At 50.6% G+C, this 70,931-nt stretch overlaps 2 protein-coding genes across 13 annotated transcripts in view; both read right to left on the bottom strand.

Annotated features, from left to right (window-relative positions):
• Positions 1-310, bottom strand: part of RNF208 (ring finger protein 208) — a 2,571-nt gene extending 2,261 nt beyond the window's left edge. Inside the window, exon 1 of the mRNA XM_038374767.2 lies at positions 1-310. This exon is cut by the window's left edge and continues 2,261 nt beyond it. The gene's annotated coding sequence lies outside the window, so the exon portion shown is untranslated.
• A 41,979-nt stretch (positions 311-42,289) lies between these two features.
• Positions 42,290-66,948, bottom strand: LOC119844222 (zinc finger protein 135-like). Of its 12 annotated transcripts, none has more exons than XM_038374795.2 (4): positions 66,810-66,948; positions 48,847-48,962; positions 48,180-48,269; positions 42,290-44,899 (listed from the first exon to the last, which is right to left on the bottom strand). In XM_038374795.2, the coding sequence occupies exons 3-4, from the start codon at positions 48,250-48,252 to the stop codon at positions 43,458-43,460; spliced, it is 1,515 nt and encodes a 504-aa protein (XP_038230723.1). In that variant the 5' UTR covers positions 48,253-48,269; positions 48,847-48,962; positions 66,810-66,948; the 3' UTR covers positions 42,290-43,457. The 12 variants fall into 12 exon arrangements, with proteins under 12 accessions (XP_038230723.1, XP_043354589.1, XP_038230722.1 ...); XM_043498654.1 differs by lacking the exon at positions 66,810-66,948 and adding an exon at positions 53,123-53,252; XM_038374794.2 differs by lacking the exon at positions 66,810-66,948 and adding an exon at positions 52,449-52,576.
• Positions 66,949-70,931: the final 3,983 nt, after the last annotated feature.

Below are 70,931 nucleotides of genomic sequence, written 5' to 3'. Positions count from 1 at the left end.
AGCCTGTATTCCTCTTTCTGGGTAAAATCCTGGCAGGGCTGAAGAATGTGTGTGTGAATTCCTTTGCTCTGACTTTGTCTCTCCCACTCCCAGTCACTGAGGTTCGCGGAGCCTGCAGCTCCCCCAGGGTGAGTAGCTGGGCACCAGACCCAGAGCCAGGAAGCGTCCTGCTGGGGTGAGGAGCGGACCGGGCTCACCTTTGCAGTGGCATGCTCCGTTGGTGGGGATGCAGGGGGTGTAGCACTGATCAGACCTGCCGCGCTGCCCCAGCCTCAGCTCCACGTTCCCTGCAGCCACTCACAGGAAAAGGCTGGAAACACAAAGCAAAAGGAAGTTGGAGACTCTGCTCAAGGGAGATCTGAAATCTGCAAGTGTTCAATGGGGATCACTGGGTGGCTGGAGCCAGCGCCTCACTCTCTGCTCCTTGGGCAGACCCAAGGAGCACACCCTAGAGCCCTGGCTGGCTGCCCAGCACAGCTGCAAGACATGGGAGTCACCACGCATTCCCCACAGGCCTCTGTTCTCCAGTACCTACCTGTCAGTTTCCCAGGGCTGGGCTTGAGGAGGGGGGATTCTGGGGGAGAGGCCAGACCAAAGCCTGGGACAGACTCTGATGTCTCCCCTAGAAATCCCAGATGCATAAGTAGCCTGTTACTCCCCCTCCCACTCCTAGGTCTGAGGGGCCCTTTCTCAGGTGGTCAGGGCTCCCTACTCTGCCTCTAGATTTGTGCATTTGACCCCTGCCATCGATTGTGTCACTCTCCCCACATTATCTCACACACATTCGCTCCGCCCTGGCTTCTCTCTCTCTTCCGTGTCCCCCATCCCAGTCCTCTTGGGACGGGGCCTGAGAAGGCACCAGTGTTTCAGGGGTGAAGGGGTGACTGTCACTGTAGGTATTGCCTTCCTAGTGGCAAGGAGACAGCCCTGTCCCTCTGGAGAGGACGATGGAGGCTCCTTCATTGCAGGCCTGGCAAATTCCTACCTTGTGTTAGCGAGGAGCTGCCTCAGCACGCTCCAGCCAAACTCTGCAAGAACTGATCATGGGGCCATGCACCCATGGAACCACCTAAAGGAGGCTGCTTGGCCACAGGACCATTCAACAGGGCTGTCCGGCTATGGGGCAGCCCCAGAAGGGACCATCTGGCTAAGGGGCTGTCCAAAGAGCCAGCTGAGGGAACTGGTCAAGGGATTTTACCCCATCCAAATCTCTCATTCATCCCAAATGTCTTGCTCTAATGCAGTGGGGATCAGCAGAAAGCGGGTGGAAGAGCTGGTGAGTTAGCTGGGCCACTGGGCCTACCCTGCACCTTCATCACAGCTACCAGGGCTTGGAAGGCAGCAAATCCTCATCACCAGGCTGCCCGCTGAGCCTGGCTGCAGCGTGCTACATTCCACCTACCCAGCCACAGGGACAACATAGCACACACCCTGCTATAAAACACAGGAGTGACACATCCACCACACATACTGACACACAGCACTCCCACTGCTACACAACACAGGAGTGACACACCTGGCACACAACACACACCCTGCTACACAACACAGGAATAATATACCAGGCCACAACACAAACCCTGCTACACAACACAGGAATGACACACCCAGCACACAACACACACCCTGCTACACAACACAGGAGTGACACACCCAGCACACACACTGACACACAGCTACACAACACAGCAATGACACACCTGTCATACACAGCACACACCCTGCTACACAACACAGCAATGACACACCCGGCACACACACTGACACTTGGCACTCCCACTGCTACTCAACACATATATGACACTCCCACACACATTGCTACACAACACAGGAGTGACACACCCGGCACACACACTGACAGGCAGGCTTAGAGGCACACACCACAACACAGTGAATATACGCTCACCAACACCTCACAAGCTAACACACAGCATTCACACTCCCAGCCACACTCCATACTGACAGGCTGGGAGCAGCCCACACAGGCACACCGTGTTCACAGTGACCCATGGCACGATTGTATGCAGCGACAGCAGCACAGATATTCAGCATACCACACCAGCAGCACACAGTTACACAGAACTCACACTTACACATCACACACACTCACAAGCGCCACACAGTCCTGCAGGCTGATGCCCACCACTGACCACACACTGAAGGCAGTAAATACCCTTACCCTGGGATGGGCTGTGGGCTGCAAAGCTCTGTTATTTAAGGAGGCTCCTGCCTTGTGGAGCCGGTCTCTCTTCTGGGCCAGGCAAACTGCCAGCGGTCTGGAGGCCTCAGTCACTAGAGGTTATCTGAAAGGCAAGAGAAGAGATGACTCTGTTATCCACACCCTCTCCAAACTGTGCCTGGTCTTCCTCAGTTCCAGTCCAGCTTCCTGATGGCCCCTGCAACAGCCTGCTCAATGCAGCCTCTTCTGCTGTCAATATCCAGCCCAGCAAAGAGGTGATTATCCCCTAAGGGCAGGGACACAAAGGCCGCACTCAAAGAGGACGGGCTCTCCCCAAGCTGTGCTTGTTCGGATGCTGTGCAACTCGCCAGCCCCTCCAAGGTACATGCAGGCCAGTGGCTCAGGAGGGAGCCCAGCTCCCTGCCAGGCCTGCTGCAGAGGTTCCCCCCTGGGACTGCTCCTGACTGCCACCTCGATCCCAGGGATGCGACTCTTCCAGGCTGCAATGATGAAGGACAACCGCCTCTTCCCAGGGCTTTCGCCTCCTCGACTCCTCGCACCAGTACGACAGCAAACCTGCTCTCTGGGCAGGATGGGATTTTGCTTTGACAGGTAAGAAGCTGATGCAACACTGTCTGCGACGGCAAGTGCACACGGCATCTGCAAGCTACTGAACTGGCAGAACCTTACAAGAGGGTGGCAGCATCTGCGAGTAGCTTTCTGGGATCATCTCTGCAAAGTCAAGATCCTGGCAGCACAGCAGATACAGGGCTGGCTGGAAGCCGAAGGCCTTGCCAATCCTTTCTGTTGCCGGCGGACCACTGTCCCCTGGGGATGCTCAGTGCTGGGGTGGCTCTTTGCTGCTATGGCTGCTGCTGTGGAAGGCTCTCCCCAGGAGCTGTGAGGGAGCTGTCCCCAGGATGCTCAATGCTGGGAGCTGGTTCCTTGCTGCTCTCTCTCCCCCTCTCTCTGTGTGTCTGCAGTGGGTACTGCAGTGATGCAGCCAGCTCACATTTCTCGCTATCAGCAGCACGGAGCCCAGAGGGCCGCAGAGCCCTAGTGCCCAATATCGGCTCCCTCCCCCACGTCATTCATGAGTCTTTTCCCCTCCCTCAGCAGCATTTAGATCAGCTCCTCTGCTCGTGCAGCAGCCTGTTCCAGGAAGGCTGCTAGCTATGCAAGCTCCCTGGGGGAGGGGGTGAAGGGGATTTCCCCCTCAATGGCAGGATGGCTGCAGCTCTCAGCGAGCTCTCCGCTTGCTCGGGTGTGAGAGCACAGACTGTGGTCTGGGCTTCCTTCCTCCCCCTCACACTTTTTCCGCTGTTTGAGCTGCCTGCTGCTGCAGCAGTGAATCTCTGCCACCCTCGCAGCCCAAGGTCAGCCTCGGAGCACCCCACAAATGCACATGCTGCCTGGCTATCGCCTCCCCCGCCGCTCTGGGGGGCCAGCAGAGGCCATTTCAGAGCATAGACCTGCTTTGACCCCCGGTGGAGTCTCCTAGTAGGCACAGCCGGACAGACACAAGTGCAGGGCTGGGGCCCAGAACTTTAGAGGGGCCTGCAGTGACTCAGCAACTATAGGGCAAACCCGCACATGCTGGTGTAAAGAGTTAGGAGTATTGCCGTGATAGCCTGAGGCCATGTGCCAACAGGCTGGTGTCTGCGCTGGCTAGGCCCAGCCGCCCCGGGGCCGTGTCCCAGTAGCCTGGTGTCTGCGCTGGCTAGGCCCAGCCGCCCCGGGGCCATGTCCCAGTAGCCTGGTGTCTGCGCTGGCTAGGCCCAGCCGCCCCGGGGCCATGTCCCAATAGCAGGGCTCTCGGGGACGGGTAGGTCAGCTGCTCTAGGCAGTTAATTCAATACACAGGGCTCTGGAGATGGGTAGGCAGTACCAGCTCTCTATTGGGTAGGGAGAAAAACACACCTTTAAAAAATTGTTTAGCCTGCTTGGCAGGCTCTGGCCAGGGTAAAAGGGACTGTGGGGCCTCAGCAAGCTGAGAATGAATGACTCTCTTTTCCAGGACCCAATCATCTCACATGGGACAGTTTGCAAATGCTCACAGCTCTGTCATGTGTCACATGCAGGGCTCAGTTTCAAACATACCAGCAATTCCCTTTCTTCTTCCTTTTTTAGAAAAAAATCAAATTAAAAAAACCAACAACCCCAAAGTAACCAAACAGTCACACCTTACTCAGTAGTCACAGACCAAATAGCCACAATGGAACCCAGAATTCAAATCCTAACTCAACAGCTGCATCCACACCCAAAAGCTACAACCTTACCCAACAGCCATAACTGAACTCAATAGCCAAATCTTAACCCCACAACTACACCTGAACCCCATAGCTACACAAGAGCTATATCCTAACTCCAAAGTCACATCTGATCCCAAGAGTCACACCCTCAATCAACAGCAATACTCACACCCAGTAGTTACACCCAAACATAACAGCTAACATAACAGCCATAACCAAACCCAAACCATACTATGTTAAAGCATGCTAGGTAGTGGCTCTCAACCTTTCCAGACTACTGTACCCCTTTCAGGAATGTGATTTGTCTTGTGTACCCCCAGGTTTCACCTCACTTAAAAACTTCTTGCTTACAAAATCAGACGTAAAAATGCACACATGTAACAGCACACTGTTACAGAAAAATTGCTGACTTTCTCATTTTTACCATATAATTATGAAATAAATCAATTGGTATACAAATATTGTACTTACATTTCAGTGTATATAGAGCAGTATAAAACAAGTCATTGTCTGTATGAAATTTTAGTTTTTACTGACTTCGCTAATGCTTTTTATGTAGCCTGTTGTAAAACTAGGCAAATATCTAGATGTTGATGTACCCCCTGGAAGATCTCTGTGTAGCCCCAGAAATATGCATACCCCTGGTTGAAAACTACTATGCTAGGGAACTTTTAGTTCACACCAGTAGGGTCTACACCAGGGGTGGGCAAACTTTTTGGCCTGAGGGCCATATCTGGGTATGGAAATTGTATGGCGGCCCATGAATGCTCACGAAATTGGGAGTTGAGGTGCGGGAGGGGGTGAGGGCTCTGGCTGGGGGTGTGGGCTCTGGGGTGGGGCTGGGGAAGAGAGGTTGGGGTGCAGGAGGGTGCTCTGGGCTGGGACTGAGGGTTTGGAGGGCGGAAGGGGGATCAGGGTTGGGGCATGGGAGGGAATCAGGGGTGCAGGCTCCGGGTAGCACTTACCTCAAGCAGCACCCAGAAGCAGTGGCATGTCCCCACTCTGGCTCCTATATGGAGGCGCAACCAGGCAGCTCTGTATGCTGCCCTGTCTGAAGGCGCCACACCGCAGCTCCCATTGGCCATTGTTCCTGGCCAAAGGGAGCTGCGGGGGCAGCGCTTGAGGCAGGGGCAGTGTGCGGAGCCCCCTGGCTGCTCCTACACATAGGAGTCGGAGAGGGGACATGCTGCTGCTTCTAGGAACCGCATGGAGTGGGGCAAGCCCCTGACTCTGTTCCCTGGCTGGAGTGCCAGAGTGGGGCAAGCCCTGGACCCTCTCCCCGGTGGGAGCTCAAGGGCTGAATTAAAACATCTAGAGGGCCGGATGCGGCCCCCAGGCTGTAGTTTGCTCACCCCGGTCTACACAGACCAATTGATGTGCAACACATTAGTACCCTTTAGAAATCACACCTCTATAAAGCACATTGCCACACCATGTAGGCAATCCCGGAGTATATGTCCTACAAAACCAATTTTCTTCAGCCCAATCTAGCATTTATTCCTCTACCATTTAAGGTTGGGTTTTCTCCTTTGGCAAACTACAGAACATTATACGGTCTCTCATTGAAGTCTAACTTATTTTTGCCCCAGATCTGCAGATCGTCAGTTATTGCTTCCAAGTAAAGCTGTCAATTAACTGCAGTTAACTCACGTGATTAACTCAAAAAAATTAATCATGATTTAGAAAAATAATTGCAATTAATTGCAGTTTTAATTGCACTGTTAAACAATAGAATACCAATTGAAATTTATTAAATATTTTGGATGTTTTTCTACATTTTCATATATGTTGTATTCTGTGTTGTAATTAAAATCAAAGTGTATACTTTTTATTACAAATATTTGCACTGTAAAAATGATAAACAAAAGAAATAGTTTTCAGAGTAGCAGCCGTGTTAGTCTGTATTCACAAAAAGAAAAGGAGTACTTGTGGCACCTTAGAGACAAACAAATTTATTTGAGCATAAGTTTTTGTGAGCTACAGCTTACTTCATTGGATGCATCGGAGGCATCCAATGAAGTGAGCTGTAGCTCACGACAGCTTATGCTAAAAAAAAGAAATAGTATTTTTCAATTCACCTCATACAAATACTGTAGTGCAATTGCTTTGTCGTGAAAGTGCAACTTACAAATGTAGGGTTTTTGTTACATAACTGCACTCAAAAACAAAAAAATATAAACTTCAGAGCCTACAAGTCCACTCAGACCAACTTCTTGTTTAGCCAATCCCTAAACAAACAAGTTTGTTACATTTACAGGAGATAATGCTGCCTGCTTCTTATTTACAATGTCACCAGAAAGTGAGAACAGGTGTTCACATGGCATTTTTGTAGCCGGCATTGCAAGGTATTTACATGCCAGATATACTAAACATTTGTATGCCCCTTCATGTTTCGGCCACCATTCCAGAGGACATACTTCAATGCTGATGATGCTCTTTAGAAAAAACTGTAATTAAATTTGTGTCTGAACTCCTTGGGGGAGAATTGTATGTCCCCTGCTCTGCTTTACCCGCATTCTGCCATATATTTCATGTTACACCAGTCTCGGATGATGACCCAGCACATGTTGTTCATTTTAAGAACACTTTCACTGCAGATTTCACAAAATGCAAAGAAGGTACCAATATAAGATTTCTAAAGATAGCTATAGCACTCAACCCAAGATTTAAGAATCTGAAGTGCCTTCCAAAATCTGAGAGGGACGAGGTGTGGAGCATGCTTTCAGAAGTCTTAAAAGAACAACACTCTGACACAGAAACTACAGAACCTGAACCACCAAAAAAGAAAATCAGCCTTCTGCTGGTGGCATCTGACTCAGATAATGAAAATGAACCAGCATCGGTCCGCACTGCTGTGGATTGTTATTGAGCAGAATCCGTCATCAGCATGAACACATGTCCTCTGGAATGGTGGTTGAAGCATGAAGGGACACATGAATCTTTAGAGCACCTGGCATGTAAATATCTTGTGATGCCGGCTACAACAGTGCCATGAGAATGCCTGTTCTCACTTTCAGATGACACTGTAAACAAGAAGCGGGCAGCATTATCTCCTGCAAATGTAAACAACTTGTTTAGTTGAGTGATTGGCTGAATAAGAAGTAGGACTGAGTGGACTTTCTAGGCTCCAAAGTTTTACATTGTTTTGTTTTTGAATGCAGTTTTTTTGTACATTATTGTACATTTGTAAGTTCAACTTTCTTGTTAAGAGATTGCACTACAGTACTTGTATTAGGTAAATTGAAAAATACTGTTTCTTTTGTTTTTACAGTGCAAATACTTGTTATCAAAAATAAATAAAAAGTGAGCACTGTACACTTTGTATTCTGTGTTGTATATTTAAAAATGTAGAAAACATCCAAAAATATCTAAATAAATGGAATTCTATTATTGTTTAACAGTGTGATTCATTTTTTTTAATCGCTTGACAGCCCTACTTCCAACCATAAAAGATCTGGGATATGGTGCATTGGTGTTGAAGCAATCCCCAAAAGAAGTCACTTAAACATATATCTACCAAAAAGGGAGCTGAAGGTCCAGAGTTTTCCATTGTCTCTATTGAATTGGACCTGCCACAAATGAAGATAGTCTTGCCTTTTGAAGTCTAATCATGACCTTCTCAACTGTTCTCATGAGGCAGCTCTCTCATTTGATGGCTGGATGTAAAATCTTTTGAACCTATAACAGTCTTTCACTTGTTTGGTTTCATGGCTGCCTATATTGTTAATTCAGGCAGCTGGTGTCTAAATTCACACAATAACATCTAATTTTACCATCCAGACAAGTGTATGTATTTTTGGTTGTATATTGGGAACTATATCAATATGATATTGTGACACCAGCTCTTGCTACGTCTGTAGGCATCAGCTGAGCAATGACAAACTGAGAGCTGGAAACCAGACCAGCTCACCTGTATGTTAATATTGTTCAAGACAGGTGTTAGACTTGTTAAGGATGTGTTTAGACTCAATAAAATGATTGTCAGCTGCTGCATACATGAATCTTATATTTAATGTCTGTATTCCGTACTGGAAGGTAAAATATGTTTGTTATATAATGGTAAAAATGCCTGCGCTGAACTTGTAAACTCAGAAGGGAGGAGTGGCTCCCCTGACCTGTCCAAGAGTGGCCATTGTGGGACAAAAGTATTATTGATTGCCCCATCAACCGATGGAGAAGTACATGCAGAAGTCTTTGTCCCAGCGGTTGGAATGCCGGAAGTGGGAAATAAAGATAGTAGACATGAAGACTTTTCATCTCTTTGTTGTTTGGACTCTTACAAGGGCTGGAGCTAAGAAACAGCAGAGATCCCAAGGGTCAACCTGGGTTAGTCCTGAAAAGACATTAAATGCTGACAGATTACTACATCTCTCTCACCTTTTGGGACCATAGACTGAACTCATTTGTGTATATATGTTGCCTGCTTTAACCTGTAAATAACTCTCATTTCTTTTTCCTAGTTAATAAATCCTTAGTTTACTATAGGACTGGCTACCAGTATTGTCTTCTGTCTGAGATCTAAGGTACAAATTGGCCTGGGGTAAATGACTGGCTGCTAGGGACTGGAAGCAACCTGAATATTTTGTGATTATTGGGGTAAGTGACCATTTATCACTAAGTCAGTGATCACAAACCGGTCGATTGCGATCAACTGGTTGATCCTGGAAACTCCAAGTTGATCACGATCTCCAGCTGCTAAAAGTCTGGTGGTGCAGTGGGGCTGCCACTAAGGCAGGCTCCCTGCCTGCCCCAGCCCCACGTCGCTCCCGGAAGCAGCCAGCATGCCCTCGGGACAGGGTGGGGCAGGGGTCTCCCTCCGCGTACTGCTCCTGCCTGCAAGCACTGCCCCTGCAGCTCCCATTGGCCAGGGAACTATGGCCAATGGGAGCTGTGGGGGCGGTGCCTGCAGAGAGGGCCAGCACGTGGAACCATGTGCCCCACCCCAGGAGCTGCAGGGGTGCGTTGGCCCCTTCCGGGAGTGGTGTGGGGCTAGGGCAGGCAGAGAGCCTGCCTTAGCCCCACTGCGCCACCGCCTGGAAGCCTCCTGAGGTAAGTGCCGCCGGGCAGGAGCCTGCACCCCAACCCCCAGCCCTGAGCCTCCTCCTGGAGCCAGCACCCCATACCCCCTCCTGCACCCTGAACCCCCTCCTGCACCCTAAGCCCCTGCCCCTCCCTGACCCCCCTCCCAGAGTCAGCACACTGTACCCCCTCCTGCAACCCAACACTCTGCCCCAGCTCAGAGCCCCCTCCTGCACCCAAACTCCTTCCCAGAGCCCACACCCCTGACCACAACCCCCTGCCCTCAGTCCCAGCCCAGAGCCCACCCCCACTCCTGAACCCCAACCCCTACCCCAGCTGGGTGAAAGTGAGTGAGGGTGGGGGAGAGTGAGCAACGGGGGGGGATGGAGTGAGTGGGGTGGGGCTTCGGGGAAGGGGTGGGGCTTTGGGGAAGGGGCAGGGCCTCTGAGAAGGGGTGAGGTAGAATTATAGAATAATAAAACTTGAAGGGACCTCAAGAGGTCATCTAGTCCAGTCTTCTGCACTCAAGGCAGAACTAAGGATTATCTAGACCATCCCTGACAGGTGTTTGTCCAACCTGCTCTTAAAAATCCCCAATGATGGAGATTCCACAACCTCCCTAGGCAATTTATTCCAGTGCTTAACCACTCTGACAGTTAGGAAGTTTTTCTTAATGTCCAACCTAAACCGCCCTTGCTGCAATTTAAACCCATTGCTTCTTGACCTATCCTCAGAGGTTAAGAAGAACAATGCTCCTCCTTGTAACCACCTTTTATGTACTTGAAAACTGTTATCATGTCCCTTCTCAGTCTTCTCTTCTCCAGGCTAAACAAACTCAGTTTTTTCAATCTTCCATCACAGGTCATGTTTTCTAGATCTTTAATCATTTTTGTTGCTCTTCTCTGGACTTTCTCCAATTTGTCCACATCTTTCCTGAAATGTGGCGCCCAGAACAGGACACAATACTCCAGTTGAGGCTTAATCAGCGTGGAGTAGAGCAGAAGAATTACTTCTCGTGTCTTGCTTACAATACTCCTGCTAATACATCCCAGAATGATGTTTGATTTTTTTCCGACAGCATTACACTGTTGACTCATATCTCGCCTGTGACCCCCAGATCCCTTTCTGCAATACTTCTTCCTAGGCAGTAATTTCCCATTTTGTATGTGTGCAACTGATTGTTCCTTCCTAAGTGGAGTACTTTGCATTTGTCCTTATTGAATTTCATCCTATTTACTTCAGACCATTTCTCCAGTTTGTCCAGATCATTTTGAATTTTAATCCTATCCTCCAAAGCACTTGCAACCCCTCCCAGCTTGGTATCATTCTCAAACTTTATAAGTGTACTCTCTATGCCATTATCTAGATCATCGATGAAGATATTGAACAGACCCAGACCCAGAACCGATCCCTGCGGGACCCCATTTGTTATGCGCTTCCAGCATGACTGTGAACCACTGTTCTTTCTAAGCTGTGCGCGTGTGCGCACACAGATCCTAAACCCTGCACACACAGCGAAACACCAGGCGCACAAAAATTTGCACAGAAGGACAACAATTTGCACAGGAGAAATTTTTTGCACATATGGCCTGGCAAAAATTTGCACAGAAGATATTTTTTGTGCACATGGCCTGGCAAAAATTAGAGGGAACATTGCTGTGAACCATTGATAACTACTCTCTGGGAATGATTTTCCAACCAGTTATGCACCCACCTTATAGCAGCTCCATCTAGGTTGTATTTCCCTAGTTTGTTTTTGAGACGATCATGCAAGACATGTTCAAAAGCCTCACTAAAGTCAAGATATACCACATCTACCACTTTCCCCCTATCCACAAGCCTTGTTACCCTGTCAAAGAAAACTATCAGGTTGGTTTGACATGATGTGTTCTTGACAAATCCATGCTGACTGTTACTTATCACCTCACAATATTCATTATATTGCAAATTGATTACTTAATTATTTGCTCCGTTATCTTTCCGGGTACAGAAGTTAAGCTGACTGGTCTGTAATTCCCCGGGTTGTCCTTATTTCCCTTTTTATAGATGGGCACTATATTTGCCCTTTTCCAGTCTTCTGGAATGTCTCCCGTCTTCCATGACTTTCCAAATATAATTGCTAATGGCTCAGATATCTCTTCAGTCAGCTCCTCGAGTATTCTAGGATGCATTTCATCAGGCTTGGTGATTTGAAGACATCTAACTTGTCTAAGTAATTTTTTGCTTTTAGACTCTGATCCTACCTCATTTTCACTGGCATTCACTATATTAGACATCCAATTGCCACCAACCTTCTTGGTGAAAACCAAAACAAAGAAGTCATTAAGCACCTCTGCCATTTCCACATTTTCTGTTATTGTCTTTCCTCCCTCACTGAATAACAGGCCTACTCGGTCTTTGGTCTTCCTCTTGCTTCTAATGTATTTGTAGAATGTTTTCTTGTTTCCTTTTATGTCCCTAGCTAGTTTGATCTCGTTTTGTGCCTTGGCCTTTCTAATTTTGTCCCTGTATACTTGTGTTATTTGTTTATATTCATCCTTTGTACTTTGACTGAGTTCCACTTTTTATAGGACTCTTTTTTGAGTTTCAGATCATTGAAGATCTCCTGATTAAGCCAAGGTGGTCTCTTGCCATACTTCCTATCTTTCCTGCGCAGTGGAATAGTTTGCTCTTGTGCCCTTAATAATGTCTCTTTGAATCCTGGTACATCCTGGGTTGCACTTAAATTCAAAAAGTAATCTTGTGCATAAAAAGGTTAGAGACAACTGCACTAAGTCCAGCTCGCCTGGGTAGCAAGATAGACTGGAGAGCCCAAGGGGACTGTCTGTAACTCTGTAATAAGACAGTTACAGTGATCCAGGAGTTCACATTTATTACTAGGTTGGTGAAATCTAATTATAGAACACACCACCATTTGGGGGTTTCTACCCAGCTTTTGACAGTCTGCCCTGAGGTAGGCACTCATGGTCGTGAACCACTCCAGACAGCATGACAGAAGTATTGTATTGTTGATGCATTTCAGTCCATTAACAAACTGCATTGAATTCTTTAAGAGTATCATTTGCATCCTTTTCCACAGATAAACTATGCACCCATTTGATCATCTGCATTTGCAGACAGCTCTTCAGGTCAAGCACACTTGGTGCTTTCTGTTCAACTATTCAAGCTCTCCTGAGTGCTACCTATCCTTGTACAGGCATGTGCTCATTTTATTCCAGGCATACAAAACAGTTTTTATTTTAAGATCAGGTGCTCATGGATTTCACTGTGATTGCTGTGATTCCTTGCACTCCACTCCAGCATCAAGTTGGAAAATCATGTTTCTAATGTCAAAGATCAATCCTTTGCAGACCCTTGCTTTGTAAATTTATTAAGAGACAAAGGACTCCATGCCAAGTTCTCTGCTGGCATAACTCCATTGAGATCAATAGAATTTGGCTCTAAATTCCTGTATCATCATCAACATCAATCATCATTACCAGAGCTTTGTCCTTTAGCTGCATTTTCAGGAATTTATTCTGCTTTTGCACTTCTTTGCAGTTTTTGCTGAGAGTGAGGCACTTACAAAATATCTGCTTTAATTCCATCACTCTGGGCTGGACCCCTCTTGGAATGTCTAGGCTGGAGTTTTAGCCAACACCATCGTACATATTAATCTGGACACTCCCCAGATGTTTGTCCATCAGATACAAATGTTTGTCATTTCTCCCAGGGTGAGCTCTCAGTGTCGTGTTGTGATTGCCTCCATATTTATTATGAACAGGGCTAGTCTTTACTGTTTGTTTGTCCCAAGTGTTCTGTCTTTGTGCCTTTATCATTGGATGCATTTCTGTTTTTCCATTGTTTGTTAACGCTTTCATTTGGGAAGTAAAATTTTCACTAGTCCTGTAAATATCCATTGTTCTTTCCTAAATCCAGTCTCTTTCTTGTAAGAATCTTGTATTGTTCTGGTTATCAGTTATATCACAAATAATCAGGCCATCTGTTAACTGTTCAGATTTGCATAGCATAGCTTTAATATGTAGCTCCGTAACGTAATAGGCAATAGTCTCACCTGACAGCTCATTTTCTGTAAAGAAAATTCACCTTTGCCTAGTGATGTTCTTGCTTGGATCCCAGAATGCTTGCATCCAGAGAGAGGAGATGGTTCCACAGGCCCTAGAGAAAGGGCTGTGGCCAAGGGAGGTGAAAGTCTGTGTTGGTTGAAGGAGTTTCTTTCATTTGGATGTTCCTTTACCCTGAACGGTATGCAGATTTAGCCAAGGATCAAATTAACAACCTGACTAGGTGACTTGTCAACTAGCTCTCACTTTTATAATCTTATAGGGCTGATCCCAAACATTATGCAGCTGGGGGCAAGACCACAAACAATGAAGATACCTGCCTTCCTCTACATAGCTACTCCAGCATGCTACCAAATATCTCCTCTTTTGCACAGGCCACAAGGATGATTCTTTGCACCTTCAACAGACAGAACCTTATGAGCATCCCACCAGATTCTGAGCCAGTTTTCACCCCTGGATGACCACTGAGCCCTATATTATATTTTTCAATTGATTTTTGTTGTGGTGATTCTCTTATTGTATCACTAAGTCCTGGTGATGCCTGGGTACACTACAAAAAAAAGATTTAGGCCCATATCTTGAAGCTTGCACATGCTATATCCCAGGTTTGGGGTCTAAATTGAAAAAATAAATAATTGTTTGTTGGCCCAAATTTGAAAACCTCTTCCCAGAAAGATAGGAAATGGGGTCACCAGGGAGTAAGTGAGAGGCTACCCTTATTCTGTAAGAGGGCTTGGCTCCCACATTTATGGTGATGGGTATTGTCATAAATATAAGGGAAGGGTAAACGCCTTTAAAATCCCTCCTGGCCAGAGGAAAAACCCTTTCACCTGTAAAGGGTTAAGAAGCTAGGATAACCTTGCTGGCACCTGACCAAAATGACCAATGAGGAGACAAGATACTTTCAAAAGCTGGGCTGAGGGAGAAACAAAACCTCTCTCTCTCTGTCTGTGTGATGCTTTTGCTGGGAACAGAACAGGAATGGAGTCTTAGAACTTAGTAAGTAATCTAGCTACATATGCATTAGATTCTGTTTTCAGGGGACGCCATCATAGGGCCTAATCACATCAGCCACACTAACAGAGGCTCGTTCACCTGCGCATTTACCAATGTGACATATGCCATCATGTGCCAGCAATGCCCCTCTGCCAAGTACATTGGTCAAACTGAACAGTCTCTATGTAAAAGAATAAATGGACACAAATCAGACATCAAGAATTATAACATTCAAAAACCAGTCGGAGAACACTTCAATCTCTCTGGTCACTCGATTACAGACCTGAGAGTGGCTATTCTTCAACAAAAAAACTTCAGAAACAGACTCCAGTGAGAGACTGCTGAATTGGAATTAATTTGCAAACTGGATACAATTAACTTAGGTTTGAATTGAGACTGGGAATGGATGGGTCATTACACAAAGTAAAACTATTTCCCCATGTTATTTCTCCCCCCACCCCACCTTCCACTGTTCCTCAGACGTTCTTGTTAACTGCTGGAAATGGCCCACCTTGATTATCACCATAAAAGGTTTTCCTCCTTCCCCACCCCCCGCTTCCTGCTGGTAATAGCTCATCTTAAGTGATCACTCTCCTTACAGTGTGTGTGATAAAACCCATTGTTTCATGTTCTCTGTGTGTGTATATAAATCTCCCCACCGTATTTTCCACCGAATGCATCCAATGAAGTGAGCTGTAGCTCACAAAAGCTTATGCTCAAATAAATTTGTTAGTCTCTAAGGTGCCACAAGTACTCCTTTTCTTTTTGTTTTCTTTAAATGGCTGAGAAAATAAGCTGTGCTGAATGGAATGTAGATTCCTGTTTTTGTGTCTTTTTGTAACTTAAGGTTTTGCCTAGAGGGATTCTCTATGTTTTGAATCTGATTACCCTGTAAGGTATTTACCATCCTGATTTTACAGAGATGATTCTTTTACTTTTTCTTCTATTAAAATTCTTCTTTTAAGAATCTGATTGTTTTTTCATTGTTCTTAAGATCCAAGGGTTTGGGTCTGTGTTCATCTATGAAAATTGGTGAGGATTCTTATCAAACCTTCCCCAGGAAAGGGGGTGTAGGGTTTGGGAGGATTTTGGGGGGAAAGATGTTTCCAAATGGGCTCTTTCCCAGTTATAAATCTGTTAGACGTTTGGTGGTGGCAGCGATAAAGTACAAGGGCAAAAGGTAAAATAGTCTGTACCTTGGGGAAGTTTTAACCTAAGCAAGTAAAAGTAAGTTTAGGAGGTTTTCATGCAGGTCCCCACATCTATACCCTAGAGTTCAGAGTGGGGAAGAAACCTTGACAAGTATGGAATAAGAACTAGAATAGAACAGAACTTGTGGAACTCAGATGACATACCACGGAGCATGAGCAATCAGTGGGAGGGCACACACTAGGCCTCATGGAGGGAAAAAGAGAGGTGAGTGGATCCTTGGGGCAAACTTGTTTGAACTTCACCCAGGCCACAATAGGCTCCTTTCAAATCATTCTGGCTGGAAAACTGAGCCCGGTTGCTCAAGATTCAGGTACAGATTATTTTACAATGAATTATTATCACAGCTTCTGAGATGTGCACAACAATGCAACTGAACCCAGCTGCTGTGTAATCCAGTGGCATGGCAATAGTGGAGAGGGACTTCTGCCATGCTGCCTGGTAATGCAAGGCTGGCTCTTGTCCGGTCTGCCTGCTACATGCTGACTCCCAAATACCAAGACTACATCCCATCCGTCGTGCTCCTACTCTGAGGCCCCCATAAATTGGCTATCTGAAATCAAATAGCCTGCAGAATAAAGGCAGCATGTGCTTTCCATGGGACTAAGACAGTGGCTGGCAGGCTCTCTGCACAGAGCACCTGCTGATGATCATCACGCTCAGAGTGCCTCTTTGTTTTCCTCCTCCATGTCTTGGGCCTCCCTGCAGTGACTCTCATGCACCTCTCTCCTGCTCCTGCTTACTCAGGAGTAACTGGCACCATTAATACTTGTCTTGCTGCTGAGGAAACATGTCATGGCTCATTCACTTCAGATACACTGACAGCATCTGCATCAGCCTGTGGATGGACAACAGCCTGCACCATCTCTCCCACCAGGGCCCCAGGCCCTGGCTTCTTGCTTTGCCTAGTCAGAGCGTGCAGACCAGAATGATATTCTGACACAGCAGGTTGCTGTGGCTGCATGGGTGGCGGGTGACCCCCGCCCCCACTTCGAGGAGGCTAGCCCCTTCCGCCCAAGGCCCCACCCTCGCCAGAGGCCCGAGCCTTCCCCCCGCCCCATGGTTGGAGCTCTGAGGCCCCCAGCCCCCTCGTGGCGGAAGGAGCCCTGGCTTGAGCACCAGCCTGAGCACCTCTGACCTTCCCAGCCCATGGCTCAAGCCCCAAGCTCCAGGCTGCCAACTGCAGCTGAGCCCCTGGTTTCAGGGAAGAGGGGGAGTGAGGGCGGGGCCTCAGGGCCGAGCGTGGGTGGGGCCACCGCCTGGGTTGGGGATACCCCCTTTGATACCCGCCACCCATGTGTGGCTGCCGCTAGCAGCAGGAGCAGGCTGGGAGCTATACTGGAGGTGCTCATGTTAGCACTGTCTCTCACGCCTGCACTAGGCCTCTATGTGTCCCTACATGGCTGCCATTCCAGTTCACAGTGTGCTGATGACCAGGAAAGGCATTTACAAACCAAGCAATGTTAATTAGCTTGGCAGAAGCACAGACATATTGAAATGTTCCCCAGTCTCTTTGCAGGCCACTAAGTTGGAACAGAATAGGGTAGTGCACAAACGCCAATGGCACAGTTACTAATCACTTTGTGGCCATCACTGGTGACGGAGAATTGGAGGGTCCAATCCAATGCCTATGGAAGTCAGTGGTGTCTCTCCCACTGTGACAGCTTTGGAGGAGGCCCTAAATCTACTTTTATTATAAATGAAATATTTGTATATGGTATAGGACACAGAACATCATCCCAGCACTATGAGCCTTAGGACTGTAAGCCTGTGATGGGGCACTCATCTCTTGAGTGCCTTCTAGCGGCTGGAAGTAGTACTGCAATCATTATCCCACTCCTGTATGCCACCAGTAGGTTGCCGACCTCACTAGGCAAGTCTTCAGTGGCTTAGCCCACCAGCCAAATCACACAGTCAAATGGATGAACCCTTCCCGGGTAGCAAGAAGTCCAACCCACTGTTGGCCCTCACCAGGGTCTTCAGCCCTGTCTCTGGACCCTTTAATCCTCAGGCTTCTCAACAAGCTTTGTGCCCTCCTTGGGGGTTGGGCCACTTTCCCCACCCACTACTCCAGGTCCCAACCCAGGGACACTATACACAGCAGCCCCATACTGCTGCCTCTAGTTAGCTGCTGCTATTTCCTGGGTCTTTTCCCACTTAACTCCTTTCCTTCTACCCCTTACTGTAGGGTTACAGTTCTCAGGTCTTCTCACTCCCAGGACCAGTAAATCAGCCCGTCAAGTTCCTCTAGCCAAAGTCGAGCCCCACATTCCTCTGCCCCCAGCCAGGAACTGTCCTGCTCAGCCCATGCAGCTCCTTTTATGTGAGCTTGCTGCATTCTGATTGGCTGCTTCTGTGCAGTTTTTCTAGGTAGGTCTGAAGGACCTACCTCCGCTGCTCCTTCCTGGGGCGGGGTGTAGTAGGATTGCAGGACCTCCAGCAGGAGCCTCGAAGGGCCAGGTACGCCCTGTCACATGGCCCAATTCAGCTTCCACTGAAGTCTGTATGTCTGTGTCTTTGCATTGACATCAATGGGACATGGATCAGCCCTTAACACAGGTAGGCAATGTGAACAAGGGCATGTGATTCCAGTCTGTGGCTAGAACTGTGGAGAGCTCTTGGACAGAACCACATCACAGATTCAATTAAATGAGACAGAGAAAGATTCACCACATTCTTTGCAGCTGGGACCAGAATACATGTCCCGCATGCAGGAACATTTTAGGAATGTGATGAGAGAAATTAACTTTAAATTTGTCTCTGCATATAACATAATAGCTTGATTCTTCTTGCAGTGATGTCTCAGGCAAGGGAAAGATTGAAAATGTCTTTACAATTCTCTAATCCTTCCAGACTAGCTGCTCCTAACTGCACATTATTCCCACCCACTCCCTGAGGGAATCAAAGGCCCAGCCAGCTGCTCATGCCCTCAGACTCTATGACAATCACATGTACCGGTCAGGAAACGGAAATAATGCCATGTGTCTAAGATGACCAATCACATAGTGGCAATAACAAATAGTGGATACCCACGGTGACAAGTTCTTGAAGAACCCAGAGGATGAAGTGAGTTTGTGTTCAGCTTGTGTAAAGTGTGTGCCAAGCAATTTTGAATAACAAACATGATTATCGAGAGCAAAGTGTGTTCAGAAAGGATCCCCAAAGAGAAAAATGGCTGCCGTACATTGTGTTATCCCTTTTGACCCAGGCAGTTAGCCAATATTTGGGGCCTCACGGGTTGTTTCCGTTAGGAGAAGTTGATGACAGACAAAGGAATTTCTTTGATGAAATCCTGTTTATTTACAAAAATGTCCACAAAGTGCTGTTACCCTGCACACAGCAGGGACTCAAACAACTGGGGGCAGTTTCTTTGCTCATAGCTCCAAGCCCCTTTCCAGCTAGCACTCTGGTCAAAAAAGCTCTCCGTCTTGGCTTTCTCTCAGCGCCACGTTATCAGTGCTCCTCTTGCTGTCTGCTTCTGCTCCCAGATACTCACCTCCATGAAAACAATATCCAGCACCTGTGTTTCCATTCAGCCCGCAAAGAAACTGCTCTGCCCACTCAGCTTCTGACCAGCCTTGCATGTGTCCTGTGTTTTGAGCAGTGGCTCCTATTCCTTCAGCTACCTTAGTCCAAAAAGGAGTTTACTTGCTTCTTATATTTCTCCTGAATATACACTTGCTTCTTATATTTCTCCTGGCATGTCACCAGCTTCAATGAGGTTTTGCCCAACCTCCAGTTGAATAAATTGGCTGTAGTTCATAATGCAGTGATCTCTAGCAAGGGGAGTAAACATATTTCAAGGCTGGAAGCTATTAAAAAGTCTGCCAAGAAGCCAGCAGAATGTATGGGTGCAAGCCAGCTGTTTCTCATCTGGCAGCTCTTATAAAACAGCATAGAGACCCACAAGTTTATAATGGTCAAGATCCAGCCACTTATGTCCTCACAGTACAATCTCACAAAGTGTGTAATGGTTCTGAACTGGTTACTTCTAGGATTACAGTCTCTTCTGAGAAATAAACAGTGCTCAGAGTAGTTTAGAAGTACAGTGGTTGTTTCTAGGCTCATGGCATATTCTGCAAAGACGCTGTCAGATCCAGAAGGGTTGGGAACCTGCTTTTTCTGGAATTCTGACAATTATAAACTCCGCTGGGCAGGTGGCAGACTTTATAATGACCACAAAGCCGTTACGTTTAGGAATATGGTATTACAAACTCCACTGAGCGGCCAAAGAGTTGATACATTCGTGACGACGACAGTGATGATGATTGCGACACTGGCAGACCAGGTCAGATCAGTGCCACAGGCCAATTCACTTGTGTGTTAGTATAGATCAAAGTGAGTAATGTATAAGTGTGTATTCAGATGGTTAAACTTCATGAAAACTAGTGGGATTGTACTTGTATTGTTTTCACTTATCTGTTCCTGTTATAATGTAATAGCACACATCTACGTTGTGTATACCCAGATAACTAAATAACCGCTCAAAAATCTTGTGACATGCTAATGAAGGACTTTAACAGAAAATGCTAATTTCAAAGCAAGTTGCCATTATGTATCATGGTTGGAGGTCAAAAGACTAAGTGCATTCCTTACTCATCATCATCATCGAAGGAAAAACCCACATGGGTAGAGACACTGTCAGCTTGTGTCCTGTCAGAAGAAGATCTAAGAATGGATTCAAAGAAGGATCCTTCATCTCTGGGCTGCTTGGATTCTAATCAGGAGGACTAACTGAACGAGAAGACAGAGATCCCCAGAGTTATTCTTAATAGCCCTGAGAGACTTTTGGGAAACTGGCAGATTTACAACATCTCTGCTGCCATTTGGAATTACAAACTGTGGCTCACTTGTTATTATATTTTACCTGATTTAGCCTCTCAATAATTCTCATTTCCTTTTCTTAGTTAATAAACTTTTAGTTAGTTTACTATGGAATTGGCTGCCAGCATTATCTTTGGTGTGAGATATGGAGTTCCAGTTGATCTGGGGTAAGTGACTTGTCTCTTGGGACTGGGTGCGATTTTTGGTTTAAGTCACTGTTATCACAAAGTTCAGTTTGTCTGGGTGGCAGGAGAGACTGGAGAGTCTAAGGGGACTGTCTGTGACTCCATGGTGAGACTGGTACAGTGATGCAGGAGTTCACATTTGGTCCTGGCTTGGTGAAATCTAATTGTAGAACCTACCACCAGCTTGGGGTGTCTGCCCTTGTTTTCTAACAGCCTGCCCTGAGATAGTCACTCACTGTTGTGAGCCACTCCAGACAGCGTGACAATGATGATGATTGACAGCATTTAGGAGGCCCAGTAATGGATCAGGGCGCAGCTGCACCGAGTGCTGTATAAACACGTAATAGCCAGTCCCTGTTCCAAAGAGTGTACAATTGGAGTATAAGATGTGAGACAACAGGTGGATACAAGAGGGAGTTGGGAGAGCCCCAGGAAACAATGTGACAATAGCCATCAGCAGGAAGAGCAGCGGTCACTGGCTCTTTCTCAAATACATAGACTCTCAGTTCCTCCCACTGCCACGCCCCAGCACTAAATCCAGTGACTCCTATGGACTTTCTCCAGATGTGCACTTGTGCACATGGGAGCAGAATTTGGCCCCAGTGTTGATCATGGCTGTCATGCATTAAAAATCTCCACTCAACAGTGCATGCACAGGCCTGCTTCATATCCCAAGAAGCAGGGGTTTGACTAGAGGTGTAATGTTAAACCGGTGCAACTGTGTGTGTGGACACTCTTCCATGAGTCTAAACCTGGCTTAAATTGGCTTAATTTGCACCTGTACATTTGGCGGGGGGAATGCATGTGTCATGAGAACATCCCAAGGAATTCATACACTGGACAGACTGGCTCAGCAGTAGAGTGGCTATTCAAAAGCAAGGCACACTCTGCGTATGTACTGACCCCTTATACCTAACTGAAGCTCCGAATGCTCCCATTATCTTTTACCATCCCTTGAAGAGATTCTGCCCGGACTTCCAAAAGTGCAGGATTTTCTGTGTTAGGCCTGGTCTAGACTAGAAAGTTTTACCAGTTAAAACTTGTATGTCCTCAACCAGTTTTAGGTCCTGCTAATAAAACCCTGACTTTCTGTTGGCGGCTGAATCCAACCTCCCTGAATGACACACACCATCTGCTGGCACTGTTTTACCAGTAGAATGCCAATGTGCATGCTGCATTACCTGTACCAGTCAAACCAGTCCTCTGGCCCCCATCCCCACAAGAGTGACTGCTGTGGTTCCAGTTTTGAACTCTGCTGCCCAGGTGTCACTGTGACAGCAAGCCCCCCCACCCCCTTTAAAATGAGGGGAACGATCAGGTCCCTTGATCTCCTGGCAATGCCCCTACTTATACAGCCCAAAATGCCGTTAGCCTTCTGGGCAACAAGGGCACACTGTTGACTCATATCCAGCTTCTCATCCACTTTACCCCCTAGGTCCTTTTCTGCAGAACTGCTGCCTAGCCATTCGATCCCTAGTCTGTAGCGGTGCATGGGATTCTTCCGTCCTAAGTGCAGGACTCTACACTTGTCCTTGTTGAACCTCATCAGATTTCTTTTGGCCCAATCCTCTAATTTGTCTAGGTCCCTCTTTATCCTATCCCTACCCTCAGCATATCTACCTCTCCTCCCAGTTTAGTGTCACTGCAAACTTGCTGAGGGTGCAATCCACACCATCCTCCAGATCATTAATGAAGATATTGAACAAAACCGGCCCTAGGACTGACCGTTGGGGCACTCCACTTGATACTGGCTGCCAACTAGACATGGAGCCATTGATCACTACTGGCTAAGTCCGACAGTCTAGCCAGCTTTCTATCCACCTTTTAGTCCATTCATCCAGCCCATACTTCTTTAACTTGCTGGCAAGAATACTGTGGGAGACCATATCAAAAGCTTTGCTAAAGTCAAGGAATAACATGTCCACTGCTTTCCCCTCATCCACAGAGCCAGTTATCTTGTAATAGAAGGCAATGAGGTTAGTCAGGCATTCTGACAGTATTCTTCCCAGCAAGTTAAAGAAATATGGGCTAAGATGCAGAAGTTCTTTCCAGAATCAATTCATCAGGTTATAGTCCAAATAGGGAGTCAATATACGGAGTTTGTTCAATTCTTCCATGACAATTAGCAGGGTGATCCAGATTGGAGCTGGAGACCTCAGTCTAGAGACTTAAGCTTCCCCTGACCAAGATTAAGCTGATCTGAGATAACAGGATCAGGGCTCTAGACTTTGTCAACCTCAGGGAACTGATGGGCAAGATCCCCTGGGAGAATAACATGAAGGGGAAAGGAGTCCAGGAGAGCTGACTGTATTTTAAAGAATCCTTATTGAGGTTACAGGGACAAACCATCCCGATGTGTAGAAAGAATAGTAAACATGGCAGGCGACCAGCTTGGCTTAACAGTGAAATCTTTGCTGATCTTAAACACAAAAAAGAAGCTTACAAGAAGTGGAAGATTGGACAAATGACCAGGGAAGAGTATAAAAATATTGCTCGGGCATGCAGGAGTAAAATCAGGAAGGCCAAATCACACCTGGAGTTGCAGCTAGCAAGAGATGTTAAGAGTAACAAGAAGGGTTTCTTCAGGTATGTTAGCAACAAGAAGAAAGTCAAGGAAAGTGTGGGCCCCTTACTGAATGAGGGAGGCAACCTAGTGACAGAGGATGTGGAAAAAGCTAATGTACTCAATGCTTTTTTTGCCTCTGCCTTCATGAACAAGGTCAGCTCCCAGACTACTGCACTGGGCAGCACTGCATGTGGAGGAGGTGACGAGCCCTCTGTGGAGAAAGAAGTGGTTCAGGACTATTTAGAAAAGCTGGACGAGCACAAGTCCATGGGGCCGGATACGCTGCATCTGAGAGTGCTAAAGGAGTTGGCGGATGTGATTGCAGAGCCATTGGCCATTATCTTTGAAAACTCATGGCGATCGGGGGAGCTCCTGGACGACTGGAAAAAGGCTAATGTAGTGCCCATCTTTAAAAAAGGGAAGAAGGGGGATCCTGGGAACTACAGGCCAGTCAGCCTCACCTCAGTCCCTGGAAAAATCATGGAGCAGGTCCTCAAGGAATCAATTCTGAAGCACTTAGAGGAGAGGAAAGTGATCAGGAACAGTCAGCATGGATTCACCAAGGGCAAGTCATGCCTGACTAATCTAATTACCTTCTATGACGAGATAACTGGCTCTGTGGATGAGGGGAAAGCAGTGGACATGTTGTTCCTTGACTTTAGCAAAGCTTTTGACACAGTCTCCCACAGTATTCTTGCCAGCAATTTAAAGAAGTATGGGCTGGATGAATGGACTATAAGGTGGATAGAAAGCTGGTTAGATTGTCGGGCTCAATGGGTAGTAATCAATGGCTCCATGTCTAGTTGGCAGACAGTATCAAGCGGAGTGCCCCAAGGGTAGGTCCTTGGGCTGGTTTTGTTCAATATCTACATTAATGATCTGGAGGATGGTGTGGATTGCACCCTCAGCAAGTTTGCAGATCACACTAAACTGGGAGGAGAGGTAGATACGCTGGAGGGACCTAGACAAATTAGAGGATTGGGCCAAAAGAAATCTGATGAGGTTCAACAAGGACAAGTGCAGAGTCCTGCACTTAGGACGGAAGAATCCCATGCACCGCTACAGACTAGGGATCGAATGGCTAGGCAGCAGTTCTGCAGAAAAGGACCTAGGGGTTACAGTGGATGAGAAGCTGTGAGTCAACAGTGTGCCCTTGTTGCCAAGAAGGCCAATGGCATTTTGGGATGTATAACTAGGGGCATTGCCAGCAGATCGAGGAACGTGATTGTTCCCCTCTATTCAACATTGGTGAGGCCTCATCTGGAGTACTGTGTCCAGTTTTGGGCCCCACACTACAAAAATTATGTGAAAAAATGGGAAAACGTCCAGCAGAGGGCAACAAAAATGATTAGGGGACCGGAACACATGACTTATGAGAAGAGGCTGAAGGAACTGGGATTGTTTAGTCTGTGGAAGAGAAGAATGAGGGGGGGATTTGATAGCTGCTTTCAACTACCTGAAAGGGGGTTCCAAAGAGGATGGATCTAGACTGTTTTCAGTGGTACCAGATGACAGAACAAGGAGTCTCAAGTTGCAGTGAGGGAGATTTAGGTTGGATATTAGGAAAAACTTTTTCACTAGGAGGGTGGTGAAGCGTTGGAACGGGTTACCTAAGGAGGCGGTGGAATCTCCTTCCTTTGAGGTTTTTAGGGTCAGGCTTGACAAAGCCCTGGCTGGGATGATTTAGTTGGGGACTAGTCCTTCTTTGAGCAGGGGGTTGGACTAGATGACCTCCTCAGGTTCCTTCCAACCCTGATATTCTATGATTCTATGACTTGCCCTTGGTGAATCCATGCTGACTGTTCCTGATCATTTTCCTCTGTTGTGACTGTTCCATCGTATTTGTTACGACTGTTCCATCGTATTTGACTGGGCTGTCTGGGTGGGAGCCCAGGGCTGGATTGCTTTAAGGGAACTGTGTGGCTTCTGGATAACCAGTGAGGTATGGCAGATGCTGTTTTGTTGCTGGCTTGGTGAATCTAAGTACTAGAACAACCACCAGTTCTGGGTATTGTCTGCCCCATTTTTTGCAGTTTGCCTTGACTGAGCAAACTCAGCGTGCACCCCCCCCGCACACCAGTGACCATGGTCACCATCGTTTGGGAGACAGTTAATGCCATTGGCCCCGGTGACCTAGTCCTATCCAGTTGTCATGGTACTGGACTCAGACCCGAGCTGAATGGTGGTGATGTAGCAGAGCCCCGTAGATATCTGGATGCCATGTACAGTAAGGTCGGGGCGACAGCTTTGCTGGTAGAGTGCAGTGCTGCCAGGAAATTGCTGCACACACATACGCCTGGCGCCCTTCCCTAACCACCCTAGCCATAAGCCAGCGGCATTTCCTGCTGTGCATGCACAGATCCAGATTTTCAAATGTGCATCCAGCTCCTTATGGCACCTGGTGCTGAGACTCTGGTGTGATGGCCCCATCCATGTTTGCTGCCAGCAAGATGTAGCTCTGTGTGCTGTTGACATCAGGCCAGCACTAAGCCCATAGTATCTCATCATCTCCCTTAGGGGGCTGACAGCTGAGGTTTGAATAGACTGGATTGAGCCTTGTGGGATTCCACAGGCGGGAGCTGCTGTGGTGGAGTGACAGCTAGCTTCATCATAATCCCCCTCTGGACATCTCTGTGAGAAATGTGGAAAGCCAGCTGAAGACAGCTCTGTCACCCTGCCAGGTGTCAGCAGAAGCTCATGGCCGGAAGCATCGCCGGCTGATGATAGAGTGTCCAGCACTTCGTCTGCCCATGGCATCACCCAGCACTGCCAGCACGGCCTTCTTCCTGTCCACTTGTGTGAGTCTGATTGCCGGGGCTATAGGGTGCTGTTGTGTAGGCCCAGAGAGTCCCTGGCACTGTACAAGGGTCAAGGTTAAACGAGGTTCAGGGGATTTTGAGTACAGACACTTTGGTAAGCTGGGCACAAGCAAACAATATGCATTTTCATATGGCTAAATGTAAATGTGTGTATCTAGGAACTAATAATGTAGGGCAGGCTTACAGGGTAGGGGACTGTGAAAAAGATTTGGGGGTGGTGGTGGATAATCAGCTGAACACGAGCACCCAGTGTGATGCTGTGGCCAAAGGGCTAATGCGATCCTTGAATGCATGAACAGGGGAATTTTGAGTAGAAGTAGGGAGGTTACTTTACTGGTGGGACTGCTGCTGGGATCCTGTGTCCAGTTCTGGTGTGCACAAGTCAAGAAGGATGGTGATAAATTGAAGAGGGTTCGGAGAAGAGCCATAAAATGATTAAAGGATTGAAAAACCTGCCTTGTAGTGATAGACTCAAGGAGCTCCATCTATTTGACTCAAAAAAAGAAGGTTCAGGGGTGACTTAATCACAGTCTAGCAGTACCTACGTGGGGAACAAATATTGATAATGGGCTGTTCAACTGGGCAGCAAAAGGTCTAATACGATCCAATGGCTGGAAGTTGAAGCTGGAAAAATTCAAACTGGAAATAAGGTGTAAATTTTTAACAGTGAGAGTAATTAACCATTGGAGCTCAGGGTTGTGGTAGATTCTCCATCAGTGGCCATTTTAAAATCAAGACTGGCTGGTTAAGTTTTAAATATATACTGTAGTTCAAAAATAATTATTTTGGGGGCAGTTCTCTGGCCTATGCTATACAGGGGATCAGACTAGATGATCACAATGGTTTTTTCTGGCCTTGGGATCTATTACTGTATTCCTGGAGCAGATCTTTAGAAAAATATCCAGTCTTGATTTAAAAATTGTTGGTGATGGAGAATCTACCTCGACCCTTGGGAAATTGTTCCAGTGGGTAAGTACTCTCACTGTTAAAAATTTACACCTTAGTTCCAGTGTAGCTTCATATTCCAGGCATTGGATCATGTTAGACCTTTCTCTACTAGACTGAAGCGCCCAGAATTAAATATTTGTTTCCTGCGTAGGTACTTACAGACTGGGATCGACTCAACCCTTGACCTTCTCTTTGTTAAGTTCCATATATCGACCTCCTTGAGTCTCTCACCGTATGGCAGGTTTTCTAATCCTGTAATCGTTCTCGTGGCTCTTCCCTGATCCCTCTTCAATTTATCAACATCCTTCCTTAACTGGGGATACCAGAACTGGACACAGGATTCCAGCAGTGTCGCCCCAGTGCCAAATGCAAAGGTAAAATAACCTCTTGAGATTCCCCTGTTTATGCATCCAAGGATAATATTAGCCCTTTTGCCCACAGTTTTGCACTGGGAGTTCACATTCACTCACTTATTCACCACCATCCCCTTATCTTTCCCAGAATCAGTGATGAGGGACCAGCCTGCAGGACCTGGCCACCCGACTACACAGATGGCCCATGTAGCTGGGTGCAAGCTGGCCCCATGGGTCATGGGGGCACTGGTGATGGGCACTGCAGCTCCTCTGCAGTCACCATTCCTCCAGATCGAAGGATGCCATTGGAAACTGACAAGCCAACTGAGTGGTTTATCTGCAAATTCCAGAAGCCTGTGGCTGCTGTGTTGGGAGGGAAAGAGTGGCTATGGGGCTAGCCTGGAACTGAGGATTGTTGGCTTCCTCAGCTGCCACGCTCACAGCATCTCTACCCCTGCATTAGTACTGGGGCTTCCCTGCCTCCCTGGAGGGCAGAGCCGTAGTCTGGCACAGGGGAGGTGCCACTTGAACTCACATGATCAGCTCATGTTTTACTCCTGAGGGAATTCTGCGCCAAAAATTTAAAAATTCTGCATATTTTATTTATCAAAATAATGCAGTCTAATCATGCCAGTTTCAATTATTTTGGTAATTTATTAAACTACAAAACAGAAAAAAGTCAGAATAACTATTCAGCATTTCCTAAACACATGAAAGTTAAGTTACAAATACTTGGCTAACCACCTGACGACGGACCTAGGCTCTTCGGTGGGAGTGTCCTTGGCCTGGCCTGGCCAGACCAGCCTGCCGCCTGGGCTGCTGTTTGCAGTGCATTGGCTCAGTTAGAGCGAACACATCACGTCTGCCCAGGGTCCAGTGCAGGCACTGCCAGAGATGTGCTCAGCGCTGGGGTGGAAGGAAGCAGCTGTTAGCAGTGCACAGCAACACTCCATGACACTAGGACGAGGAGTGATCTAAATGCTGTGTTGGGTTGATGCTCCAGGGGTTACTCAGGATGTAATTGCACAGACTGGAGTTTGGCCAGGACTCCCTCCTTGCCCTTACATAAGATGTCATGGGAGCTTTTCTGACTGACAGGGGTCAGGACCTTGGGGTTAGGTCTTATCTGAGCTTGCCCCTTGCAGCAGCACCCCTCACAGTTCTAGGCATGGGGCTGGTTCATCTAGAAGAGGAGGACTGCCCAGGAAAGGTTTAGGGATCCCTGTGAATGTGGGGGGGGGATACAACCACATGTTTCCCAGCTGCGTCAATGCTGAGTCATGCCAGCGAGATCTCTCAGCACCGTATGCAACCTGCCCCATGCCTTTCACCTTCCTCCTTGTGGAGGCTGCTGTAAGGATGGAGGCCAGATCATGGGCAGCCAGTTTGCTGTCACATATCGTCTGCAGCTCCAGCGAGCAGTGGCTTGGAAGGCTACTTTGGGAGAAGCCCAAGAAGGAGCCTGTCCTGCACCCTGGAGGGAGCAGCGATGGGAGAACCTGGAAGGGAAAGTTACCAATCTTCTTCAGCCCTTGCAGCAAGTTTTACAGGCCTTTGGGTCCAACACTGGGCCCCAGGCCGGGCACCTTCACACCCTCGTGCTGCCAGAATCTCAGCAACAACATTTCTGCGAGTGCTCTGTTGGGCCCTGGCTGCAGAAGGCTGAGCATGGCCTGGCCCCAGGCCCTCGGCACATTGTGAGGTTTTGCCCCCTTAACACCCCAGGAAGGTGTGCCTGATGCACACCTGGGCCCTAAGATGGCTGTGTGCTGCACTCACATGCCAGCAGCATCTGCCAGGGCGGGCGAGGTGTGTGGTGTGTCCTGGAGTTGCTCTTGAGGCTGAGCCTGGGAGAGGGCTGTGTTAATTGGGATAATTTCCAAAGCAGACAAGGGACAGGCAAGTGAGGGAGCAAGCCCAGCAAGCAGAGGGGAAACAATGAGCCATTGTCAGGGGATGGCCCAGACAAAAGGCTCCAGTTCTAGCTGGCATCAAGCGCCAAAGAAAGGGGGGCTGTTTGAAGAGAGGAAGAACAAATGGACAGTGGGTCAGCAAACGGCCAACTGCTAGCAGAGAGTGGGAGCCAAGCTGTGCTCTGAGCCCAGGGCTCCCACGTGGCTAGAGCCCTGGGTTCTTCTCCAAGGATCTGCCACCCCACTGCTCAGGGAGAGCTTAGCCTACTCTGCCACGCTGCTGTCAGGGGCAACAGCTTCATTTCTCACTCCCCCCGAGAACAAGGGGCGGCAGTGATCAGTGGGGAGGCCAACTCTCCTGCTTTTGTCCTGAGTCTCATGATAATTATTGTTTCCTTAAAGCCCCAGCTCCTGGAGTCAAGTGGGATATGAGATGATTTCAGCCTTCAGTCTTAAAGAAAAAGTTGGTTTGTAGCCCTTGTGGCTGTGGAGAAAGCTTCAAAATATGACCCCAGTGCACCCAACAGGCTCAAAAAGAAGAAGGCGATAAAAAGAACACCACAGCTATTATTTGTACATAATCGCATGATTTTAAAGCCAATCTCATGATTTTTGGTGAGCCTGACTCAGGATTTTTGAACGTTTGGGGTTGGCAATACTGGAGCCAGGGCACCTGCCTGCAGCCTGGCCCACCGAACCCAACAGGAGCTGGGAGCCATTTTGAATGAGGGCTATTCTTCACGCCATTCTCGAGAGAACATTATCCTCCAGTTGCTGCTGACAGGCAACCCACTGCTCCTACAGCACGGTGGGCCCGGTGGGCCCTAGGCATGAGATCTCAGTGAGGCTTATGTGTATGACAAGGCTGAAGTTTCTGAGTTGTTCGGTTATTACAATAATTTGGGACAAAAAATAGTCCAACCCAGGGGACTATATTTCTTTCAGGAACTTATTTTAAATTAATTTAACTGATAAACGAGTTAATGGATTTCCTTGTTAATGCTCAGAAAAATCATTCGATGTTCCAAGACATAGGGAGGATATGCTGCATTCCTCAGCCAAAAGAAAGGGGGACTACCTGCTTCAAAACTCAACTCTTCCTTAACTATGGCACCACAACTCGTGTGTCTATCACAGCCAAAGCCCTGTGGCTTGTATGAGCCCTAAGCCATGCAGTGGGACCCCAGCTTAACATGGCACTGCCCCTGACCAACTTTCTCCCCCACTCCCTAATTCCAGACCAGTTCTGCAGTATCTCCCATCCTCTGAATATAATTTGTTATTGTTATGGCAGGAATCCCCAGGTGGTGCTATTACACACAGTCTTTTTCTTAGAGTGCAAGCAAATGTTCAGTCTCAGGAAGACATGTTGTATGGTCAGTTTTAGTTAGGCTAATTCTGGGTAGAAAGTGCTGTGTGAGAAGCAGGCAGTGGAGTTTGCTCTGCTGTGCTTTCTGGTTGGAGTCAATTCTTGGTGCAGAGCTGCTCCCTGGGAACTGGGCATTGGTGCTGGGCTGCGATTCCTGCATGCTGTTTGACTCTATGTTCCAGGACTGGTGTATGTGTGAATAAAGCAAGTTACACTGTGACTATACCCAGACTCTGCAACACTGATTGCTCCTCCATTGGCAAACTGGCTGGCCAGGCCCCAGGAATCTGATACTGCTCAAGCAGAGGGGATGCTGGTGTTAGAGCAGGACACTGGGCTAGGAAGAGGGTGACCCTGTGATGCTTTGCCTTGTGTTGCTGCCTTGAAGAAGGTGCTGGGGAAGCTGCTGGTTTTACTCACAGGGTGTAGGACAGCTGGGCCACTTGACACCTGAGAACATGTAGGAAGTGGCTTGGGAACCCGGGGGCAGGTGGGGTGGTATAGTTCCTCTGACTCCCTCTTTTGGGAAGGATCAGAAGCGACTTGCAGTTTGAGGAGATAACTCTGTTGTTCCTTATCTCAGCTGTCCTTGACACAACTGCGTCCCTCCACCCCCAGCATCAGTCAACTGGCACAATAGCGTGTTTCTGCTGCCTAATCATCACTGAAATAATTAACCATACTGTCATGAAATTACCATCGTTAGGCTCTAGTGTTACAGAGCTCAGTGAGACTGTTTCAGGCTCTCTACAGCCTCAGGCAGAGCCCTGCAGCAGGTCATGTCATGTCTGAGTCACATTTGGAAGGCTCTGAGCTGACAATTGTGGATTCGGAGCTGAGATTCTGGAGCATCGGCACATGGCAAGCAGGGAGTAAAGCAACCATTTCCCTGACAGCCCAGTCATGATACATAGGGCCTGTCTATATGTAAGCGGGGGAATGGTCCCGCTACTGTGGGGAACTTTCCTGTCTTATACACAACCCCGGTGAAAAAGAAAAGGAGGACTTGTGGCACCTTAGAGACTAGCAAATTTATTTGAGCATAAGCTTTTCACATCTGACGAAGTGAGCTGTAGCTCACGAAAGCTTATGCTCAAATAAATTTGTTAGTCTCTAAGGTGCCACAAGTCCTCCTGTTCTTTTTTGCCAATACAGACTAACACGGCTGCTACTCTGACAACCCCGGTGGAATTGGCTGGCAAAAGGATCTGAGTCCTCGCTCCCACTCCCTTTACTCAGAGGCCTGCCTGACCTCGAGGGCTCCCCTTCCACTCTCCTGTGTGGCAAAGTCCTTGTAACCCCAACGAGGCTGGGCCCAGGATTCCTAGGGGGCTCGACCCCCCCACTTTGTCGTAGGACAGAGACTAGGGTGTCCCCATTCCAGGGTGCTCTCTCTGCTCTGGCATGTCCCTGACCCACTGATCGTTCCATACAGTTCAAAGCAAATACAATTTATTAAACAGCAATCAGTTTTAAAAATAAGGAAAAAATGGGAAAGGTGAAGGGAAAACCCGTCACCCCGCTCTGTGGCCCGGGGACGTCACAACCAGCATCTCTGGAGCGTCCGGGCAGTTCACAGTCTGTCCCTCCCTCGGCCCAAGCCCCTGCCCAGGCCCTGGCTGTGCTGCAGGGAGGCTGCGGGTCGGACACTTGCTTTGGTGGTGGCCACACGCCCTCAGGCTCCAGGTGGCAGGACCCTTCTTCCCAGTGTCAGCCCCACTCCCCCATCGGGGTTACAATCCCCCTCCAAGTCTGGCCTCTTGGCTGGGGGTGTCTCCCTGCATTGGGCCCCCTTCCCAGGGTCCCCCCTGCAGCTGTTCCCTGCACCCAGCTCCAGCCCCAGCCCCACTCTGCCTCAGCACCGCTCCCTGGGCTGCTCCCCTGGCCCCTCTGTCTCTGGCCATGTGGCTCTGCTCCCAACTCAGCTCCGGCCCCTGCTCTCCCCTTAGCTCAGACCCAGGCAGCTCCAGCTCACATGGACAGGACCCCCTGTCCTGACTCCTTCATTAGCCTGCCCTGTCAATCAGGCTGATCTGGAGCGTTGGCCTCTCCCCATTGCCCCAGGGACTGTCAAGTCACAGGGTCCTGGTTTCTCATTGACCCTTCTCCTTCCTTTTGGTACTGGGAGATGGCCAAACAAAAACCCCACTGAGTTTTAGTAAAGGGGCCAACAGTCCCCTTACATATAGCACAGGCCTCACCAGAGCACCCCTGGCATGACCCAAAGGGAGTTCTGTACAGGGACACAGGGCAGCTCCTGGCTCCCAGCTAAGGGCGCCATCAGTCCCATATTACAGGAGACGTCCCTTAAATAGAAAATTGCCTGTCCCATACTCAGTCAGTGCCCGTCAGTCAAAGGCAGGAGGCTAGTGCCCACAGGTGCATCTTCCCACTCCCCTCAAGGCCCCAGCTCTTCAGTGCTGCACAGGGAAAGCAGACAGGGCCAGAGGGGAGAGGAAAGATGCACCTGTGAGTCCTGGCCTACGCTGGCCCGTGTCCCCTGCTGACTCCAGCCCTTGAGTTTTCCCTGGCAGGCTCTGTCTGGCAGGGCAAGTGGATGGGGCTACGTGCCCTGGAGCTGTGCTGAGGGCTGGGGTCAGGCAGGGGCTCTGTCTGTCTGGCCGGGGGTCGGTGCTCCCGGAGTGCAGCCTCCCTGCTCGCAGAGTCTCTGCCAATGTCCCCAGCATGTTGTCCAGCACTGCAGCAGGCAAAGACCAGCCTTGCAGCCTCCAGCTCGGCACCTGGTTCCCGGGCAGACCCTAACCAGGAGTCGCAGCGGCTGCTGGCCCAGCACCTGAGGCTCTGGGTTCTCTGCATAGGCAACGTGGGGGGGGGGAGAGGGGGAGGGGGGGAGCATGCGGGGTCATGTCCTCCCAGATTTCTGCCTATGTTCATATTTTTATTTCTTTTTTTGTGACTCTCCAGTCAGGCCACCAGGGTTGTGGGTAGGGGGAGAATTCCGCTCCTGCCCAAGGCTTGCAGGGCTGGACCTGCCGAGGGGTCACCACTGGCCCGTGGGGCCAGGCGCCTGCCCTGGTGTTTGTTCAGGTCTCGCACAGGAACCTGGAGGGTGATGAGGTGACTAATGTGCAGGAGCCCCCAGCTGGGGGGGCCTGCCTGAAGGGGGCTGTGACATGAGCTGTTCAGGAGGGCGGGTGACCCCCCCACACTATCAACAGTTACTCGTCACCTCTGCTCCCAGCATCCAGCGCTGGAGCCAGAGAAATCCTAGGAAGCATGGGGGAGCGGGGGAGAGAGGGACTTGCCTCCAGTGGTTCACATCAAGACTGGGGACATCTGAGGTCTGTCCCATGTTTTTCAAATACGATGTTGGCAGCCTACTGCCAGCACACAGCCCTTGGGGAAGAGATGGGAAGCACTTGCTCCAAGACAGGAAATCCTCTCTTTCTGCTCCAGCCAGGCACACAGTGGGCAGCCACAATGCACGCTTCTCTCACTTGTGCAGAGGCCCTGCCTGACACGGGGGCTGGACAGACCTAGCCTTCATCTGCAGGGGCTCGGGCAGGACTGGGGGCGGGGTGATAAGGAAGTCAATCAGCTTGTCTCCAGTGCCTGCAGGCCAGCACAAAGCGAGGGGGACAGCGAGCCCAGGTCAAGCCCAGAGGGACTCCCACTCTGAGTTATTTATCTGACAGTGTGTATGTACAGGGAACGTAGCCGTGTCCCCGCCTGGGCCAGAGACAGGCTCCCAGGCTGGGACGCATGAGCACACAGCACGTACTCTCCCCTCCTCCCCGCTGCACACACCCAGACATACATAGCACCACCCACCGCACATGACAGAAATACACACAAAACCACCACCCCCATACACATTTACACACACACACAGACCACACAAAGCATGGCCCACAGAGAACATGATGGACTTAGCACTGTTTTCTAGCCTGAGCATTGCTGCCTCTTTCCCGCCCCCCCCCCCCCCGGTCTATCCCAGGACTCTGGGGCTGGGAGTGGGGGGGGGGGGCAAACTTTGCCTTCTTGGCGCAGGAGGCTGATTCCAGATGAGCAGAAGACCCTGCCCAAAGCCACCCAAGGCGCAGGCCCCTTTCCAGTCCTTTAGAAGGGAGATCTGCTTGATTCTGACCCTGCTTTTGGGACTGGACTCAGGCTGGGGCCACCCAATTCATTCCCTGTGGGATACAGACAGGCCCCATGCTCCCAGGAGAGGAGATCCACCCCCACTGGGAAGGCTCTGCAAAAATACCAGTGTTACCACGCGACAGGCCAACTCCCCAGGGCCCACGGCAGCCTGCCGTCCCCTGGAGCTAGCACATTGGCCCTGCCAATAGTCACTGCTGCACATTCTCCACCAGGAGCCAAGGGCTGTGCCTGGGCCCAGACCCACCTCCCTGACTTGCAGGGGCAAATCCCAGCATTAGCCAGCAGGAATCAAGCAATCGGGCCCTGAGCCATGGGAGGGGTAGGACTGGCATCTGCACTAGCACCAGGTGCCACAGCACCCACTGCTGCCCTCAGGGCCTACGTGCCACATTTGAGGCAATGGGCACAGCCACGCCGGGGGGGAGGCTGTCAGTCTGCAAGTGCGGCCCCATCCACGGTGACAGAAAGCAGCCCCACGCCGGGCCCAGAGCAGCCGGTCACAGACATATGAGCGCAGAAGAACAGAACGATCTGAAGCCCATTAAGGCCAGCTGGGACAATTTCCACAGTGCCTGGCACAAAGGGTCCTGCTCCATGCCTGGGTGCTAGGTTACAACACAACACAAAGCCTGCCACATGGTGATGTCCCAGCGCACCCAGCACCCAGCTGCATTCATAGGTGCGCTTAGCACGCTGGCAGCAGGATAGGGGTCGCGCTCCAGCCTGTGGGAAATGCTGGCCTGGGCAAGCTTGGAGTGTGGCTCTGCTGCTTTTGCTGTCTCCCCCTCTAGTGGCAGAAAGGGGAACCTACATGTCAGACCGAGCTCTGATTCAAGCCCAGAGCCAGCATGTGGTGCGAGCATCATCTCCAGCCCGCCAGGCACTCGGGTGCTGGCACAGCTGGAGTATCACCTGTGTCAGGTGTGGTTCCAGGAAGGACCCTGTCTCAGAGACTGACAGAGTGGGTGTCCTTCCCATCACCTGAGGTGGACAAGCTGGGGGGTAGGGGGGAACAGCACAGAGGATGCCAATAAGGCCATGAGCAAACCAGTGTACATGGCAACACAGGACAGGTGAGATACCATGAAGCTCCGGGGTCCTGGGACTGCCCCCAAATTCTAAGTAAGTGACCTGACCATGTTCCTGAGCTGTGATGTGTCAGTCTCATCCCCCTATTCTGTCCTGGCATTTGGCTTGTGAGCACTGTGGGGCAGGGACCGTCACTTCCTAGCTGATTGAAGAAGGGCACTCTGGCCTCTAGGCGCCACTGCAGTATTCATTTGATAATAACAGTGATCAATGACTCCATGTCTAGTTGGCAGCCGGTATCAAGTGGAGTGCCCCAAGGGTCAGTCTTGGGGCCGGTTTTGTTCAATATCTTCATTAATGATCTGGAGGATGGTGTGGATTGCACCCTCAGCAAGTTTGCAGATCACACTAAACTGGGAGGAGTGGTAGATATGCTGGATGGTACGGATAGGATACAAAGGGACCTAGACAAATTAGAGGATTGGGCCAAAAAAATCTGATGAGGTTCAACAAGGACAAGTGCAGAGTCCTGCACTTAGGACGGAAGAATCCCATGCACCGCTACAGACTAGGGATCAAATGGCTAGGCAGCAGTCCTGCAGAAAAGGACCTAGGGGTTACAGTGGACGAGAAGCTGGATATGAGTCAACTGTGTGCCCTTGTTGCCAAGAAAGCTAACGGCATTTTGGGCTGTATAAGTAGGGGCATTGCCAGGAGATCGAGGGACATGATCGTTCCCCTCTATTCAACATTAGTGAGGCCTCATCTGGAGTACTGTGTCCAGTTTTGGGCCCCACACGACAAGAAAGATGTGGAAAAATTGGAAAATGTCCAGCAGAGGGCAACAAAAATGATTAGGGGTCTGGAGCACATGACTTATGAGGAGAGGCTGAGGGAACTGGGATTGTTTAGTCTGCGGAAGAGAAGAATGAGGGGGGATTTGATAGCTGCTTTTAACTACCTGAAAGGGGGTTCCAAAGAGAATGGATCTAGACTGTTTTCAATGGTACCAGATGACAGAACAAGGAGTCTCAAGTTGCAGTGGGGGAGATTTAGGTTGGATATTAGGAAAAGGTTTTTCACTAGGAGGGTGGTGAAGCGTTGGAACGGGTTACCTAAGGAGGCGGTGGAATCTCAATGGCTTCCCCGGAGCCCACGCCACCCACACCACTGGCAGCCAGCTCCGCTAGCCTGGCTGACAGGGCGAAGGGGACAGTGATACAACCCCACATAAGTCCCCAGGCCCTCTGTGGGCTGCTCCCAGGCCCCATGGCAAGGAGCTTCCTCACTGACCCTGGGGCAGTTGAGGCTGGTTTCCGCAGAGCGTAGCTATCTATGGTCCTTATCTGGGCTGCCTGGCTGCGGTCTCTGAGCTCCTCACATACCCAGGGGCAGCAGAGCTTTGCCAATATACCCATTGCACAGAGAGGGAACTGAGGCCCAGAGACTTGCCCAAGGGCACACAGGGAGGTAGCAGTCCAGTCCCGGATCCAGGAGGGCTCCAGGCAGGGAGGGCTGGGCTGCAGCTGCCAAGAGACACTGTCACACCTGCTGCCCATGTAGCCCCTCTACCTCACTTCTACCCAAAGAACTGGGGGGAGGGATGGCATGAGTGGCCCACAGGCCCAGGGGTGAGGGAACAGGAGGGGGTGATGGGCCAAGCCCTGGCTGCCCCTGCTCCTGCTCAAAGCAGTGGGGGCAAAAGACATATGTGGCTTCAAAACAAAGCTTGATAAATTTATGGAGGAGATGATATGATGGGATAGCCTAATTTTGGCAATTAATTGATCTTCGACTACTAGCGGTAGATATGCCCAATGGCCTGTGATGGGACGTTAGATGGGGTGGGATCTGAGTTACGACAGAGAATTCTTTCCTGGGTGTCTGGCTGGTGAGTCTTGCCCACATGCTCAGGGTTTAGCTGATCGCCATATTTGGGGTCGGGAAGGAATTTTCCTCCAGGGCAGATTGAGAGAGGCCCTGGGGTTTTTTTGCCTTCCTCTGCAGCGTGGGGCATGGGTCACTTGCTGGAGGAATCTCTGCACCTTGAAGTCTTTAAACCACGATTTGAGGACTTCAATAGCTCAGACATAAGTTAGGGATTTGTTACAGGAGTTGGTGGGTGAGATTCCGTGGCCTGCGTTGTGCAGGTCAGACTAGATGATCATGACGGTCCCTTCTGATCTTAAAGTCTATGACACCGCAGGCCTAGCTGGGGGCGGGGCAGATTGTTTCCCCCCAATTCTGCCTCTCCCAAAGCCTCCGGGCACTACACTGTGTAGGTCACATGGGGGCAGGGAACGGGACGGGACACTGCAGTCCTGGCTCTGGAGCCAGTGAGGGCCAATCTGAGACAGGGTCAGGACACCAACTGCCCTGGCCTACCACAGGGCTCTGTACATACACACACCCCACAGAATGTGGCTGTTCCCAAAAGCTTGTCATTGCGAGGCCCAGGGCTGGATGGGGGCAGGTACCTTGCATAGGGGTGTCACCCAGCCACACCATAGTTAAGGGTTGTATCAGGATTTGTTTCGGGCTGTTTTTCAAAGTGCTTCAAAAGCCACATGTATTAGCATGGGGTGGGCAAACTTTTTGGCTCAAGGGCCACATTGGGGTGCAAAAATGTATGGAGGGCCGGGTAGGGAAGGCTGTGCCCCCCCAAACTGCTGGCCCCTGTCCCATATTCGCTCCCTCCCACCTCCTGCCCTGACTGTCCCTCTCAGAACCCCCAACCCATCCAACCTTCCCTGCTCCTTGTCCCCTGACTGCCCCCTCCTGGGACCCCCTGCCCCAAACCACACCCCCCAGGATCCCACCCCCTATCCAACCCCTCCCCGCTCCCTGTCCCCTGACTACCTCGACTATCCACATCCCCGCCCCCTGACAGACCCTCTGGGACTCCCACGCCCTATCCAATCCCGTTCCCCAACCCGTCTGCCCCATCCAACCACCCCATGCTCCCTGTCCCCCAGGACTCCTACCCAACCTCCCCACCACCGGGCATGCACTGCCGCCAGCCCCTTACCATGCTGCTCAGAGCGGCAGGACCTCGCAACCCCTGCCCGCATGGCGGTGTAGCTGTATGGGAGGGGGGACAGCGGCGGAGGGGCTGGGGCAGCTTCCTGGGCCAGGAGCTCAGGGGCCGAGCAGGATGATCCCACGGGCTGGATGAGGCCCGCAGGCTGTAGTTTGCCCACCACTAGATTAGCAGATGGCCTTGAAAGCTGCTATTTTAAACGAGGAGCAGGGATAGAATTAGTGATGCAAAAGCAGGGCAAAAGATACTGGGCTAATGGACCCAGAATGGCCATTTTTATGAGGCAAACAATTCATTGAGCTTTTCTGTAACAGCCTTTTCTTCCTTGAGTGCTCCTTTAGCACCTCAATTGTCCAGTGGCCCCCAATGATTATTGGGTGGGCTTCATGTTTCTGATGTACTTCAAATTATTTTTTTGCTGTTAGTTTTTGTATCTTTTGCTAGTTGGCCTTCAGATTCTTTTTTACATTGCCTATTTGTACTTTTACATGTGACTTACCTGAGTTTATGCCATTTTCTCCAGTAGGATTTGACTTCCAACTTCTAAAGGATGCCTTTTTGCCTCTTAACTGCCTCTTCTACTCTGTTGTTTGGCCATGGTGGCACTTTTTTGTCCGCATGGCGTTTTTGTTTTTATCATTATTATTTGGGGTCTACATTTAGTTTGAGCCTCTATTATGGTGTTTTTAGTCTCCATGTAGCTTGCAGGCATTTCACCCTTGTGACTGTTCTTTTAATTTCTGTTTAACTAGTCTCCTCATAAAGAAAAGGAGGACTTCTGGCACCTTAGAGGCTAACAAATTTATTTCAGCATAAGCTTTCGTGAGCTACAGCTCACTTAATCGGATGCATGTTTGTGTCATTCCCATTTTCAAAGTTAAATGTTACTGTGGTGGGTTTCTTTGGTATCCCACCCCCCAAGGATGTTAAATATAATTACATTATGGTCACTATTATTGAGCATGTTCACCTCTTGTACCAGATCCTGTGCTCTACTTAGAACTAAATCAAGAATTGCCTCTCTCCTTTTGGGATCTAGGACTAGCTGCTCCAAGAAGTAGTCATTGATGATGTCTATACATTTTATCTGTGTGTCCCATCCTGAGGTGACATGTTCCCAGTCAATATGGGGATAGATGAGATCCCCTATTCTTACTGGGTTTCTGTTTTTGTTACCTTTCTAATCCCCCTAGCATTTCACACACACTGTCACCATCCATCTGGTGTTGGTAGTATATTCCTATTGCTATACTCTTATTATTCAAGCAGGAATTTCTGTCCATAGCAATTCTATGGTACAGTCTGATTCATTTAAGATTTTTATTATATTTGACTCTATGCTTTCTTTCACATACAGTGTCACTCCCCCACCAGCACAACCTACTCAGCCATTCCTACATATTTTGTACCGTGGTATTACCACATCCCATTGATTATCATCATTCCACCAACTTTCTGTGATGCCTATTATATCAACATCCTCATTTAATACCAGGCACTTCAGTTCATCCATCTTTGTATTTGGACTTCTAGCATTTGTATACAAGCACTCACAAATTTGTCAATATTTAGTTGTTTGCCTTCATGCAATGTAATTCAGTGAGACTATTTGACCCTCTCTCTTCAGTTCTACCTGATCTTTATCGGTATCTATCCTCTCCTCTTTACTAGGATATAGATTATCCCCTTTAATAATCCTCCCCTAAAGGATGTGTGTGTCTGTACTGTGTGCTTCTCTGCCCCTGTCCACACCCCAGCCCTTAGTTTAAAAACTCCTCTGTGATATTTTTAATTTTACTTGCCACCAATCTGGTTCCACTTTGGCCCATCCTTCCTGAACAGGCTCCTCCTTTCCCAAAAGGTTCCCCAGTTCCTAATAAACCTAAATCCTTCCTCCCAACTCTATCATCTCATCTACACAATGAGACCCTGTGGTTCTGCCTGTTTAACTGGCCCTGTGCATGGAACTGGAAGCATTTCAGAGAATTCTACCACTGAGGTCCTGGACTTTAGTCTCTTACCTAGCAGCCTAAATTTGGCCTCCAGGACTTCTCTCCTGCCTTTTTCTATGTCATTGGTACCTACATGTAATATAACCACCAGCTCTTCCCCAGCACTGCATATACGTCTGTCTAGATGTCTCAAGAGGTTTGCAGTCTTTGCATCCAGCAGGCGAACATGTGGTTCTGCTCCTCACAAACCCAGCTACCTATATTACTATTACCTGGCACTTCCTAATAATGGGGTCCCCTCCCCGGAGGGGAATCCTTGGTGTGAGAGGTTACCATGCCATTACCTAGAAATAGACCTATCATGTTGGTGCAAACCCGTTTGTGTTAGAAAACAGTCATCTACACTTTTTAAAAAAAGAAAAGGAGTACTTGTGGCACCTTAGAGACCAACAAATTTACTCTAAGGTGCCACAAGTACTCCTTTTCTTTTTGCGAATACAGACTAACACGGCTGCTACTCTGAAACCTACACTTTTTAGAAACTCTAATGCTGTTTTACTACTGACTGAATGAGACCTCCAGCATGTATATTGGCTTGGAGAGTTCATTTTATGGTACCTAGTCAACTGAACTATTAATTGGTTGCACTTTAATAAATGATTTAAGGTTACTTATGACTTGTCTATTTTAAGGATATTCAGTAATTCACATCAGTTATATTAGGGTTTTGTTTTCTAAGTAACTGATTTACTTAGACATTTCTACCATAGAATAAATCATTCAATTTTATCACATGGAATTACCTGACGCTACTAAATATCCCATCCCATTACTTACAGATTGGACCAATTTTTTTTTTTTTTTTTTTTTTACCATCTGTAAGAAGTGAAATGATTACATTCTAGTTATGATCAGGAATCTGGGGGGTTCCGAGGGTAGGTTTACCTACCAGCTTCCACTCCCCAACGCCAGTCCTATTGCACAGCTCCCTCCTGGTGCTTGGCCTCTGGGGTGGCTCACAGCCCCTGCACTGCATGCAGACACCTTTCACCCAACTGTGCTGTTTCCATTAGTGCACACTCCCAGCTGCTATTGCCTGTCCTAATCCAGTTACTCAGCCACTCCGAGGGAGCGTTAAACTTTCACTGGCTGGGGCAGCAGGGATCCTCCAAATGGCCTGCTTACTCTCACCACCACCTCCTCTAGCAACTCCCAGAAATACTGGTGAGCCAATGTCCCAGCAGGGTCCGAAGGCCAGGTGTCTGCTCTGGGGGTTGGGTCAGAGCTATTAAGAGAGCCTTCTGAACTCCCTGGGGAAGGGGCCTGTTTTCTTCTAGGTCTGACATATATACCTGGCATACTTTGGGGCTCTCGGAATATAAATGATGGCGATGATAGAAAGAAAGGATTCCCAGATACTGGGGAAAAATTAAAATCGGCTCTGTGCTTTAAAATGTAAAAAGACTCTTTACTGTATATACATTAAACAGCTCTAACACAGACCTCACAGAAACATCTCACACAGAACCACACACTGTCTGGGAAGGACAGAGAAAAAGAATGAGAATAAAGAGAACAAATTTTTACTTCCAGGTCAGAAACCTCCAGCCTACATCGTGTCACCTCACTGACTGCACATGCATGAGCAGGTCCTTTCCAATTCTTACCAAAAATGCCACTGGACGATAGTCTCTCCCGACTCTGCTGACCTTTCTGACACTCTACAATGGTTTCACATTGGAGCTGGATAGCAGCTGCCATTCTGAGTCGTTCCGTGGAGGTTTGGCCTAATTCCTTCCCTACATTTAGAGACAATTTTGTGTGTGTGACTTCTAAAGAAAGCTCTTTTTATCCAGTTCAGTTTTAAATAACTCAAGAGATGGGGCCCCATCCCCCTAGCTGGGGAAATGACCCACAGCCTAACGGATCTCACTGGCAGAAGTTTTCCCCCAGTATTTGGCCTAGGTTTTCTTTTTCTTAGTTTTATCCCGTTATTGCTGGGAAGTGGGAATTAGTCTCACCCTGCCTGCTTCATTCCACTAGATGATCTCTGTCCATTCTCTCATAAGCCAATGCCAATGTTTGTGCATGAGTCGACCTTTAAGACCCACAGCGTTCAAACAGGTTCTTACCCAATTTTCTAGAGGGATGTGTCTGGTTGGGGCAGTGCCCCGGGGTGAATTGTAATGTGCAGTAGGATGTGCTGCTGCATGTCGGTCCTCTCTCACAGCCAGCTCCGCAGGGGTTAGCAGCTCTGCATGGCTGAAGCCTGAACTTCCCTCTGCTCCTGCACAGCTTCTGTGAGTGCACCTCTGGTAGCCTGCAGGTGATCAGTGCATGCCAGCCCATGGGGGCACAGCCCATGGGGACAGTCACTGGGACACTGAGCCAAGGCTGGCTGCCTGAGGTCTGCATTTGTCCTGTGCTGCTATGGTGTTGCCAGAGGGCTGCAGGGCCTTGGGTGGATGTTTCCCTCCCTGGGGCCTGATGGCCAAGGTTAGGGGCAGGGCCCCTTGGCACTTCCCAGGAACTGATGGCTGAGCTTAGGGGCAGGGCGCGATGGCACAGAGGGGCCAGTCCTTGTGGGCATGCTGGTGCTGGGCCAGGCCAGAGCTCTAGCTGAAGGCCTTGCTGCATTGGGTGCACTGGTAGGGCTGCTCATGCCGGTGGGTGTGCGGGTGCTGCAGGAGCGTGGTACTGTCCCCAAAACCCTTGGTGCACTGTGCACTGGCATAGAGGCTCTGCCCCACATGGGTGCGGTGGTGCTTGCTCAGGGTGGAGCTGTCGCTGAAGCGCTTGCCACACTCGGCACAGGCAAAGGGGCGCTCCCCGGTGTGGGTGCGCTGGTGCTGCAGCAGGTTGGAGCTCAGGCTGAAGCGCTTGCCGCACTGGGTGCAGGTGTAGGGGCGCTCGCCCAAGTGGGTGCGCTGGTGCTGGATGAGGTTGGAGCTGAGGCTGAAGTGGCGGCCGCACTGTGTGCACTGGTAGGGGCGCTCCCCGGTGTGGGTGCGCTGGTGCTGCAGCAGGTTGGAGCTCTGCGTGAAGCGCTTGCCGCACTGGGCGCAGGCAAAGGGGCGCTCGCCTGCATGCGTGCGCTGGTGCTGCAGGAGGTTAGAGCTGAGGCTGAAGGCCTTGCCGCACTCGGTGCACAGGTAGGGCCGCTCGCCCGTGTGCGTGCGCTGGTGCTTGAAGAGTGTGGAACTGAGGCTGAAGCTCTTGCCGCACTCGGTGCACACGTAGGGGCGCTCGCCCGTGTGCGTGCGCTGGTGCTTGATGAGGGTGGAGCTCTCACTGAAGCCCCGGCCGCAGGCCGTGCACTTGTAGGGGCGCTCGCCCGTGTGCGTGCGCTGATGCTTGATGAGCGTGGAGCTGTCGCTAAAACCCTTGCTGCAGTCCGGGCATTTGTAGGGGCGCTCGCCCGTGTGCGTGCGCTGGTGCCGGATGAGATCAGAGCTCTGGCTGAAGCCCTTGCTACACTCGCTGCACTTGTAGGGACGCTCGCCTAGGTGGGCGCGCTGGTGCTGCACCAGCTCCGAGCTCTGGCCGAAGCAGCGCCCACAGCTGGCACACTTGTGGGCTTTCTCCCTGCTGTGCACCTGCTGGTGCTGGATGAGGTAGGAGCTGAGGATGAAGCCCTTGCCACACTCAGTGCACTTGTAGGGGCGCTCGCCCGTGTGCATGCGATGGTGCTTGAGCAGGGTGGAGCTGTCACTGAAGCCCCTGCCGCAGTCAGGGCACTTGTAGGGGCGCTCGCCGGTGTGAGTGCGCAGGTGCCGGATGAGGTCAGAACTCTGGCTGAAGCCCTTCCCACACTCACTGCATTTATAGGGCTTATCCCCTGTGAAGGCTCTTGGTTGGGCAGCAGCATCATGGTGATTCCCTGTAGCTCCTTCCCTGTGTTGGCTTGGAGGGCCTTGCCATTCCCAGCTCGCCTCGCAGTCACTCTTGGGACTCTGGAGAAGGGCCCCGCTGGATCCCCCTAACAGTGTCCCATGCAGATCAGTTTTCTCAGGATCAGGCGTCTCCACCACATTATCACCCAAAAACCCATCTACTGCTGGAACAAAGAGAATCTGGCCATGACTCAGCCCATGTGCCAAGGCAACCTTGGCGGGGAGGGGCAGCATGCAGATACAGGCATGGGGGTTCAGCCCGTTTGAGGCCTTGTCTACACACAAAGTGGCACCTGTTTAACTTAAGATGTGATCCAAAATCTATTTGGTCACACTTGTGCCAAAGGCTGTGTGAATGCGCTTATTTCAGTCTAGCTTAAGTCAACTGGGCATAGGTTTTAAGGCACTCAAAGCAAAATCAGAGTGTCCACACACAGGAGTTTGCACCAGTTTCACTAAATGGGTTTTCACTCCTATAGTGAACACACAGCAACTTCCTAGTGTAGAAGACTGAACATCAGCAGCTGATTTGTACAGCCTCCCAAGACAGTGCACAGGCCAACATCCTGTCTTAACACCCAGAGCAAGGATGAGAATCGTCCCAGAGCCCACTCAGAACTTGGGGAGAGCTCTGGGTTGAAGAGACATTCAACATCAAGCCCCTTTCTCCTTCCTTCTGGAACAGGCTCATTCCAGGCTGGGAATGTCTGCCCCAACATTTGCTCAGTCCTGAGATCCCTGCCTCCCGTGCATGCTCCTCTGCTCCATGAAGTGCCCATACCACACAAGGCAAACTGCCTTCTTGTGCCCAATTACATACCCGCTTCCCATCCAGCTGAGACACATGCCCCAGATATTATAGCACGCCTTGGGATGGTCTCTCCTGGCCCTCCCCTTGCCTCTCCTGGCAGCTTCCACCCCTGAGAAGCACACGTCCATCTCTCGAGTTCTGCTCCATCAGGCTTCCAGATGGAATCTGAGAGGTGGTGTTACCCTGTAAAGCCCTAAGCAGCCACAGTGTCATAGCTGAGAGCCACACACAGGCACTGCAGGTGGAGCCCCTCAATATGGATGAGGAGGAAGGGCTGACGGCACCTCTAGAATGGTCTCCAGCAGTGCTGGACCTTGCTCTCTTTGGGACCCACCAGAGCCTGGCTTTGTGAGCCTGCAATGCCTGTCTACATTCCAGGCTTTTGGGGAGAGAGAGGTTTATTTATTGTCCCCAGTCAGCCCTGGAATGAGCTGCTCTTTCTACTGTATTGTGCAAAATGTGTTCTAATTAACGGGACAGGGCACCTGAAAAGGGGTTATAAATGTCTAAATTACATTAACAAATCATTAAGGTTGCTGAGTCAACACCGCAGAAGTTAGGAAATGGCAGAATGAAGGTTGCTTGGCAGACTTCCCCTTCCCCCCCTGGGGCATATGCACTATGAGACAGTCTTCAATTACTTGACCACATGCTATTTTTCCCACAGTACCCTGCCTCATTCAGTGTGTAGGACGGAAGGTGCTCAGAGAACAGGTACTTCAGTATTTCTTCTTGCCCTCAGTCAGTGTGTGGCCCTATGCAGTACTACATGACCCCTCCAAACCCTCCCCAAATATAGAACTATTCATTTCTTCACAAGCTTCTCTAGGTTGCTCTCATGGCAGCAGCTTAGGCCCAGTCCTCAAGGGTAGTTAGGCAACAAACGTCCATTGATTCCAAGGACTGCCTTAATTCATGAATGGTGGTACAGCACTAGCTCTGAGGTAGGAGAAATTATCTCCATTTTAAACCTGGGGAGCGGAGACCAAAGGTGTCAATGTCAACTCATTGTGGGTGCCCGATTTGGGATGTCAAGGGCCTGACTTTTCAGAGCACTCAGCAAGTATCAGCACTGTGTGTTCATGGCAGAGCCCTCATTTACATCAGCTGCAGCTGGGGGTGCTCAGCACTGCTGCAACTCCAGCCCCAGGTGTTTCAATTGGGCACCCAGAAAATGAGGAACACACAGTGGCCACCTATGAAAATGCTGGTTTATCTGATTGCCCATCACACAGGAACTGTGCGCCAGAGGCAGGGACAGGACTGTCCATCCTGTGCTCTGACAGGCAGGGGTCTCGTGAAAACCGAGAACGGGACGAGACTCAGGGCTCCTGGGGATGCTATAGGGCTCACAGGTCCTGCTGCCTCAGTCCCCTCAAATGGTCTCTGTCCCTCCCCTGCCCCCCCACTCTGCTCCTATACCCACTCCTTCTGCCATGGCTCCTGCCCTTCCCCCTGCTACCCTCCCCAACCCTAGTTCCTGCCCTTCAACCACTTTGTTCTTACCCCCTCCCCTATTTCCCCCCACCCCCTAGGCTTCTCTTCCCCCTTTCCATACCTCCCCTTCTTCCTCCCTTCCTGGCAGCACTGCAGAGTATGGAGGTGCTTGCCAGAAGATGGTCAACCCAGAAGATGCAGCATGAAAACCCCTCCCCCTGAAAATCCTGCTCAGGAGGAGGGGGCCAGCTGGCTGTTCCCTTCCTCACCCCCCACTTTCTTCGCAAGACTGACTCCTGACAGAAGCCGTCCAGCCTTTTGCTTCCAATATGGCGCTGCTCACTTGGTGGAGAATACACAGCTGGTTTTCTGCACTGTCGGAGGACCTTTCCTCCCAACCCCAGCAGAGGGAAGAGCTGCCTTCCAACCAAAATCATGACCTCTCTGATAGGAATAAACAGGAAGACTGATGTCTCTTTCCTGTTCCCGGCATTAAGGGGTTAATGAACTACAGCGCTCCCTGTCCTTGACTCAGGCTCACTACAGTACTGTCAGCACCACTGTCCAGCGCTCCCATCCACCTCTACCAGACACTGAAAAGCAGCACGTCCCCCTTCACCAGCTAACTCGCGCTCTCATACAACCTGGGCATTGTTCAGGCACAACAGAGTTACCCACAGGATGGTGTGAAGGTCTCTTAGTACCAGGCTTGGAGCGAAAGCTGTGTGGTAAAGCGGGAGTTGGATGAAGCTGAGGGAAGTGCTGCTCTGAGGTATCTACTGAAGGTGGAAGGGGAAGAGCCTTGTATAGCGTTTGGGAGGGGCTGTTCAGAGAGCACCGTATGTGACGGGACGATGGCCAGGAATGTGGCAGTCTCTGCCCTTAACCTCTTGTTTCTGTAAAGTTTCTCATGGGTGAGCACTGGGTTGCTGAACCAGACCTGCCATTAAATGAGGCTTTCATCTGGGATTCTCTAATTCCAGGCTGATCACAATGTCTAACCAAGCAGAAAAGCCCCATGGCAGGAAGGTGACTAAGTGTCACAGCCAGATCCTTACTCTGATGGCAGGCTTCAGCCCTTGCACAAGAGACTGGTGGGATGGGGCAGGAAAGTGACAGCTCAGCTCTTCTTGGCTTTCCAGCTTTTGGGTTCATGCACCGATAGTTCCTGAGTTGATTTAGCTTTTAGCCCTCACCTGTGAGCCTTGCGATCTCTGTTTTCTCCAAGTCCTGGGGATCCAGGACCTGCAGCTCTTCCTCTCGCTCCATCCAGGAGATCACAAATCCTGCTCAGGGGAAAGGAAATGGGCAGCAGGTTACAAACTCCAAATCCTGTGCTGGAGGAGACATGCAGCCTGAATGGAGGGGAAAATGCTTGGAGACGTCAGGAAAAGTAAGGCATCTGCTGGGAGATATGCTGTGTCCCACAGAGACCCCACACGCAGTAGACCACCACTATTAGTCGGTTTCTCATTTCTAACCTTGCACAGAGCCCAGGCCCTCCCCAGGACAGGGGACCTGGGGTCCGAGGAATGGGAGAAGGGAATTAACAGGAGCACGAGAACACCGATACACATACATACCTGGCCTTTCTCCAGGAAGCTCTAAGGTGAGCACAAGGGATTGCTGTTCAGGGGTCACATCTACAGCCTCCACACCCTTTCCTGGTGCTTTACCATCCTTGAGTAAGCCCAAAGCTTAATGTCATTGATGGGACAGTGTCAGACCCCCCCCCCCCAGACTTCAGGGGCTCTTATGGGCACATATCACCACGAAACGTGAAAGGAGCCAGGGAAGATGTATGAGCTGGAGTTGACCCATGCATGTCACTGAGAAGAGGTCTGAGTAAAATCAATCCCCTACCCTGAGAGAGCAGAGTCTGGTCATTCTCCTGAATGATGGAGAGGGCCTCTACCCTTTGTCCAAACAGCCCACTCAGCCTCCAAGAATCACAGGCATCTCAGTGAAACCAGCAGCACCTGAAACAACAGATAGCCGCATGCAACATCTTCCCCCAGTGCTGCCCCTGGCCCCAGGTGCTTGGGCCAGGGATGGAGAAGGAGGAGCAGAGCCAGCAACTTGAAAACACACTTGAAATTGGAGTACTGAGGCCAGGTTGAGTCCCATAAATGCAGCCAAAAGGCCAGGAAGACAATGCCAGAGCCCCCCAGGGCCCAGGCCTCACTGCAACCAGCTTTTTCCCCTGCTCCAGGCAGCTGAGCCCTGCATTTAACACCTACAAACTCACTAACCAGGTTCCTTCTCCTGGGGCGACCCTGGAGAGATGGCATGGACACCAGGCACCCAGCTATGGGGACCGGGGGCTACTGCCGGGAAGCTCTTGGAGGGAACAATCAGACATCTCTAGGATCCCGCAGACACAGGGGAGCACATCACTGCCAGGCTTGGCTGGGTGACGCCTAGCACAGCAGGGCCAGCTAGTGCCACGGTCTCAGGTCAATTTGAGCCTTCTGATTGGTTATTCTGCCCAAAGGGGCGGGCAGTTGATCTCTCCCTCTCCCCTCAGCAAACCAAAGCCACCCTGAGTGGGGGGTGGGGCTAAATCCCTGGATCCACTCCCCAGTCTGGAAAGGGTAGAGGGGATCCCTCTGCAGCCCCCCCAGGCCTGGTAGAGGGGTTGAAGAGCCAGGGGGAGCAGAGATTGGGGCAGAATTAATTGCAGGGCAGGGATGGGCAGATGTGGGGCAAGAGCTCCTGCAGCAGGGGCCAAAATCCCCTCACCCAATCCAGCTGGGAGCATGGCAGCACTGATTGTCCCCTGCGCTCAGGGATGGGCAGGGCAATCCAACCCTACAACACAACACAGTCATCCAGAACATCTCAGGATTTTTTCTCTCTTCAGGTTGGCAGCACTGGTGGTGAGATATCCTAGCAGGAGCGTAGGCAGTATGGGGGGGGGAGAATCAGGGCAGGAAGGAACCCGGGGGAGAAATGGCTGCTGGGACCAAGGCCCAGAGAAGAGGCTGCCTGGGAGATGGGCCTGCTGGGCTGGGGCTGGGGCTGGGCTGCAGCAGGCTATGGGGAGAGAGCAGCCCCTGAAAGGACAGTAGCACCTTTATTGCCAATGAGCGTGGAGTTGGGGAGGGGTCAGTGGGAGAGGTGTGGCGCAGGACATGGGGAGACAGTGCCCCATCTCTTACAGGGACAGAAGCCTGTAAAATCTGGGCTGCCCTTGGTGAAGCAAAACCTCAGAAAAGGGAGCCATTTTCAGTGTTGTGGGTGAGAGGAAGGGAGACCAGGCTCAAAGGACAAGAGGAATGAGCTGCAGATTTCCTGGAAGGCAGATTTAAAAGCAGGTCAGCTCAGGATCTCAGCAGCTTGAGTTGGCAGTCACATTCCCCACCATTATTAATGCATACACACTGCCCCAAAAACATAGTTCCAGCTGCCAGCCAGCTCTGTCTCAGAAGAACGCCTTCTGCCTTGGGCTGCCTTTATTTTCCCCAAGATGACTCAGAGCCTCTCATTTGGAACTAAAAATTAATGGTAGCTTAGATGCAAGTGATCACAACCTGATCACATTTTAAATGTGCAAAAAGTTCAAAACAGCAACATGTATACTTCATGCTTTCAAAGGATGAGTTTCACAAATCTGAAAACAAATGAGAAATCAGCTGGGAGGAAGAATTTAATCAGAAAAACATGAAAAACAACTGAGAATTGTTTAAGACACTTTACTGGATGCACAAAAAGCCAACAAATGGAAGAAGGGGGAAATGGACAGTATTGAATATAAATCAGAAGCTAGGAAGTATAGGAAACTGCTAAGGGAAGCAAAGAGACACAAGGAGAAATCTATGGCCAGCAGAGTTAAGGACAATAAGAAGGCATTTTTAAAGTATACCTGGAACAAAAAGAACAATGGTATTGGTCCATTAGTAGATGTAAATGGTAGAAGTATCAATAATAATGCAGAAAAGCCAGAAGGGTTTAATAAATATTTCAGTTCTGTATTTGTGGAAAAAAAACAATGATGTTGTCTCATGGTGATGATGATACTCTTTTTACTCCAATAATATCTCAGGAGGATTTTAAACCGCAGTTATTAATGGGTACAACATGCCCTTCTTAGTTTTAGGCAGTAAGCATGCATGGCTTTGGACCTGAGTAGCCTGGTTGTCTATTGCTTTAAAGAGAATTGTTTTTTTCAAGTAATTCTACTTAGAAAAAACAACAAGGAGTCCTTGTGGCATCTTAAAGACTAACACATTTATTTGGGCATAAGCTTTCATGGGCTAGAACCCACTTCATCAGAAAGTTGCAGTACTGTGAGTGGCTGAACACACTGGGCTGACTTGGAGAGGGCCAAGGCACATTACTGAGCAGAGAACAGGAGGCTGCATAGGAGGCATTTACATAAAAAACCTACATATTACATGTAAAGGCAATAGTAACTGCCCTACTTAAATGGGAATGTTCTGCACCAGCTGCAAAGTTTACCTTTTGAAATGACACTTGCACTGCTGGCCCACAACTTTAACAGAATGAGTGATTTGGCTGATATTCCTAGATTTCAGGGTCACAATGGATCCTGTTGGCCTTAGAATCCATGAATCGCTCTTCTTAGGCCTACAGTTTATTTACCTATCCAGGGAAAGGGCTTTGGGCATGTTTCTTGTGAGAGAAAGCTCCAGGGGTTCGTAAGTGGCGTGCGTAGTCCTTGCAGCATGTTAACATAGCGCAGAAGGACAGACTGGTTCCCTTTCTCCCTAGAGCAGGCAAGGCCACGGCCAGATGAGGGGGTAAGATATATTATCTGGTCCATATTTTTAGAGACCACATTATACAGCAGTGTGGCTATCTCTGAGGTGAAACACAGCAACTACTGTTCACAGCAACACTGGGACAGAAAAGCAAAATTCACATATCCAATTGAAAGTGCGGGGGGGTGGGGGGAGGAGGAGGAGGAGGATAGATTTAGATAGGCAAAATATAGCAAGTTGGAAACGGAATATGGGAAAAGTAGCCACCATCTTTACACTTGTGAAGTGACGCAAGGCTTTTCAAGTCAGTGGGAGTTTGACTCCAGTGGGAGCAGAACCGGGCAAACTCCCACCCTTACGCAGCAAAGCGAGGGCTGCCTTAGACCAGGACTGACCGCCGGTCCCTTTGGAGCGCTTTGAACAGCAGGCTTAGTATGAGCCATGGGACAGGTGGGGAAACTGAGGCACGGGACAGCAAAGTGACCGGCCTGATGTCACCCAGCCGGTCAGTGGCAGAGCTTCCCAGCGCTGCCGAGCCCCAGCCCCTGGGCCGTGCTGGCCCCTCCGGATACCACAGCGTAGCCAGACGGGAGGTGCCGCAGCGCGCCGCCCAGCCCCCAAGCGCAAGCCCGGCCCCGGGGGTGTCGTGCCGGCCGCCCCCGGAAAGCGGCGATGGATCGCGGGACCCGCCTGCCCGGCCCCGCCCCCGCCCCCGCCCCCGGCCCCCGCCCCGGCCCTCACCTGGGCCCATCCGCAGCCAGGCCGGCCGCAGTGCGCGCGGCGCCCGCCTCTCCCCGCCCCACGGGCCCGGGGACGCGCCGGGGAAGCGGCTTTTCGGCGCAGGGGCCTCTGGGAAACGTAGTTCGGCCGGCCCGGGCAGCCCTGACACCGGCCCCGCCGCTGGGGAGCGCCCTAAGCCCCGGCGTCCTTCCCCGGCCGCAGCTGGGGCAGGGAGCCTCCGGCCTCCCCATCCCCAGGACAGGCGACGGCCCAAGGCGGCCTGGGCTAAAGGGGCGCGTTCGCTGCCCATCCCCACCAGCGCCCCGAAGGGAGCGTCACCCTGCCGGAGAGTGGGGCGGCCTCCGGACATGCCCAGCTGCGACAGGGCTCACCGCCGCCAGCCCTGGCCTCAGTTTCCCACCAAGTATCAGGAGTAACCTACTTCCACCCCCAGTCATTAAACAGCATCCCCCCTCTCCTGGTGTCCGCTGTATTAAACAACATCCTGCTCCCAAAAGAACCCAATTGATATTCCCACCCCTTAGGTTTGGGGCTCCACAATCCCTTGCAAGGCCTGCAAACTCTCCCTTTTTTAAGTTCAGGAGTTCACAGCCCTTCTTGTTGCAGCTGGGCCCTGGCTGAGTTCTTCTGAGCAGTCTCTGACTAAGCCTCTCAGCCTGTTTTTTGTCACCCACCTGATCACTCCTTGACCCTTCCCGAGAGGGTCTAATTGCCCCAAACATCTGTCTGAACCAGCACAGGTTTTGCCTCACCCACCCTGCAAGGCTCAAGGTCCCAGGCCCTTAAAAGAATAACAGCCTGGGCCTTCCTTCACCTTCTCCCTCCCAGACACTTCCCTGGCACCATCTTCCTTGCACCCAGCACCCATTCTGATGCTTATTCCTTTGGCTTCCACTTGCCTTCTCAGGTTACCTGGAACAGGTAACGGACCTCTCAGACTAGTTCCTCTAGCTGTGAAGGATCAGGATCCAGTTACAACAACGAGTACTTGTGGCACGTTAGAGACTAACAAATTTATTTGGGCATAAGCTTATGCCCAAATAAATTTGCTAGTCTCTAATGTGCTACAAGAATTCCTTGTTGTTTTTGCTGATACAGATTAACATGGCTACCACCCTGCATCCAATTACAAACACAAATATATTTGGAAAGCTGCTTAGCATGATGCCCATTCCAAGGGGGAGAGATTTTCCTCCTCCTCACCAAGGGAGGAGGCAGCAATCAGCAGAAAAATGAGGAACCACCTCCTGAATGCAATCCTGCTGCTCCAGAAGATGGTTCCTCAGAGACTCCCAGAACACAAGGAGAGTGGGGGGCCCTAGTGATCAGTAAAGAACCCTCCAGAGCAGCCAGGACCAGCACCAGACCGAATCCCTTGCATGACAGGTGCTCTCCACAAAGCCACCAATGTCCTTGTTCAAATCCTTCCTTACAACTCCTCCCTGCTGGGATGACACCCAATGGCAGGCACTGGGCATCCTGGTGCTGCGGCACTATTACGATGGCTTGTCTTCCCTCATTTATCTGTTGTATCCCTCTGTTGTTGTCTCACCATGTGCTTAGCATTCAAACCCTTTGGGGGCAGATACTGGATCTCAAGGAGTTACTGAAATAGAAATAATGAAGTGGTAGAGGGCTTGTCTTGTGCTCGCTCTCTCTCTCTTTGGCCCTATGGCCACATTGGAGGGCTTCACCTTTCAGCATTTCCTGTCATTTTCTGTAGTTGCCTCCCACCCCATGGGGATGTGACAAGGACTCTGGGTCCCCAAACTCTGTGGATCCCTGGGTGTGTGGGGTACTGCAAGCTCGGAAGCGAGTCCAGGAGGTGCTCTGCACTCCTTTAGGCACCTATAAGCTCTAGCGCCGTATGAGGCCCCAGGAGACCCTCACTCCTACAGGTGCCTTCACCTGGCAGAAAAGGACAGGTGAAAATACCCTTGGTACCACTTGGTTACTGAAGAGGTAATACAGTCAGTTCCTAAGACAGCTCCTAGGGGGCAGTGCAGCAGACTAGTGCTGAGAAATACATAGTCAATAAAAATAACGAGGAGTCCTTGTGGCACCTTAGAGACTATCAAATGTATTTGGGCATAAGCTTTCGTGGGTTAGAACCCACTGATTTAAGGGTGGCAATTTTGCAACAGAAAAGCTTCAAAAACAGAGTCCAGTGAGAAACTGCTGAGCTTGAATTAATATGCAAACTAGATACAATTAACTTGGGTTTGAATAGAGACTGGGAGTGGCTGGGTCATTACACATATTGAATCTATTTCCCTATGTTAAGTATCCTCACACTTTCTTGTCAACTGTCTAAATGGGCCATCTTGATTATCACTACAAATTTTTTTTCTCCTGCTGATAATAGCTCATCTTAATTAATTAGCCTCTTAGAGTTTGTATGGCAACTTCCACCTTCTCTGTATGTATATATATAACTTCTTACTATATGTTCCATTCTATGCATCCAATGAAGTGGGGTAGCCCACGAAAGCTTATGCTCTAATAAATTTGTTAGTCTTTAAGGTGCCACAAGTACTCCTGTTCTTTTTTGCGGATACAGACTAACACGGCTGCTAATCTGAAAGCAAATACATTTGTTAGTCTCTAAAGTGCACAAGGACTCCTCATTATTTTTGCTGATACAGACTAACATGGCTTCCACTCTGAAACCTGTCACATAGTCAATAGAGTTCCTGTATTCTAATTCCCTAAAATATACAGCATGTCACTATTGTAACCTGTTCTACTTGATACACTATGTTTGAAATAACCTGGAGCAGTGGTTCTCAGCCATTTTGGGCTCGGGACCCATTTTAAAATGTTTATGGCCTGTTGCAACCCAGAAAATTGTCTGGGTGTGGAGGGTGAGGGGACCCGGAGTCTCAAGTTTCCTCAGCCTGGCAGCGTAGGGCAGAGGAGAGGAGTAGAAGGGACAAGGAAGGTGCCTGTGCTGGATCCCTGGATTCTCTGTCATTGACCATTTTAAAATCTAGCTTGGCTGTTTCTCTAACAGATCTGCCCTAGGAATGATTGTGGGCCTGGTCTCTGGCCTGCATTATACAGGGGGTCAGATTAGATCGGGGTGGCCAACCTGAGCCTGAGAAGGAGCAGAATTTACCAATGTACATTGCCAAAGAGCCACAGTAATATGTCAGCAGCCCCCCTGTCAGCTCCCTACCCCGCTCCCAGCACTCCCACCCACCAGCAGCCCCATCAATCAGCACCTCCCCCTCCCTCCCCGCACCTCCTGATCAGCTGTTTCGTGGCATGCGGGAGGCTAGGGGCAGGAGGGGTTGGAGGAGCAAGGGCATGGCAGGCTCAGGGGAGGGGGCAGGAAGGGGTGGAGTGGGGGCAGGGCCTGTGGCAGAACCAGGGGTTAAGCAGTGAGCACCTCCCAGCACACTGGAAAGTTGGTGCCTGTAGCTCTAGCTCCGGAGTCGGTGCCTATACAAGGAGCCGCATATTAACTTCTGAAGAGCCCCATGTGGCTCCGGAGCCACAGGTTGGCTACCCCTGGACTAGATGATCACTAGATCATCGCAGAAGTAGTCCTTTCTGGCCTTGGTTTCCGTGAATCCCACCTGCTAGCACCATGGCCTCTGCACTGCCTCACAGCACCACCATCTCTACATTGCGCCCAACCATGTCAGAGACAGCACTGCCCTGGGGTGCCATAGATACAGCACTGTGTTCCCGGCGCCATGGCCTTGGCACTGCCCCTGTCATGATAGAGACAGCACTGCCCCCAGTGCCATGGCCTTGGCACTGCCTTCTGGCACCATAGAGACAGCATTGCGCCTTGGCACCACAGAGACAGCACTGCCTCCTGGCATCATGGCCTCCACACTTTTTAAAGACACCATAATAGAGGCTCAATTTAAATGTATACCCCAAATTAAAAAACAAAAAAGTGACACCGTGGCTAAACAACAAAGTAAAAGAAGCAGTGAGAGGCAAAAAGGCATTCTTTAAAAAGTGGAAGTTGAATCATAGAATCTCAGGGTTGGAAGGGACCTCAGGAGATCATCTAGTCCAACCCCCTGCTCAAAGCAGGACCAATCCTCAACTAAATCATCCCAGCCAGGGCTTTGTCAAGCCTGACCTTAAAACCTCTAACGAAGGAGATTCCACCACCTCCCTAGATAACCCATTCCAGTGCTTCACCACTAGTGAACTTCACCACTTCACCACTCAAATCCTAGTGAGGAAAATAGAAAGGAGCATAACCTCTGGCAAATGAAGTGTAAAAATATAATTAGAAAGGCCAAAAAAGAATTTGAAGAACAGCTAGCCAAAGACTCAAAAAGTAATAGCAAAATTTTTTTTTAAGTACATCAGAAGCAGGAAGCCTGCTAAACAACCAGTGGGGCCACAGGATGGTCGAGGGAAGAGCAGCCAGAGGGAACAGGGGAGAGACTGGAGAATAGCACTGTCACCAGGAAAAGGCAGGTCTATGTGATAGGGGACTCTTTATTGAGAAGAATAGACAGGCCTGTAACTAGAGCTGATCCAGAGAATAGAAGGGCGTGCTGTCTTCCGGGTGCTAAGATACGGGATCCTAAAGGGAGTGGGAAAGAATCCCCTAATTATCCTTCATGTGGGAACAAATGATACGGCTAGATTCTCGCTGGAAAGTATTAAGGGAGACTATGCTAGGCTGGGGAAGACGCTTAAGGAAATTGAGGCTCAGGTGATCTTTAGTGGGATCCTGCCTGTTCCTAGAGAAGGGCAACAAAGGTGTGACAAGATTATGACTGTCAACAGATGGCTTAGGCAGTGGTGCTATAAGGAGAGCTTTGGGATGTATGGCCACTGGGAGGCATTCACAGACAGAGGACAGTTCTCTCGGGATGGACTTCATCTGAGTAGGGAAGGAAATAGACTTCTAGGATCAAGGCTGGCACAACTGATAAAGAGAGCTTTAAACTAGGAATTTGGGGGAGATGGTTGGGAGATGTCCAGGTAATCTCCATGCCAGATTTTAGCATTGAGAGGGAAGAAGACGAAGTAAGAAAAGATACAGCCGTGGATAGGAGAATGTATATAAGGAGCGAGGGCGGAGTGGATACTAATCTAATAGGTTATACTGGCTGTAGAATGACTGTGCTTAATAGGGTACAAAATGTGAACGAGGCCAAACAGCAAAAATTAAGATGTTTGTACACCAATGCGAGGAGCCTAGGTAACAAAATGGAGGAACTAGAGCTACTGGTGCAGGAAGTGAAAGCAGATATTATAGGGATAACAGAAACATGGTGGAATAGTAGTCATGACTGGACTACAGGTATTGAAGGGTATGTGTTGTTTAGGAAAGACAGAAATAAAGGTAAAGGTGGTGGAGTAGCATTGTATATCAATGATGAGATAGAATGTAAAGAAATAAGAAGCGATGCAATGGATAAGGCAGAGTCCGTATGGGCAAAAATTACACTGGGGAAGATAACTAGTAAAGCCTCTCCTACGATAGTGCTTGGGATATGCTATAGACCTCCGGGATCTAATTTGGATATGGATAGAGCCCTTTTTAATGTTTTTAATAAAGTAAATACTAATGGAAACTGCGTGATCATGGGAGACTTTAACTTCCCAGATATAGACTGGAGGACCAGTGCTAGTAATAATAATAGGGCTCAGATTTTCCTAGATGCGATAGCTGATGGATTCCTTCATCAAGTAGTTGCTGAACCGACTAGAGAGGATGCCATTTTAGATTTAATTTTGGTGAGTAGCGAGGACCTCATAGAAGAAATGGTTGTAGGGAATAATCTTGGCTCAAGTGATCATGAGCTAATTCAGTTCAAACTGAACGGAAGGATTAACAAAAATAAATCTGCAACTAGGGTTTTTAATTTCAAAAGGGCTGACTTTCAAAAATTAAGGAAATTAGTTAGGGAAGTGGAGTGGACTGAAGAATTTATGGATCTAAAAGGAGAGGAGGCCTGGGGTTACTTTAAATCAAAGCTGCAGAAGCTATCAGAAGCCTGTATCCCAAGAAAGGTGAAAAAATTCATAGGAAGGAGTAGTAGACCAAGCTGGATGAGCAAGCATCTTAGAGAGGTGATTAAGAAGAAGCAGAAAGCATACAGGGAGTGGAAGATGGGAGGGATCAGCAAGGAAAGCTACCTTATTGAGGTCAGAACATGTAGGGATAAAGTGAGACAGGCTAAAAGTCGAGTTGAGTTGGACCTTGCAAAGGGAATTAAAACCAATAGTAAAAGGTTCTATAGCCATATAAATAAGAAGAAAACTAAGAAAGAAGAAGTGGGGCCGCTAAACACTGAGGATGGAGTGGAGGTTAAAGATAATCTAGGCATGGCCCAATATCTAAACAAACACTTTGCCTCAGTCTTTAATAAGGCTAAAGAGGATTTTAGGGATAATGGTAGCATGACAAATGGGAATGAGGATATGGAGGTAGATATTACCATATCTGAGGTAGAAGTGAAACTCAAACAGCTTAATGGGACTAAATCGGGGGGCCCAGATAATCTTCATCCAAGAATATTAAAGGAATTGGCACCTGAAATTGCAAGCCCATTAGCAAGAATTTTTAATGAATCTGTAAACTCAGGAGTAGTACCGAATGATTGGAGAATTGCTAATATAGTTCCTATTTTTAAGAAAGGGAAAAAAAGTGATCCGGGTAACTACAGGCCAGTTAGTTTGACATCTGTAGTATGCAAGGTCCTGGAAAAAATTTTGAAGGAGAAATTAGTTAAGGACATTGAAGTCAATGGTAAATGGGACAAAATACAACATGGTTTTACAAAAGGTAGATCGTGCCAAACCAACCTAATCTCCTTTTTTGAAAAAGTAACAGATTTTTTAGATAAAGGAAACGCAATGGATCTAATTTACCTAGATTTCAGTAAGGCATTTGATACCGTGCCACATGGGGAATTATTAGTTAAATTGGAGAAGACGGGTATCAATATGAACATCAAAAGATGGATAAGGAATTGGTTAAAGGGGAGACTGCAACGGGTCCTACTGAAAGGCGAACTGTCAGGCTGGAGGGAGGTTACCAGTGGAGTTCCTCAGGGATCGGTTTTGGGACCAATCTTTTCTAATCTTTTTATTACTGACCTTGGCACAAAAAGTGGGAGTGTGCTAATAAAGTTTGCAGATGATACAAAGCTGGGAGGTATTGCCAATTCGGAGAAGGATCGGGATATTATACAGGAAGATCTGGATGACCTTGTAAACTGGAGTAATAGTAATAGGATGAAATTTAATAGTGAGAAATGTAAGGTTATGCATTTAGGGATTAATAACAAGAATTTTAGTTATAAGTTGGGGACGCATCAATTAGAAGTAACAGAAGAGGAGAAGGACCTTGGAGTATTGGTTGATCATAGGATGACTATGAGGTGCCAATGTGATATGGCTGTGAAAAAAGCTAATGCGGTTTTGGGATGCATCAGGAGAGGCATTTCCAGTAGGGATAAGGAGGTTTTAGTACCATTATACAAGGCACTGGTGAGACCTCACCTAGAATACTGTGTGCAGTTCTGGTCTCCCCTGTTTAAAAAGGATGAATTCAAACTGGAGCAGGTACAGAGAAGGGCTACTAGGATGATCCGAGGAATGGAAAACTTGTCTTATGAAAGGAGACTTAAGGAGCTTGCCTTGTTTAGCCTAACTAAAAGAAGGTTGAGGGGAGATATGATTGCTCTCTATAAATATATCAGAGGGATAAATACCGGAGAGGGAGAGGAATTATTTCAGCTCAACACCAATGTGGACACAAGAACAAATGGGTATAAACTGGCCACCAGGAAGTTTAGACTTGAAATTAGACGAAGGTTTCTAACCATCAGAGGAGTGATGTTTTGGAATAGCCTTCCAAGGGAAGCAGTGGGGGCAAAAGATCTATCTGGTTTTAAGATTCTACTCGATAAGTTTATGGAGGAGATGGTATGATGGGATAATGTGATTTTGGTAAGTAATTGATCTTTAAATATTCAGGGTAAATAGGCCTAATCCCCTGAGATGGGATATTAGATGGATGGGATCTGAGTTACCCAGGAAAGAATTTTCTGTTGTATCTGGCTGGTGAATCTTGCCCATATGCTCAGGGTTTAGCTGATCGCCATATTTGGGGTCGGGAAGGAATTTTCCTGCAGGGCAGATTGGAGAGGCCCTGGAGGTTTTTCGCCTTCCTCTGTAGCATGGGGCATGGGTGACTTGAGGGAGGCTTCTCTGCTCCTTGAAGTCTTTAAACCATGATTTGAGGACTTCAATAGCTCAGACATAGGTGAGGTTTTTCATAGGAGAGGGTGGGTGAGATTCTGTGGCCTGCGCTGTGCAGGAGGTCGGAGTAGATGATCAGAATGGTCCCTTCTGACCTTAGTATCTATGAATCTATGAGATGCTAAAGGAGCACTCAAGGACGATAAGGCCATTGCAGGGAAACTAAATGAATTCTTTGCATTGGTCTTCATGGCTGAGGATGTGAGAGAGATTCCCAAACCTAAGCCATTCTTTTTAAGTGACAGATCTGAGGAACTGTCCCAGATTGAGGTGTCATTACAGGAGGTTTGGGAACAAATTGATAAATTAAACAGTAATAAGCCACCGGGATCAGATGGTGTTCACCCAAGGAACGTAAATGTGAAATTGCAGAACTAACTGTCATCTGTAACCTATCATTTAAATCAGCTTCTGTACCAAATGACTGGAGGATAACTAATGTGACATCAATTTTTTAAAAGAGCTCCAGAAGGGATCTCGGCAATTACAGGCCAGTAAGCCTGACTTCAGTACTGGGCAAACTGGCTGAAACTATAGTCAAGAACAAAATTGTTAGACACATAGATTAACATAATTTGTTGGGGGAAGAGTCAACGTGTTTTTTGTAAAGGGAAATCATGCCTCACCAATCTACCAGAATTGTTTGAAGGGGTCAAAAAGCATGTGGACAAGGGTGATCCAGTGGATATAGTGTACTTAGATTTTCAGAAAGCCTTTGACAAGGTCCCTCACCAAAGGCTCTGAAGCAAAGGAAGCTGTCATGGGATAAAAGGGAAGGGTCCTCTCAAGGATTGGTAACTGGTTAAAAGATAGGAAACAAAGGGTAGGAATAAATGGCCAGTTTTCAGAATGGAGAGAGATAAATAGTGGTGTCCTCAAGGGATCTGTACTGGGCCTGGTGTCCTCCAGGGATCTGTACTGGGCCCAATCCTATTCAACATATTCATAAATTAACCGGAAAAAGGGGTAAACAGCGAGATGGCAAAATTTGTAGATGATACAAAACTACTCAAGTTAGTTAAGTCCCAGGCAGACTGTGAAGAGCTACTAAAGGATCTCTCAAAGCTGGGTGACTGGGCAACAAAATGGCAGATGAAATTAGATGTTGATAAATGCAAAGTAATGCACGTTGGAAAACATAATTCCAACTATACATATAAAATGATGGGGTCTAAATTAGCTGTTACCATTCAAGAAAGAGATCTGGGAGTCATTGTGGATAGTTCTCTGAAAACATCCACTCAATGTGCAGCAGCAATCAAAAAGGTGGACAGAATGTTGGGAAAAATTAAGAAAGGGATAGATAAGACAGAAAATATCATATTGCCTCTATATAAATCCATGGTATGACCCCATCTTGAATACTGTGTGCTGGCATCCTGGCCTCCACACTTTTGACACCCTTCTATCAGTGTAAGAGCAATTATAGTAGCTTAGCTTGGTCCCAGATATCTATCAACACAAGCCAGACCGCTAGAAAGTCGGTAGCATAGTGCCCTCACACAAATTTACATCCAGTTAAATCATTTCATGTCACGCCTTTAGCTCCTGTAGCTTTTAATGTTGACCAAGCCTAGGTAAGGACTGGTTACCACACTAGCCAATGCAATCCCCCAAATGGATTTTAATTCACACCCTTAGTCATTTTGTCTGTGGATGGATGCTCATTTTGGACAAAGTGTCCTATCTGAATGTAGCTTTAGGCTTTCTCTACACACAGACTTGATACTGGGAGAACTATTTCTGTCAGGGGATGTTATTCTACCCAAATAGTTTAATCAGTCCCCTACTGTGGATGCAGTGAGATTGGTATCAAGGTGCCATATTGCAGTAGAGCTTATTCTGCTTTCCACACAGGAATAACCAGACACTGCTATACCAATATAACTGCATCCACACTGCAGGGGCTGTACCAGTTTAACTCTGTGGGTAGATTTCAGAGTAGCAGCCTTGCTAGTCTATATCCGCAAAAAGAAAAGGAGGACTTGTGGCACCTTAGAGACTAACAAATTTATTTGAGCATAATGCATCCGATGAAGTGAGCTAAAGCTTATGCTCAAATAAATTTGTTAGTCTCTAAGGTGCCACAAGTCCTTCTGCTCTTTCTGTGGGTAGAGTTAAAGTGCTACAACTTTTGTTTGTAGACAAGGGCTAAACTAATTTTTTACCAATTTAAATTAAATCAAAATAGGACATGATCTGTGACAGGAGACTCCACCATAGAGTAGCACAGAGAGCACTGGCCAGTTGTGAGGTGCTTAAAGCTGCTTTGCACCAGAGCAGCAGGAGTGCACATCACCGATCCCCCTCCCCATCTGCACGGTCCCTGTGTGGGCACCCACCCACCTCTTTTCCCCTTCCCTTCCCCACCCTACCCTGCAGTCCCTGTGGAGTAGATGTAGTGCAACAAGAAGATTTTGAAAACAGGACAAAGGCTGAGAGTATGTTCCTCAGCAGAGAATGCCATGAAATACTACCTTCTTCAAAATGGCCACCAGCTACCCCAGGAAGCAAAGAGGGGGAGGGGAAGGCTGGCAGTAGCCATCTTTATTAAGGGCAACCTGTGGCGTCAGTTCTATTGAGAATACCGGCAATGGTGGCCATGTTGAAAAAGGGCAATTATTGGCAGGTATCCCTACAGGAGAATTCTTCATCCTCTACTGCAGGAGGAAGGCTGGGTTCTGGCCGAGAAGAGGAAAATGGCCATTACTTCTAAAAACACCCCTTCAACAACTACCCATTGCACCAGTTCTTGGCCACTTCTCCGCCAAGCTTGGCGTGAACAGGCCATGCCCAGGCTGAGATCAATAGGGACAAGCAAAGGGCTGACTGGCTGATGCACAGCCTAAAGGACCCCTTCCCTGACTAATGTTAACAGCCATCGACTCTGGATTTATTTGTACATCCTCAGAAAGTGGGGAGGGGCGAGGGAGAGCGGGGGTGCCATAGACTGGGCTGGGGGGCGGTCTCAGCGCAGGCCTGGGGGCTGCATGGTGTCAGGAGGTGGGAGAGGAGGCTGCTGCGATGGGAGGTTGGGAGCGATGCCAGGAGATGTCCAAAGCTGGGCTGGGGGGAGAAGTTTGGCTTGGGGGTGTTGGTGGCTGGGCAGGGAGAGTTGGGGGGCTGTCAGAGGCTGGATTCAGGGGGATGTTAGGCTGAGGGGTGTCAGGAGTGTTGGGGTGTCGGCTGGGGTGTCACTAGAGGGGATACGGGGCAGGGGGTTGATGGGGTGAGAGGGCAGGGCCAAGGGAAGGGGAGTCAGGGGCTGGGGGTGCAGGAAAGTATTGAGGCGGGGGAAGGTGTTCGGGAGGCTGGACTGGGGGTCGGAGGTTCAGGAGGCTGGCTGGGTTGGGGGGCTGGTCCGGCCCGGGGCAGCCGCCCTGTCCTTGGCTGAGCCCTGCCCCGGCTGGGGTGCGGCTGCAGGGCAGGAGGAGGAAGCCGCAGCGGTTCCGGGCACAGATCGCGCTGCCCGGAGCCTGCAGCAGCCGCCGCCCGCAGGAGCGTCCGGGGAAGAGGGCGGACCGGAGGGGCGGTGAGTGGCCCCGAAGGGAACCCAGACCCGGGCCTGCTTGGGTCCCCCCGCACCTGGCCCCCTTCTCTCTCCCCCCCCCCGCGACCGGCACCTGGCCCCCTTCTCTCCCTCCTCCCCCCCCCGCGACCGGCCCCTGGCCCCCTTCTCTCCCTCCTCCCCCCCCGCGACCGGCCCCTGGCCCCCTTCTCTCCCTCCTCCCCCCCCCCGCGACCGGCCCCTGGCCCCCTTCTCTCTCCCCCCCCCCCCCGCGACCGGCCCCTGGCCCCCTTCTCTCTCCCCCCCCCCCCGCGACCGGCCCCTGGCCCCCTTCTCTCCCTCCTCCCCCCGCGACCGCCCCTGGCCCCCTACTCTCTCCCCCCCCCCCGCGACCGGCCCCTGGCCCCCTTCTCTCCCTCCTCCCCCCCCGCGACCGGCCCCTGGCCCCCTTCTCTCCCTCCTCCCCCCCCGCGACCGGCCCCTGGCCCCCTTCTCTCTCCCCCCCCCCCCCGCGACCGGCCCCTGGCCCCCTTCTCTCCCTCCTCCCCCCGCGACCGGCCCCTGGCCCCCTTCTCTCCCTCCTCCCCCCCCCGCGACCGGCCCCTGGCCCCCTTCTCTCCCTCCTCCCCCCCCCCGCGACCGGCCCCTGGCCCCCTTCTCTCTCTCCTCCCCCCCCGCGACCGGCCCCTGGCCCCCTTCTCTCCCTCCTCCCCCCCCCGCGACCGGCCCCTGGCCCCCTTCTCTCCCTCCTCCCCCCCCCCGCGACCGGCCCCTGGCCCCCTTCTCTCTCTCCTCCCCCCCCCCGCGACCGGCCCCTGGCCCCCTTCTCTCTCTCCTCCCCCCCCCGCGACCGGCCCCGGGCCCCTTCTCTCTCTCCTCCCCCCCCCGCGACCGGCCCCTGGCCCCCTTCTCTCCCTCCTCCCCCCCCCCCCGCGACCGGCCCCTGGCCCCCTTCTCTCCCTCCTCCCCCCCCGCGACCGGCCCCTGGCCCCCTTCTCTCTCCCCCCCCCCCCCGCGACCGGCCCCTGGCCCCCTTCTCTCTCCCCCCCCCCCCGCGACCGGCACCTGGCCCCCTTCTCTCCCTCCTCCCCCCCCCGCGACCGGCCCCTGGCCCCCTTCTCTCTCTCCTCCCCCCCCGCGACCGGCCCCTGGCCCCCTTCTCTCCCTCCTCCCCCCCCCCGCGACCGGCCCCTGGCCCCCTTCTCTCTCCCCCGCCCCCGCGACCGGCCCCTGGCCCCCTTCTCTCTCTCCTCCCCCCCCGCGACCGGCCCCTGGCCCCCTTCTCTCTCCCCCCCCCCCCCCGCGACCGGCACCTGGCCCCCTTCTCTCCCTCCTCCCCCCCCCGCGACCGGCCCCTGGCCCCCTTCTCTCTCTCCTCCCCCCCCGCGACCGGCCCCTGCCCCCTTCTCTCTCCCCCCCACCCGCGACCGGCACCTGGCCCCCTTCTCTCCCTCCTCCCCCCCCCCCGCGACCGCCCCTGGCCCCCTTCTCTCTCTCCTCCCCCCCCGCGACCGGCCCCTGGCCCCCTTCTCTCTCTCCTCCCCCCCCCGCGACCGGCCCCTGGCCCCCTTCTCTCCCTCCTCCCCCCCCCGCGACCGGCCCCTGGCCCCCTTCTCTCTCTCTCCTCCCCCCCCCGCGACCGGCCCCTGGCCCCCTTCTCTCCCTCCTCCCCCCCCCCGCGACCGCCCCTGGCCCCCTTCTCTCCCTCCTCCCCCCCCCGCGACCGGCCCCTGGCCCCCTTCTCTCTCTCCTCCCCCCCCCGCGACCGGCCCCTGGCCCCCTTCTCTCTCTGCTCCCCCCCCCCCCCGCGACCGGCACCTGGCCCCCTTCTCTCTCTCCTCCCCCCCCCGCGACCGGCCCCTGGCCCCCTTCTCTCCCTCCTCCCCGCCCCGCGACCGGCCCCTGGCCCCCTCTCTCTCTCCTCCCCCCCCCGCGACCGCCCCTGGCCCCCTTCTCTCCCTCCCCCCCCCCCCCGCGACCGGCCCCTGGCCCCCTTCTCTCTCTTCTCCCCTCCCCCGCGACCGGCACCTGGCCCCCTTCTCTCTCTCCTCCCCCCCCCGCGACCGGCCCCTGGCCCCCTTCTCTCTCTCCTCCCCCCCCCGCGACCGCCCCTGGCCCCCTTCTCTCCCTCCCCCCCCCCCCGCGACCGGCACCTGGCCCCCTTCTCTCTCTCCTCCCCCCCCCCGCGACCGGCCCCTGGCCCCCTTCTCTCCCTCCCCCCCCCCCCGCGACCGGCACCTGGCCCCCTTCTCTCTCTTCTCCCCGCCCCGCGACCGGCACCTGGCCCCCTTCTCTCTCTTCTCCCCTCCCCCGCGACCGGCACCTGGCCCCCTTCTCTCTCTCCTCCCCCCCCCGCGACCGGCACCTGGCCCCCTTCTCTCCTCTCCTCCCTCAGAACCCGGCACCTGCCAGTGGAGCCCTTGGCTGTTCCCAGGGACCCTCCCCACTCCCCCCCACCCCACCCCACCCCCCCAGCACCCGCAGACTGGGCCCAGGGCAGTGATTTCAAAACTCCTGGCACATTCTCTATGCCCGCTGTTTGCCTCTGGGACTGGGGCTGGGTTTGGCTGGAGTTTGGGGGGAAGGGCTCAGTTTCTTACCTGCTCTGTGGGGTGAGCTGAGCAGCCTGGCCCGTGCTATGCACATCTGGCCTCTAGGAGCTGGACACCCCTGTGAAGAGCTTCTGTCATTGCTGCCATGGTTCCTTTGGACCTGCCCAGTGACCTGCCCACCCCCTTCTTGGGTTAATGGAGTCTCTCTCTTCTAGGAGCTGGGAAGATCTGCGGCTGCCCACAGAACTGAGCTGAGGCTGAGCCCGTTGGCCTGGGTCTGCTTGAACTGTGGATGGGTGTGATACAGATTTGCTGCTAGCGCAGACTTAGCTCCCTCTGCCGTAGTTCTCTGCTGTAGTTTGCCAGGTGGCTGGAGGCCCTGCAGCAGGAGAGGGCCTGTGATAGCTCGTCTTGCATGGGGAGAACATGGAGAGTGGCATCACGGTTGAAAACCCCTACGCCAGCGTGAATATTCCGCGAGGTCAGCTCGAGAACAGCTTCATTAAGCGCTACCTGGGGGAGGAGCCCTTCTCTCCCACTGTCATTGTTAATCCTGGGGCTGTGCCTACCTACCGAGCCCTAGAGCAGCTGAATGGTGCCAGTAAATCGGTGCCACTGGATAGTTGGGATGGTTCAAAAGTAATGACGCAGGAGTCCTGGGCTCAGCCATATAACCCTTATGCCAGCCTGCAGCTGCTGAACGGGGCTTCCTCAGCGCCGCTGTACACCATCGAGCTAGACAAGCAGCAGAAGAGTCCTGGGGTGGGCACGGACCGTGGCTGCTGTAAGTACTGCCCCTGCTGCCAGAAATGCTGCTGTGTCATCTCCTAACCCCACAAGCCCTGACCCCTTGCCACACCCAGACTGGCACCCTGCTGAGATGTCAGCCTGAGCCAGTCTCCTTAAGGAGGTGGGATCCTGCCAGTAGAACTGCAGCAAGGGGGCTGGGATGGACAGCCCCACAGCTATGGTGCCCATCCTAGCAGGAACTCTGGGATGCCTCTGGGGGAAACCGGAGCCAACAGCAGGCTTGCAGTCTCCTGAGACTCTCAGTGATCTTTGGCTCTCTCAGGGACGCTGGGGTATGGGCAGGGGTGTGACTATATTTGCCCTGGTCGCAGGGCGGCTTTCTAGACCTTGTTTATCCTATGGAAAGTGAGCTCAGGTACCACGGTGACTGGCATGTAGCAGTGATGTGCTACCAGCATCGTGGCCAGGCCTCGGGGGAGTTTCAAGACATGCTGACGAAACCTGAAGTGCTTTGTGCAGTGCCCTGTGGTGGAAACACGACCGCTTGCTCCCACTTACTGTCTGTGCTGGGGAACAGCCCTGATGCAACAGGCCATGCAGCTGTGCTGACCCCCGCGCAGACAAAGACATGCCAGGGTTTCACCCATTGGAGAAGCAAGAACCTGAGCTTGTGGGGGACTGAGCAGTGTTTTCTGGGTGCTTGTGGATTCCCACTGCTCCTCCTTGTGGCTGGGGCATGCTGGGAACAGTCTCGCCTAGCAGCGAAGGCTGTGTGCCTCTTGATTCTGTGGGGAAATGGCCTTGCAAACCAAGGCCTTGTCTACACATGACAGTCATGGTTAATGTGGTACAATTCTCTAGTGTGGCTGCAGTTAGACTGGGGGAAAGGTGCTCATACTGGTCTAGCATTCAGGTAGGGGAAGGGGAATGAGGTCTACTGGTACGAAGCACCTGGATCCTACTCTAGCTGTGTCCACGCTAGGACTTGGGCTGGTGGAACTGGGTAGGTAATGCTCACACCCCTGACCAACGTGGTTGAGAGGTACAAACTTTGTTTGCTAAGCAGGCTGGAATGAGGATTCTGCCAGTCCTTGCCTGCTCACCCTCCTGACAAAGGAAGGAAACACACCCAGGACAAACAAACAAAGCAGCTTGGAGAATGTGCTGGGCTCTGCTCTGGGGATGTGCCATGGCTGGACACACTGGCCTCTCAGTCTGAACTCATAATGGTAGGAGACTGTTCTGACACCTCACACCCCTCTGTGCTGGAGACAAGCACGGCTGGCAGGAGCCGCTTTCCAGGGCTTGGTGGCCTGCTGCCGCACAGGCAGGGGCTGTGCACTTGTGCCCCCAACTTGGTCTGGAGAGGGGGCAGCTGGCCAGCCCTGCTCTACGTGAGCAGTGGGGCCTGGCCAGTGCAGGGCTTTTGGCGTTAGTGCCAGTACTGTTGTGGGACTAGTGCATGCTGCAGAGGAGGGTTCAGAATGAAATGGGGAGGGGAGGGAGTGGGACAAGGGACGTGCAGGACCTGCCAGGCTCCAAGCCACTGGGGTTGTCAGATGACCAGGACTAGGGTGTAATTTGGGTCTGTTACCTTGGGGAAATTCCTAAAGCATAAGCCCCAGCCCTGATGTGGGGGGCAGGGCCATGGGGAGTAGCAGTGCTGTCCTCTGCACGGGCAGAGGGGCACCAGCTGGTTGGTTAATGAGTAAAGGGAATGAGGCAGCACCTCTCTGCCCTTCACACTCGGCGGCTCTTGCCATTCACTGCAGCTGGCTGATTGCTGCTCAGTCCCTCTGCAGCTTGTCAGTATCACCCCAGACTTGGCTTTCCTGCCAGATGTCGTGTGTGCTCTGTGCAAGGCCAAGTGGTTTGCATGTGAAACCTGAACCAGACCCACTGTTGTCCTTCACAAACAGCCCCATGCCGCGCTGGTCCTAGCGTCCGCAGCTGCCTGCTCCGACCTGCCTCACAGATGAGTTTCTGCACTTGAGAAGGGGCGTTTCAGTTGCAGCAGCTGCACTATGGGGGTTTTATCACTGTGCAGGCGTGTGGGGCACGGTGGTAAAACTCCCCGAGCCCTGTGCTAGCATTTGCCCCATTGCTAGACCTGCTGCATCACTTCTCGAGAGCAGACCCTGCCACTGTCTCTGGAGCAAGTGCCCTGACTCTGAGTAGTGCTGTAGGAGGGGCAGGGACCATGCCCTGTGTCCTATGTGCAGAATCTTAGCTTGCCCGGCTAGGAAGATTCTAACCGTTGTGTAGGCTGGGTAGAATTCAGCTTTTATTTGTTTGTAATCTCTACAGACAGTATCAAGGTTTATTTTAAAGAATATTTTTAGTTTTATTGATTTAAATTTTCACAGTAGGGGAAGTTATTGGAGGGTCAGAAAATAATTATTTAATGACAGTAGACAATGAGATTCAAAAAGTTAAAGGTTTATAACCATAAAACACAAATTGTCAAAGTATACAAAGTTAAGTAGGCAATGTAAGAAAAATGCTGCTTTGATATAAGGCTAACTGTAACTTTTGGGTATTATCAATGGAAATATTTTTTGGTCAGTTTCGGTATGTATGGTGAAATCGATGTTCATGGATATTTACTGATAAAAGTCTAATCCTTCCAACCCTATCTTTATGATTATAAAGAAAACCATCCCCGCAGGACTCAGTGAGGGCTCACTGTAAGACCGCCTGAAACAATAGTTCTGAGAGTTGTGAACAGCCGGCCCACCCTCTTGATGTGTGTTGACTCAAACCTAATAATGTCAGCATTTCAACTGTTTCACTGTTGATCACTGTTGCAGAAACACCCAGCTAATTTTTGCTCACCCCTAACCCTAGCTGCCTCCCAGATATCCTCAGGTACCAAAAGCTCCCACTGTCTCCTGCCCAGCTGCCAGAACTTCCCCCTGCCAATGTCTTGGAGTGTTTCCAGCCCAGAACTCTGCAGCAGAGGGGCAGTGTAAGATCCATGGAACGGGATGTCACTGGGATGCTGGGCGTACAGTCCAGGGGGATGGGGTTCCATGCTGTGGGACCAAGGAGCCGTGCTGCAGAGCTCCAGCTCATTGTGGCCTTCACCTAAGTGCATTGAGCCAGGATCGCCCGCAAGGAGTGACCCAGGAGCCCATCTGTGCCTCTTGTTCCTCAGCTTCGTCGCTCCCCCCCACCCCCCAGTGATCTAGAGCAATAGTCCAGTTGTACTCCAACTAGTGCCTCCAAAGACCAGTTTGTCCCTTGCCAGGCGAGTGTGAGCGCTCCATCCACCGTTGCTAGTCCCTGGATCACAGGCTGCAGCATAAAGAGCGCTGCATGGGGTGTCCAGCCCCCATCTCTGAGGGGAGCTGCAGCGCATGCCTCCCATAGAACCCCAGGGCTCCCAGGATGAGGCCTGTGGCTTGCCTGTGGGGGTGC

Source organism: Dermochelys coriacea, chromosome 16, assembly GCF_009764565.3.
Source record: "Dermochelys coriacea isolate rDerCor1 chromosome 16, rDerCor1.pri.v4, whole genome shotgun sequence".
Classification (NCBI taxonomy): Eukaryota; Metazoa; Chordata; order Testudines; family Dermochelyidae; genus Dermochelys; species Dermochelys coriacea.
Note: the sequence above shows the minus strand (reverse complement) of the source record. Positions and strands in the feature narration are given on the sequence as shown.

Bases quoted from the DNA above. Each gene is read 5' to 3' on its own strand.
- LOC119844222 (XM_038374792.2), bottom strand. From the start codon at position 52,797: ATGTCCGGAGGCCGCCCCACTCTCCGGCAGGGTGACGCTCCCTTCGGG. The intron at 48,270-52,448 runs GTGAGGGCCGGG...TCCCCTGAGCAG, and splicing joins CTGGCTGCGGATGGGCCCAG to GATTTGTGATCTCCTGGATG. The intron at 44,900-48,179 runs GTGAGGGCTAAA...TCTTTGTTCCAG, and splicing joins AGAGATCGCAAGGCTCACAG to CAGTAGATGGGTTTTTGGGT.